General features: G+C 42.4%; 2 protein-coding genes across 3 annotated transcripts in view; one reads left to right on the top strand and one right to left on the bottom strand.

Annotated features, from left to right (window-relative positions):
- Nucleotides 1-22,111: 22,111 nt before the first annotated feature.
- IL7R (interleukin 7 receptor) lies at nucleotides 22,112-39,434 on the top strand. Its single transcript, XM_041419213.1, has 8 exons — nucleotides 22,112-22,217; nucleotides 27,387-27,525; nucleotides 28,771-28,925; nucleotides 30,509-30,663; nucleotides 32,391-32,568; nucleotides 33,386-33,476; nucleotides 35,314-35,389; nucleotides 36,639-39,434. The coding sequence occupies exons 1-8, from the start codon at nucleotides 22,127-22,129 to the stop codon at nucleotides 37,140-37,142; spliced, it is 1,389 nt and encodes a 462-aa protein (XP_041275147.1). The 5' UTR covers nucleotides 22,112-22,126; the 3' UTR covers nucleotides 37,143-39,434.
- Nucleotides 39,435-46,634: 7,200 nt separating this feature from the next.
- The window catches only part of CAPSL (calcyphosine like), a 25,780-nt gene continuing 491 nt past the window's right edge, over nucleotides 46,635-71,923 (bottom strand). The window contains exons 1-5 of one of the 2 annotated variants that reach the window (XM_041418864.1): nucleotides 66,847-66,941; nucleotides 51,286-51,419; nucleotides 50,278-50,455; nucleotides 49,426-49,635; nucleotides 46,665-46,766 (exon numbers count right to left, since the gene is read on the bottom strand). In XM_041418864.1, the coding sequence (XP_041274798.1) occupies nucleotides 46,665-46,766; nucleotides 49,426-49,635; nucleotides 50,278-50,455; nucleotides 51,286-51,419 (624 nt within the window). In that variant the 5' untranslated portion in view covers nucleotides 66,847-66,941. Of the gene's footprint in view, nucleotides 46,767-49,425; nucleotides 49,636-50,277; nucleotides 50,456-51,285; nucleotides 51,420-66,846; nucleotides 66,942-71,923 lie in introns of those variants that run through there. The other variant, XM_041418855.1, reaches the window with a different exon arrangement.

Raw genomic sequence — 71,923 nt, 5'->3', positions numbered from 1 at the left:
TCTGGGAAGTGTAACTACTCATAATGATAATTGCTGAGGAGCAGCTGTGCTGAAAAGAACCTGGGGGTGTTGGTGGACAGCAAGCTGAACATGAGCCAGCTGTGTGCCCTGTCAGCAAGAGCAATTTTGGCACCTGTTAACGGGAACACAGCTTGCAATAGACGGAGAAAAGTCATTACCCTCAAGCAATTAACACTCATCATGTTTACATGACTACAGTTCTGGACCTCCCAATACCAGGAAGACATCAACACTCACATTTAGGCTGCTTCTCGCTTGCATCAAGACTTCACATTCAAGACTTCTCAAACTCTTGGCCCCAGGGGCCCCAATGCTTTGGACATCCTTACACCTCACAGTAGCAGAGTGTTGACTTAGTAGCATAAAGGCTTGATAATCTTCCAGCTCATGACCGTGCTACCTTAACATAACAAAAGTGGCTGTCCGTACTTGTACTTCTTGTCTTGTACTTATCTTGTGCTGTGAATGTTGTACCTGTTAATTAAAAAGTAGCAGCAGTACCTGCCAGGAAGAAGGACTGTGCCCACGCATGATTAATGGTTTAAATTAGGCAAAACCTTCACCTTTCCTCACTTTTCTCATGACAGAGGTTTACCTTTTCTTTGTTTCCAATACATGTGTGTGTGTATATATATATATATCTATGTTTATATAAATATGTATACACACATATATATTCATATATGTATACCTGCACACATCTGCACATATATATGTCTACATATATGTACACATATATACATACATGTATACATAGAGAAAGCTAAAGCTTTTCTTGCTTAATTAGAGAGAGGATTGATGCCTTATGTTTTAGCTTTTATATTTTTCAGATTCTGTGCTTCTTTAGCGTGTAGTTCTGAGCTTCATATTAGGGGATATTAAGCTCTCTTCACAGAGTAGACAAAAAATTCCTTTTCTAGCCAGGGACCAAGGGAAACTGGTACAAGTTTCAGGCCTAAGAGCATAAACAACATTGGACTGAAGAGAGAAAACAAGAAGGATGAGACTTCATAAGCTAAAGCCTAGACTGGACAATTAACTCCAATATGCAAATGGACCAAAACTTATAAAAGTGAGAGACCTTGTGACCAGTCATGCATTTTGTGACATCTTGGGTGTAGCCCTGGCTGGGCTCTTGTACTGCCCAAGGTGTATCCATTAAGACCTTTTAATGAATACCTACTTTATTTTTAAACTCTGTAGAGCTTCTGTTCTAGGCCAGCCTTCTTGAGGCATCAGTTTGACATTTTCATGTGAGGAAGTTTAATTTCATCCTGGTTAACCATGAATTGCTGTTTTTCCAGCAAATGACATCCAGTGCTCAAGATGGTTTTTAAAATTACTTTTTAATGTGCAAAGTTATAACTGTTGAACTCAAAATCTGATCAACTGCAGAACTTCACATATATGGTAGTTCTGATAAAGTTTAGGAGAAGGTCTTAATCATAGTTCATGCTGTGGAAAAGTTACTACTTTTAGATAAATAATATTTAGTTAGGTCAGTGTAGGATTTTCATAGGGCATTTTAAATTTGTTAATGGAAATAACAGCATGTACAAAAATCAAATTAGTATTTCTAGTAAATTAAAAACTGCATGTGCTGAAATCTCTTGGAACTCAATGTTCAATATACTCAAACCTTGATTAAACAAAAACCAAAATCCTTTCAATACCATAACAACTGATATTCAGATGGTATATATGTTGCAATTGATTTAGATTATGCTTTCCTCTTTAACCTGATAATGATTACTAGTGACACAATGAAATGAGAATGTTTTTAAACTGGACATGTTTTTTACATTGTTTGTAGGAGGTAGCCTAAAAGAGAAGAAGATCTTGTGGTTAGAGTTCTGCAGTAAGGTTATGTCTAACAGACTCATAGAATCATGGAATATCCTGAATTGGAAGGGATCCACAAGAATCATCAAAGTCCAACTCCTGGCTCTGCACAGTGCACCCCAAGAGCCACCCCACGTGCTTATGAACATTTTCCAAACACTTCTTGAGCTCTGGCTGGCTGGTGCTGTGACCAATGCCCTGGGCAGCTGTTGCAGTGCCCAGCCACCCTCTGGGTGAAGAACTTTCTCCTGATACCCAACCTAAACCTCCCCTGACACAGCTTCAGGCCATTCCCGCGGTTCCTCTCACTGTCACCACAGAGCAGGGATCAGTGCCTGCCCCTTTGCTTCCCCGCATGAGGGAGTTGTAACTGCAGTGAGGTGTCCTGTCAGTCTCAGCCGCTCCTCACGCTGCTTCCCCTCCAGACCAGATGGTGAACATCCTTCTGGCTGTCATTTGGAGGTTCTCTAAAGGTTTAATGTCCTTTTTATACTGTGGCACCTTATCACTTCAGGTGAGGCCACCCCAGTGCAGAGCAGAGCGGGACAATCCCCTCCCTTGCCCGGCTGTTGATGCTGTCCCTGATGCCCCCAGGACAGGGCTGGCCCTCCTGGCTGCCAGGGCACTGTTGACTTGTGGTCAACTTGCTGTCAGCCAGGAGCCCCAGATCTTCTGCAGTGCTGCTTTTCAGCCTCATTCCCCAGTCTGTCTGAACATCCAGGACTGCCCCATCCCAGATGTAGAATCCGACGCTTCCCCTTGCTGAACTCCCTGTGGTTGGTGGTTGCACATCTCTCTGATTTGTTGAGGTTTCTCTGCAAGGCCTCTCTGCCTTCGAGGGAGTCAATAACTCTCAGTTTTGTATCATTTGCAAGCTTACTTAATATCCCTTTGAGTCCTGTATCCGAGTCATTTATGGAGATGTTGAAGAGAACTGGGCCTAAGATCAAACCAGTTCACGTGAAATGTAATATGGAGGTGTCACAACTGGCTGCAGCTTATTGACCTAGTTTAGACACTGTAATTTTGCTAAAACAATCAAAGGCTGGCAATTTTTATGTAGCATACATACATCCTTAGGAGACAAAATACCATTTTCAAAAAAATTGCCCTTTTTCTTCTCTGCCATTGGCGAATGGAGCAGGAAATAGAAAGTTTCAGCTTCTTTTCCAAAACACCTCAAAGAATCTATAGAAGCTTATTTTCCTAATTTTCAGAGAATAACATTAACTTCTTCACATTTTCTGCTTAACACTTTTAGCAACAATTGGCTTTTTCTCTAAAAGAAATATTTCTGCAGTACCTCAGTCTATTTGGCTTTTTTTCTCCCCTACCACTTCCTTTAAAATTGGTTGAATTTAATGAGCACTCTGAAGCTTGGTCCATGGCATATTTTCACCTCTGATTATCTGAATTATACAGGCTACTCCACAATCAGCACAGCTTTATTTTTTCCCTAAGCAAACTACTCTAGTTTTAATTTATCTTTCTTAAATCTTATTCTAAGGAAAAGAAGAACAATCTCTGTTACTTCATTCTTCTTATACTTTTTTGTAACCCAAATGGTTAAAATGCAAGACTCCATAAAAGATCCAAAAGTGAGCAAAGGAAGGGCTAGGGTGGCTTCTCAGAAACAGATGAATTGGAAGCAAGAAACAGGTTTCCTCTTCTCTACCACTACCCACATCTGAACATACAAACAACAAAAACAATGGTAAGGTAAGGAACAAAATGAGGACAAACTCAAAAAAGAGAAAAAAAAAAAAGAGCTGGTACACAGATAAAATCAAAGACTGTTTCCTATCAAGAGTTTGTTTTGGAGTATTTATATTCATAAGTTGAATTTTTCTCTCTACTGAAATCAGTGGACTGAAATCAGAAGTTTTATTCTGATTTCAAACTAAACTGAGTTTACATCTGGAGATTCACCTTTGACTGCAAGAAACTTCATCCCAAAACTCTCAACAAAAATCCCACTCTTGGCAGTTTTAATTTATAATTGCAAGAGAATATGAGAAAGAGCACACAGAACACCAGACACTGATTTAATTTCACACTCCAATTCTAGAAAACCTTCCATATTTGTTCAGGTGGTCCAGTGACTTTTTTATACTTTTTACTTTTTCTTCCAAGCTGAAAAGCCTTCTTTCTTTTGGAAGCTAGATAAAATGAACACATGTTTTCTTTATTTTATAGAGAGAAAAAAAAAAAAAAAAAAAAAAAAAAAGAGTTCTGATGCCACTCCCCATATGTCTGTATGGATTTTTCTCTGCATTAATGAGTTCACATTCTGGAATCAGGCATCCCAGGTATCTGGTCAGACTTCTCAGTTTCCGTTCTGTTAAGCCCATCTAGAAATCAGCTATTAGCAATTATTCTCCCATCTTTTATTTTTTCTCCCCAATAAGCAGCTAACAAAGATTTCTGATGTGTTTTTAAAGTAAAAAAAGCCAATTAAAAAAAAAATTATGTTGGAAAGGTTAAAAAATGCCCTCAGAAAATTAGTAATTGCAGAATATGGATGCAATTTTCTTTAAAATATTCTACTGGCAGTAGTTATCCTCTGCCTGGACTCAGGAGGATTCAGGGCAAAAAGTGCCATTTTGGGTATTTATGTTGTACCATATGTTCCTTCATTGATTAATGCCTGTCTAATAATACAACTAGAATAAGATTGATTAAGTATCTTGCAGCTGCATCTTAACTTCAGTAATTCCCAACAGAGACTTTTTATGTTGACACATACAGGCCTAGTTTATAAATACAGGAATGTATTTTGAGATCATTATTCTTAGCATTTTACTACAGAATATTTGAAGGCAAACTATTTAATGTTTAATTCTTTGCTGGTGAATTTTACAGCTGATCTTGATCACATTAGTGCTCTTGGAAGCTTAGTTATGAAACAGAGCTCACATCTAGGTTAGATTACATATGTTTATAAGTGGTCTAAGCACTGTCAGAGTGGGAGAACAGGCTAAGTGGTTAAATGGAGTTAGGCATTGTAAATTGGGTTTTCAGATTGATTCACTTGTCCTTTTTAATCTACAGTTAAGTCCTGACACCAGTTCTGAACCAGTTACCTTCTCTATATTTAGAACTGCAAACTCAACTCCCATAACAAAGATTTACAAATCAATACATTAAATCGAGTAGAATTAGGTTTTTTTGGCAGTAGTTGCACAGTATTTTAGAAATATTTTGTCAGAGATTTTCAAGATAACATTTTTGCATTGGGGTTTTAATGGAGCTGGCTCTGTTAAGCTCCTGCTCTTGAAAAGGCTATTAAGTACAACTGAAAGTAGCATACACATTACAGAGGCCAGGCAGGTTTTGGGGATGGCTGGCTAAGAGTTTTGTCAGTTTCTATTGCAATAAAAGGTTTTGCACATCAGATACTTCAGTTTCATGTAAGGAGTGCCACATTTTCTGTAGTGAAGTGCATTCCTCTGTTTATAAGCTAAAGACTTGTATGTGTTAGCATTATTGATAGGGAATTAATACTGTTAAGCAGCAGCTGTAAGATAATAAATCATTCTTATTCTAGTAGAATTATATCATTAAAGAGGTAGTAATCAATGAAGGAATGTAAATACCCAGTAAGAACAGATTGCAAACAGATGATTTAAGGAAACAAAAGCATGTTTAAAGGTTTAGTGAGTGAAGAATCTGTATAACTAAAAGGAAAATGTTAATATATGTTATCTTATTGCTTCTCCTTAATCAAAGAATTCATGAACATGAAAAAAATAACAGAAAAACTGGAATACTTTTGTGGAATTAATTAAGAAGAAAATGCAAGTTTTTATTGGTGGGGTTTCTTTTTGTGCAGAGAATATATTGTAGAATTTCCTGGATGATATTCACCTGTCTGATAAAGCAATTGTATTCAGACAGATATACAATTTAAATTAAAACAGGTAAATGGTATTGGAGGAGGAGATACATAATGACATTTCTGAGGAGAGATATTTGGTGTATGTTTTCTCACTTCTGTTTATAAGAGCCAAATGTGGTATGCTGACCTGAAAGACAAGATGATGTACTCCCACATTGCTCTGGCTTTCTCAGTTATTGTTTTGAAAGGTTTTGCATCTCCTGCTCTAGAGCCACATTTCACTAAGCAGGACACTGTGAGCTGACCTAATTTGACTGAGTAGGCTGCACTTCTAACAAACTCACAAACATAAGCTGACCTAATTTAGGTCCTCATGTGTTACTGTGGTTAAAAGGTCCCTGCATTAAATTGATTGTCATGTTTATTTAAAAGTGAAGGGCTTTGCAAACTTTTCAGATAGACAAAACAAATTAAATTACTGTCTCACTAATTGCTGTAGCAGCAGCAACTCAGATATAATCATTTACATATATGAGTTTTACTCATGTTTTAAACATTGTAACAGTGAATATCATCAGGAAACTCCATATCAGGTCAGTTTTCTTCCTCCTATCTGAATAGATGGAAAAGATACACATTGTCAGAGCAGTGCAGCACTGGAGGACCTCTTCATCCTCCTTGTCAGTCTCGTCTGGTTTTAAAACGCAGAATCGATAGCATTCATTAGTAACTTTCCTCTTTTTTTCACATAGACTCTTGTCTTTCTGTAGTTAGAAAGGGCAAGTATCTCTGTGCCTCTTCAGAGGATCTGTGACTGTGGAGGATTAGAGAGGGCATGAAGTTGGTCCAGTTAACCTCTTCTGTTAAAAATGTTTTTTAAAAGTGGTGGTGGCATTGTAGTGAGAAGCTATGATTTTTTTCCTCTTCAGTTCTGGAGAAGGGCAAGGAAGGATTAGGGAAGGAAAGGAATGGGTTAAGGAAAGGAATGGTTAAGGAAAGGAAGGGAAGGGCTAAGGAAGGGACAGGAAGAGAAGGGTTAAGTAAGGAAAAGGAAAGATTAAGAAAGGGGAAGGAAGAAGGACCATGCATCTTGCCAAGCATTAGATTTTTCCATTATCACCTGTGAGAAGTGAAACTTCTTCAAAAGACAGAGATTTTCGTATGCAATTAAGTAACTGCAGAGTGCTGATCTATGAGAAACATGCAGACCACAATCATTCATTCCCAACACGTACAGCCAGCAGCAGGTTGCTTGCACGCTAGTGGCTCATTAGATAAAACAGTTCTAGCACATAGACCACAGGCAAAAGTGTCACGTCGCACCCACACCTATACGAACCACTTCTGCTTCTTTAGGGTAAATAAAAAAAAAAAATCATCTAGCTAGGCAAATGTTTCTTTTCAGAAATACTTTTGTTTGTTTTTACACAACAAAACAGTCTATTAGGTAATGTGTTTAAATGAAGACATGGAACAAAACATGCTAACAAGAGTTTTGTGCATCTCTTTCAGGATGGAAAACCTAGTAAGAGATCTGAGGTTTTTTTAGGGAAAGAATCTGGAGCTCACTGTCTAAAATAGCAGTCACAGACTGTCCTTTCAAATGTAGTAAATTCTTGCAGCTGATTTGAAGGCACTAGATTTTTGTGGTTTTACGGTAGATAGAAGTCTTTCAGAGTAAATTGCATGACAAGCATCATTAGCAGAGCTATCAAATTCATCACTGTTTGTAGTTATTGAAATTATTATTTTCAGATTTTTTTTTGAAAAAAACAACACTTAGCTCCTTTCGTCTTTGCCAGGCATTCATAAACTTATCCAGAGATGTGGCAATGTACTCATGACTCATAAATCAAAGTTAGATTTTGGAAGATGAATTTTAAGTTTGTGTGTATCAGTCCTACATATTTTTAGTAATTTGCATGGATAATGCAGTTGTTTGTAGCAAATAAATTAGACATAAATTCTCAAGTGATTATATAAAAATAATACGCCTCCTACAAGTATTTGTTAACACCAGATGAAGACAGGTAGAAAGCTACATGGATTTGGTGCTGGAAGCTATCTTTGTCTCACTGGTGTCTATGATAAAATCCCTTGCACAGGAAGTCACCCCCTTGCTGCTGTGTTCCACTGCCTCTGAGCACAGGAAGCAACATTTATGGACTTGGATCAACAACAAATCCGATATAAAGTGTGCTTCTCATTCCAAAATCTCTGTTATGTAGACTTACAGCCCAACTAAATAATGAGTTCAAACCAGACAAATTTGTTTCACTCTCCACAGTCCTCAGTGCTGGTATGTTTTCAGTTTCTAGCTGATGTTGAGCCCTCTGTTTCACCAGCTGCCTAGTCTTACCTTGGAACAGAAAAATTCAGTGCACACGAAGGGTTGGTAATTTTTATATTAGTAAGAACATTATAATAGCATTGAGGACTATAATAAACTTTTCAAGCTCTAAGTATTGGCCCCACTACATAAACAGGAAAGCATAGTTTTTGATAACTTCCTATCTGAACAACATTTTCTCGTTTGTATCTGCATATGAATCAATTGCCAGGAAACTTCTAGATTCTGCATTTGTTTTTAAAATACCACTTCTGTGACAGCATAAACCTCTGTTAGATAGCAAAGGTGCCGGGGCAGATAGAGTGCACCTATTTAGGAGCCAAAGCTGCATATTTATGACAGAGAAAAAATGTGGCTATATGCTGTTCTGATTCATGGGACATTCTCCACACTACATAGCCTGTTGCTGGGTTTGGTTTTGCAATGAAATCCAGAGTTCTCATCATGGTTTTACTTGCGTGAGCAATTTCAGAGAAAATAAAGTGAAACTGATATAAAAGTGCAAATGAAAATTTCTCATGATCAAGAAAGCACTTTTTTTTTTGTATGTTCTTTCTGCGGTTTCAGAAAGGAGCAGAAGAAAGGATTTCTTATTGTTATTACTTTCTAAGTAATAGACTTTCCCAAATGCTGTTTGACAGCTACCATGACTTCACTGGAAATGCATATTCATTCATGTAGTGCCTCTGGCTACTAATTACTGTTAACAAGATTGTCATCATTAAGTCTCCATAGCACAGGAGTGCAAAGTATTCCAAACCATGTGGTTCTGTTTAAATGTTGGTGCCCTTTCCAATCTTCTTGCCTAACCAACAATACTCAATTCCTCTTTCAAGTTTCTCATCCTTTTCAAGTACTTGAATTTGATGGACAAGTGGACCAAAAAAAATAAAAAAGGTTGCTAAAGGATCAGGATGCTGGCAGGATTCACACTTCACATTGCAGAGCGTTTCCTCTCTGTGAAATGAAGTTTGTGTTTACTTATCTCAAAAACTAAGATTTTGTGGGGTTTGTTATCAACAGCTCCAAATCATTGTGCTATAAGTAGCTTGATTCCACTCTGTTTTATCAACGCGTGCTTGTGATGGTGTCTACATCCTCTTTGCTGTGAGGCTGAAGGTAACTGCAGAGAGAAAGCAGTACTCCTGTTGCATAGTCTAAGCCACGAGTGAGTCAACATAAAATCACTCCCAATTCTGGGCATTTCTCAGAAATATTTTACATACATTTTCCCTTAACTGCTGAATGATAATCCACAGTAATCAATAAAACCGCCCCATGTAGCCCCTCAGTTCAGCAACAGGGCTGTGAAATACATGGAACATTATTCTATGTAAGAAACCATGAACAGTCCTTCTCAAAATAGTTGCTAAAATTCAGGGACAGAAATCCATTTCTAGTTACTCAAATACACAGTCAACTATTTAGAGGTAGTTATCGACTTGTAACAGATAAATGAAAGGTGTTGATCAGCTGTGAAAATCAAGATGAACTTTTGGTAACAAAATATTTATTATGGGAGTTTTGAAAGCTTGCCAGTGCAAGCACAAATCCCACTGAAATTGCTTTCCCCCTTCTCTTTTATTTTATTACTTTGAAAATATTTCACTTGAGCAGGAGTTAAACTGGATAATACCACTTGGACCTTTTTTCCCTATAATAATTAGAAAGCTGAGAAATGTAAATGTAACAGCTGAGAAAGTGTGAAGCTGTGATTCCAGTCCATTTGCTACTCCCTTTTCCCTGCAAAGCTGAATTCACATAAACATTCACAAATGGTGAGTGCTTTAGCATGCAATAAAGGGTATTGACAGGAGAAGCCAATTAGAGAAACATTGTCAAGCACTAAAAATATTCACTGGGAAGCGAAATGGAGTTTCTATAGAGAATTACATTACCCTGTAAAAATTAACGAATTATGTATCTGTGGTGGTGGAGGATCTCACTACACACTCTGATTCTCAGTTCTTAGAGCAGCCAGCAGCTAAAATTTCTGGTTTTCCTCCAATGTGGTTGAGTCCATGGAAGACAGTTTATTAAAATTTACTGGATCTGAAACATTTAAGGAAGGGAATGCAAATGCTGAAGTTGACCTCAGTTTGCCCAAGTGAAGGTCTGGTCACTCTGCACAGTTTCTGGGAAGGAGGGATGGCATTTTTCATGATGTATGCCTGGAGATATTTAAGAGACATAGATGTGGTTTGTAGTAATACAGTTTTGTGGTGGGCTTGGCAGTGCTGCACTAGTGGTTGCACTTGATCTTGGCGGCCTTCTCCAAACGTAAGCATTCTGGGATTCTCTAATTCTGTGGTTCTATGATTCTGTGACATGGGGAAATGTTTGAACACTGATATTGCACTCTAATTAGTTAGCTTAGTGTATTGCTACCAGAGCAGATTTCAAGCCATGAGGCACTCTATCACCCTGCCTTCTGGCTTGCCTTGGGCCAGGTAGCAATGCTGGGTGAAAGGGCCCTTTGTCTCAGTGTCCCTATGTCTCACCTGGCCTTTCCTGCTCCTCACAAGAGCAGGAACCTGCTCTCTCTATTCCCTCACTGCGGCGGCTGGGCTCCTCCAGCCAGCTGAGCCGGGGAGAGTGGAGAGCTGAGACCCCAGAGCTCCTCAACCCTTCCACAGTTTTCACCAGTGTCTCCTTGAGAAAAGAGGTGTGCACTTAATTATATCCTTTTCTACTTGATCGCAGGAAGAAAGAGGATATTAACAGTATCACTGCCCCATAAGTCAATGGTCAGGGCCATCCTTTCCTGCTGCACTTGGTACCTCACTGATCACTTGAATCTTGGGGTCTAAGAAGTGTGCATTTCAGTACCTGCTGGCTATTGTGGCTTGGTTTTTCTCTTTGGCTGCTCAATATTCAAAATTTTACTTCACTTCCTAGATTTTCCCCCTTTTTTTTTTTCCTTTGCAAGGTGAGCTGATTTGGCACAGGCAGAAGAACATTTTGGCCATGAACAGAAACACCTTAACCTCACGGCTCCCATGGCAGTCATGCTTCAGCTGCTCTGAGGCTAGGCTTGTGTTTGCCTTCAAAACTGAAAGCTGGGGAGGTAGGTGTGTTTCCATGTTCAAACAAACAAACCTCAGGCCAAGGTCACTGAAAGGTGGGACAACCTGCATAGCTTGCAAGCAATCCATGTTTATTGCTTTTACCAACATTGTTTCCTTTTCATGAGGGAGCAGGCTCATATGACTGGTCAATTTATGACTTAGTTTTGACATTTTCCTTGACTTTGAAGGCATTTAAACCACTGTGGAGTGAAAACTAAGTTAAAAACTGTGTCACATACAAAACTCGGTGTCATTCCTGCAAGTCAGACAGCAGTATCTGATTTTAATATGCGCCATGGTAGACAGTGAGAACCAGCATATATTTTTGTCTTCCTTGTTTGCATTATAGTGGAGAGAAATCAGCTTTGTGTAGGGATAGAAAATTTTGGCTAATACTGTGAGAATACATGCTAGGATGGAAGGGGAGCTGCCCAGCCCCTCTGAGGGTCTGCATGTGGCTGGCTCCTCCTGCGGCATATGCACATCTGCTGACTGCAGAGATCTTGCCAGCAAAGTTAATATTTGCTCCTGGGTTCCGACAATTTGCATCCAGTGATTGGGCAGTCACTAGTGAAGTTTCCAAGGCTCGGTACTGGGCCCAGTCCTGTTCAGTACCTTTATCAAAGATCTTAGTGAGAGGATCAAGAGCACCCTCAGCCAGTTTGCAGATGGCACCAAGCTGGGTGTGAGTGCTGACCTGCTGGAGGGCAGGGGCTCTGCAGAGGGATCTGCACAGGCTGGATCCATGGGCCAGGGCCAGTTGTGTGAGGTTCAGCCAGGCCAAGTGCTGGGTCCTGCTCTTGGGTCACAACAGCCCCAGGCAGTGCCCCAGGCTGGGACAGCGTGGCTGGAAAACTGCCCAGTGGGAAAGGAGCTGGGCGTGCTGCTCAGCAGTGGCTGAACATGAGCCAGGGTGTGTCCAGGTGGCCAAGAAGGCCAAGGACATCCTGAGTGTATCAGCAGTGGTGTGGCCAGCAGGACCAGGGCAGGGACTGCCCCTCTGTGCTGGGCACTGGTGAAGCAACACATTGAGCACTGTGTCCAGCTGAGCTCCTCACAGCAAGGAAGAGACTGAGGTGCTGGGGAAAGGTCTGCAGCAAAACTTTTGTAAGGATCAGCTGAGGGAGCTGGGGATGTTTATCCTGCAGGAAAGGAGTCTCAGGGGAGATCTTATCACTCTCTACAACTCCCTGAAAGGAGGGTGTAGCCAGGTGGGGATGAGACCCAGCAACCCGAGAAAATGGCCTCGAGCTGTGCCAGGGGAGGGTCAGGTTGGCTATCAGGAAGAATTTTTTCATGGAAAGGGTGGTTAAGCATTGGAATGGGCTGCCCAAGGTGGTGGTGGAGTCAACATCACTGGAGGTGTTCAAAAAACAAATCTATGTGGTACTTGAAGCCATGGTTTAGTTGGCATGAAAGGGGTTCAGCCAAAGATTGGGCTCAGTAACCTTGGAGGTCTTTTCCAACCTTAATGATTCTGCGATTGTATAATATTGCTCAGTAATGTGAGCAGCAAGCAAAAAGCTCCTTCTTGGCCTGTGTTCTACCCACAGCAAGGAACAAGCCCTGTAATGCTGCAGGTGGGATCATCCCTTAGTTTACAAGAAGCCAAAGCTTCATGGCTGATATGTTCTGCACCATGCCTGTGTGCAGAGACCCAAAAACTGGTCAGGTCTTTTGTTCTCCTTCTCTCTGGGACACACACATTCCTTTGATGCTGACACTGCAGAGCTCCTGACCTCTCCACAAGCACCACGATGGTTACTCAGAAGTTGTAAAATGGGTAGGATGTCCCGCTTCAGATTAACTTCTCCTGCTTTTGCTGCCCCTGCAGGCACTGAGAGCTGTTTTACACTAAAATTTTTAACTCTCCTTTCAATTTTGTTCTTCAATTCTCTCTTAAATTATAGTGCTGGAATTATAAAGAATAATGACCCTTTCTTTGCTCACCAGAACTACTTTGGGTAATGTGTTCCCTAATGACACAATTTTTAACTGTAGTGATGTCTGTTCAGCCCATGCTGGGCAGAGCAAGCAGCTGAAAGGTTGACTGTAGCCTGTAGGGAAGGTATGTGAGCAAGGCAGTAATAGCCCCATGGAATTAAGCAATTAGTGTCCTGAATGGGCCCGACTAAAATAGGTGTGCTAAGTGGCAGCCTCACATTCCCAGAAGTCAGATTTTGTGTGTCATCTGATCAATGTCTGCGCTCTCTCAGCCCTTTTATTAGATAAAGCTCTGAGTAGTTCATGGGGCTAATGGTTCCAAAATGAAGTTAGGAAAGGCTGTGGCCACGTAATTCAGCAGGTGTTACCAGTAAATGCAGAATGAGTGTACAAACACTAGAATGTGGAATACTGCAGTGGTGACAATATCCCTCCACACAAGGATTAGTGAGACTCTTACTGAGAGTGTTGTGTCTGGCTATGGGCACTTCAGCAAAAAGCTGAATGAAAATTTGGTGTCAGGAAGATCCGCTTTACTGACTAAGAAGTTTAAAGATTTACAGCTTAGTTTATGTGTTCAAAAACATGATAAAATGGTAATTTGATTGTTGACTGTAATAAGCTGTGTGAGTAGGGATTTCCGACAATTTATTTTTATAAACCAAACCAGGCAATGTCTGCTGTCTGAAAGTTGTTTAGACAAATTTACAGGTGTGCATTAATTCCTCTTTCACTTCAGATCTTGAGAAGAAGCAATGTAATAACTCAGGTATCACAATTAGAACTGGTAAAGAGAGGGTAATATTCTTTGGAATACCACATCAGGGCAGTCTGTTCTACCTTGAACAGCCTCAGGTTATGTTCACAGCTCCCAGTGGAGCACAGCTTGTCTGGATCCAGGGAGGGAACAGCAGTGGTGATGCAGCTGTGCTGTGCCACCTCTCAGCACAGTAAATTAGGGTCATCAGAGCTGTGAGCTAATAATGCTATTTAGCAACCAGCTTTTATATCTACAGGTGTACAGAACCTGAGGTGCTGTCTCTACCATCAACCTTCCCTGGACTAATAACATTGCTGGGCCAGTTTACACATTGCATTAAAAGCTCAGCATATTTGGGAGTAGGTTTTTTGGTTTTACCATTCATTCAGTTCTTCCATTCAGATAATATTAAATTCTCACTGAATCAGATTATATTCTTTCTTCCATTTTCTATGCTGCTGTGGTGAAATTCCTTGTATATCTTTCAACATTTTTCTGATATACTTTAGTGTGAAGCAAAGGAGAGCCGCAAAGTCTTGTTAGTCCCATATGACTACAGCGTTGAGACTCACTGTCACAGCAATCACTCATAAAGAAATGCCATGTAGATGATGATAATGGTAATAATAATAATAATATTTTAATAATAATAATTATATGTCAAACAGTGTTCTGCTGTTCTATATAGACCTGCTGGACCCCACAGCTGAAGATCCCTGTTGAGCAGACACTGTGCTCTAGATTTCAGTCCTGGGTCACTTTTCTTTTTTTCACATCATTAACATAGACCAATTTAATCCCCTAGAGAAATCATCCTTGGTTTGGGGGTTTTGCCTGCTTTGATCTGCGTGGGGGAGGAGACAGTTAAAAATTAAACAAGAAATACGAAGCAATTAAGAATATGTCCCTTGGAATTAGAGAGGTATCCAGCAGGTCTACATTTTCCCTATGGGTCTTCACTTTTTTTTTTTTTCAGTGGTTGAATAAAATTCTTTGTTCCCTATCCTGGCAGAAGCAGGGCAAAGCATTGCCTATTGGTCTTGTGGTGGTGGCTGTGACACCCTGCCTTGGGGAATGTGGGAAGAGCAGTTCTGTTCCTGAGCTTGACTGAAGAGAAATGTGGAGCATGAGGAGCAGGGAGGGATGGGAGGAGTGGGAGTGAGACAGCGAACGGGTATTTGGCAGCAGGAATGTAGACATCCAAAAGCAGCCAGGAGCAGGCTTTAACAGAGACTAAAACAAAGAGGCTTCCCAAAGGGTACAGATGAAAGAGTGGAGGCTGCTGCTGGTGGCTGGGCTGAGAGCCAGTCTGGAGAATTCTTCCTATGTTATGTGCTTCCTGGACAGCACTGACTTCCTGTTCAGTGCTTGCATTTCCAAACATGAAACCATCTCTGTGTGGTTTTTGAATTCTGTTATGACAGGCTGACAACAGATCCTCATGCCAGCTCTGCCAGATGGGGTCCTGTCACAGCCCTCTGAAATCAATGCCTTTTCTGCATGTTTCTTCTTCTCCTCACTAATCTGGCATCATGAATGGGGAGAAAATGTGTAATTACATTTCCCTGTTATGGAGATTTCCCTACTCCCACATTCATGTTTTAAAAGGAGGATAATCCTTCAGGCAGATCACATATATATTCCCCTGGTTTACAAACATCAGTCTGTAATGATATCTAATAATATCTCAAACATTACTTCTATACAACATAGATGTAATTAATTTTGAACATCTAAACATCTCAGTGCATAAAACTTGGGCCAAACCAAGTCACATTAAATACATACCTTTTTGTTACCTTTGATAATACCTGTTTGCAATCAGTTGTGATTTCATTTTCTGGTCTGATTTTCTCAGTTCCTCTACTTTTAAGTTGGTTTTATAACAGTGAAGAGATTTTTAAACATATTCAAATGTAAAAGCATTTGAATTATTACCCTCCCCTGTGAACTTTTGTTATCTAATATTTATCTAGTGCTCATTTGCTTAAGGTAAATGCTTTAGAAAAAACATTCTTCAAAATATTTTAGCGACTCTAGCCTTACCATTAAGGCTACATTAAATCATGGTATATTTAACCAGTAAATTCTGTTATCCCTATGGCTAACAGGGAGCATGGCTGTAGGTGCCTCTTCAGTGCTGCTTGCTGAGCCACTGGAAGACTGGGATGTCCTGAGATGGGCGAGGAGAAGCAAAGGGAACCTATGCAGATATTCAAGGTTGCCTTTGGTAGCATGATCCACACAAACTGCTAAATTCACATAAATAGCACAAACTTTGTTTTAGAAATCCATCATTGTCCTCAGCCCATCCCTGGAGGATTTGCTCTCTGGGAGCAGGGTTGAGGACCAGGACATGCTGGGGTTGGCACCTGAGGGCTGCAGCACAAAACCCATGGCAATGGTGCGAGGGCACAAACATCGGCAGGGTCAGCCTCTCACCAGGGCACCCAGCTCACAGCCATGGTCCTTCCCACCCTCCTGTCCCCAGCTCCCTGGGGCCACGGGAATCCTGCCTTTGCTGCAACATCTGCACTCGACCCCGGCTGTCTTCTCTGAAGTCTCAGCTCCTGCTGTCGTTCACCCTGTAACTGCAGAGCCACTGCTGGCACACAGGACCAGGCCAGGCAGAACCTGCACCTGCCCAGGTGAGGAAGGGCAGCAGTGAGAGTGGCAGCACCTCCAGAGCACAATAAACATAAATATTACAAACACCATTTCAGGTTCCTCTTGCTCTTTCACACATACCACTCATATGAGAAAGCCTCAGCTTCCTCAATATTTTTTCTGTCCATCTGTTCTCCTTTTCAGGGACACTCCTCTGTTTGCTCCTTCGTTTTTTCCTCTTTGCTGAGGTCTACACCTGTTTTTCATCTGAAGCTTACAAAAGAGTTCAGCTCTGAGTCATGTACTAGTCATATATTGGATTTGTGCCTCCTACATTCTCTTGGCTTTTATTTCTGGAATGGAGTCTGCATGCAGGAAGGCTGTGGTAAGATATTAAATATACAAAAGCAATGACAGTTTGTGTGGACAGATTCTTAAAGAAAGTATTCAGATGAAACCAGATTTTAGTAATTCACATTTTGAAACTAGAGGCAATTATAAAACCAAATTGATTAAAAAGAATGAAAATCCAAAACTTTAATTTAAAAGTTGCAGGGGTCAGAATGAAGCACTTTATAGAATTAAGATATATGCACAAAATGCCTCATTCACCAAAGTGACAGGGGTTTGGCCCAGCATTGTGTCTGAAAAATGTATATGGGCAAGTACAGATGCTTTCCTACCAGATCTCAAAAGTGAGTAATAATACATCTTGCATATGTTCTTTTAGACCTAAAACGAATAACATGCAAACAATTTAAGCTTTCATGTCTTTATGCTTTAACTCTGGTTATTGTAGAGGACAGTTGAAAATAATATCCTGAGCAACCTGGAGACTTAAAAACTAGCAAGCAAATAAAAGAAGTACAGACCTATTAATATGACAGTTCTTGTTACTGCTGTTGCTGTATCTGTTATGTAAGGACATAAGGAGGAGAAAGTTCACTTTTTAAAGCCTGTCCTGTTGTTTTTTAGTCTGATCTCAGAGTACTTAAATGCCTGACTAAAGTGCACATCAGTTCCTCCTTCTTTACACTTTAACCAGCAGTGTTTTTTCCAACTTAAGTGTATTTCTCTCTCAATATAAAGTCCTCCTTGTTATTATGGTGCCAATTTCTGAGTCCTGAGGAAGCTCAAAGCAATTTTAAATGGCAAAACCTCAAAGACAGTTCAGAAAAATTTTCAAAATTTTCTCTGTCACAGAAGGATCCATTCTTCAGGACCATAAGGTGAAAACTGTGTATCTTCCAGCCTGCATTGCTCTTACACTCTGCAGACCAAAATAATTTGGTGATAAGTGAAACTCATCTTGCAGAGTAAATCCACTTAATATCAGTTATTGTTCTTCACTCAAGGCTTCAATTATGCTCATGACTATGTTGCCTGAAGCAAGACTGGCTCCCACATGCTCTTGCTCTTGGGCCAGCAGAACATTCCTTACAGCAGCCCAAGGCTAACCCACAGACCTTCCTGAGGAATTGTTGAGGGATGCCTCTGCCAGGGAGACGATACATGCAACAAGGTTTATGAAGCAGGTAAGGGCAAGAAATGTCAGGAAGCAGCAACGACGAACAAGAAGATTCTAACCTTTCTTAATTTTTTTTTAAAATTTTAATATAGACGTCCTCCTCTTTACATCTGAAGCTGGCTGGAAGATTTCTGGTTCCTAGTGTATCTGATTAAAAAAGTAAAAGTATGAAGTCTGAAGTCTGAGCATTTACATAAGACAAGTTCTAATGAGACTCTGTGATATAATGATATAATGAGATAATTTATTAACAGCCCAGGGAACAGAGGAGGCCCCGTGCCTTAGAGAGGGCCAAGAAGCCCAACAGCTCCTGCCAACTATGACCAACTTGAGAGAAGCTCCCCCCACATCCATTCCCAAGCTGGATGATGGCTACCCATGGGTATCTAACCAGGGCACACCACTGAGCTCCCCAGACACAAGGATGTCTGTATCCTCCATCCATAAGTGTACACATGTCCTGTCTCCAGTGCTGGATGTGTCTGCAGGATCCACTCTACTCATCTGTCACAGAGGTTCTGGGAATTTCCTGAACTGGAGCCTTTGAGAAGTGTTGTTGATAGAAGGAAGGGATATATTCACTTCATCTTTCTAAACAGATACTGATAGCAGATTTAAATTTAGCATGTGTGCAGAAATCTTCTGCAGTTTTTAGAGCCAAAGCAGAATCAAAAAATACTTTTGTGTCCTAAGGAAAAAAGAAAAAAACAACAAACCTAAACATGAGTGAACAAACAGTATAAGAAGCAAAGATGGATGCTAACTTGTGGATGACTTGCCTGGTTAGTAAATAGTTGCAACAAAAGTGATATTCCAAGAAAGCACTGGAGGATATGTAGGGGTCAGCAGAAAGTGCTGAGGTGCTGAGGAGCATACACTCTATGGACAGCCCACACCTGTGCACCACAGGACACTGAAAAACTTCCTTCTCATAGTCATGGATATTGTAACCTGGACTTCATTAATGGCTAAAAATGTAAGAGGACATACAACGACTCAGAAGCTCCAAAACAGATTGTTGGGACCCAAAGAGAGCTGGCATATCGATGAAGCACAGGTACATTTTTGCTGGACCTTCAAAAGTTACCTGTTTAAACTTGAGGGGGTTTTTGTTGTGAGTTGGTTTTATTGGTGGCAGCTTGTTGTGGTTTTTTTGTAGAATCTTCAGTGAGGAGGCAGAAGCAGTGTAAATATGTTGCAAGTGAGAAGTAATCCATCTTTCTTTTAGCCTCTTCTGGGTACTAACCCTTCAGCTGTCCTGAGATTTAGACTCACAAATTTCATTTCCTATGTCCCAGACATTAGAGAAAGGCAAGAAGGTGAGACAGATGAACTCAAATATCTCCTAGAAATGAAACAGCTTCTGAAACAGAGGTGCAGAACTAAAACAAAATGTACTTTTGCTTCAGGGTATTCTCAATACTTGATTGTTTTTTGTTTTTTTTTCTTTTCATTGTGGTCCCTCATTTCCCCACCCAGACAAAATGCAGCCATGACAACATGGAAATCCCCTGAGCAGCAGAGCTCTGATAATAAGATTATTCATGTTCAACAAAAATATTATGTCTGAAAAGACTTTTTCTTTTAGTTTGCTCGAACTGAAACAGGAAAAAAGAAAAAAAAAAAGATCAAAGTGATACCCACTCAATTATAAACAAGACAAATTTAAAGTGAGAAGGTGTCATTTCTGCATAGTGACCAATTTGCACAGGAGAGCCTTTCTTTAATAACATTTCTGGGTGAAAATGAGATAGAAATTACCTTGAGGGTTTTTAGAATAATATGATAAGGAAGATTATTAAGAAAAGTGTTGAAATTCTCAACTAGTCTTTTCTAAAGCAAGCAAGGGCTAGGCCTTAGGTATGAGAAATCACCAGGACTCAATCTCACTAATTCAAGTTTGGCTGCAATGTACTTTGGTTGAGCACAGAAAACTTGAGCATGAGATATGAGAATAAAGAGCTGCTAAAGTCCCCTCAGCTGAGTCAGAGAAGGAATTTATTGAAGGGATACCATGCCAATTTAGCAGTGACACAAACAGTTCTGTAAAAGAAGCCAAGCTCTTGAGTGAGGGTCAGTCAGCCCATGGCGGTGCCATCTCCAGTGGCTCCGTGGCCCCTGCCCCATGTCCAGCTCCTGCTCTGTGTGGGTGGCCAGGCAGGTCCCTCTCCTGCTGGTGAGTGGGAGGCATTGTAGAGGTCTGCTGAGCAGATACCTAGCCTGCCTCACCCTGGGCTCTCTCTTAATTCAGTGGAGAGAAACAAATGCATTTAGGGGTTTAGATTTCATCTTTTTAATATGTCTGTGTTAGGATGAGATGAATCGTGCTAGAGATTCAAAGAGAAAGAAGTGAAGCAAGTAGAGTCCTGACACAGCAATACACACAGTAAACAGTGGCCAAGGAGCCCAACCCGCCCTTCTGCACCTACACAGGCTCACTGCACCTGTAGGGAATGCTTTGGTGTGGAGCCCCCGGGAGGCTTCATAAGGCAGGGCTGGATACAGATTTTGGAGATCTTCCAGTCAGCTTTGCTGAACTATTATGGAAAGGGAGACATTTCTTCCTCTTAAAACTGGGCAAGGGAGTCCAGAAACTGTGCCTTGGCTACCCAGTTCCCCTTGCCTAGGGCAGTGAGAGACACTGTCCTGGAAAGAAGGAATTTTTTCTAGCTATGAGACCTGAGCTTTCTTCACTTTGGTGAGCATTTTCAATTATTTCCTTGCAAACAAAAAAGCTGATGTGGTTTCCATGTTAAGCTTCCTTACTATAGTGTCATCATTTTTCTGTTTGCTTGGGCATTTTTACAAACTTTATCCTCAGTTTCCTTTACATCTCCAGCCTGAAGCTTTTTTTGGTGTAGCCAGGGCTGTGCCAGAGTTTGCTCTTCTGTTTCAGGCCCTCAGCTCACCTGTAGTTAGCCACATCAGTCAGACCTGTGCATGGCCCTGCTTTACACTCTAGTGTGCGTCGGCGTATTCAGCTACAGAAGGGGTGCAAAGGAAATATCTGACACCTCTTTATCTTTCGCTTTCCACCATTGCTTTGTCCAAAGCCTGAAAAAATGTGAGATGCTCCACTTTGCTCTCAGGAGCCAGGTTTTGCAGAATTAGACTTTTAAACCACTGGCTCTTCTGTGCATTCTTCTAAGCATTGCCTTATGCAGGACTTCGTAAAATCACAGAAGGTTTGGGGTTGAAAGGGACCTTTGAAGATTCCCTTGTTCCAACCCCCCCTGCCATGTACAGGGGCACCTTCCACTAGACCATCTTTCTCAAAGTTGGCCTTGAACACTTCCAGTGATGGGGCATACACATCTTCTCTGGGCAATATGTGCCAGAGCCTTACCACCCTCGCAGAGAAGAATTTCTTCTGTATGCTCAATCTAAATCTACCCTCTTTTATTTTAAAAACTTTTCTCCTTGTCCTCTCACTAAAAGCCTTGGTAAATGATTTCTCCCCATCTTTCTTAAAAGCATCCTTTAGATACTGAAAAGCCGTGATAAAATCTTCCAGAGCCTTCTCTCCTGTGGGATGAACATCCCCAGCTCTCTCAGCCTGTCTATGCAGCAGGTGCATTCCAGCCCTCTGCTCATCTTGCTGTCTTCCTCTGGCCTTGATTCAACATATCTGTGTCCTTCTTATTTTGGGGCTGAATGGAGTGCTCCAGGAGGGGTATCACAAGAGTAAAGAATCACCTGCTGGCAGTGCTGGTTTTGGCCCTGGTAATTAAAAAATAAAAGCAATCACACCTAATGTTTCATATCTGGAAGATTTTTCTCCCTTGGACCTATGCACCTCTCTTGGGAGCAAAGTGGATGCCAGTACACTAAACCATGCTGTCAGGGAAACCAGCAGTACAAGTCCCACCAGCCGGGTCAGGATCACTGCCTGTGCTCCCTTTCCCACTGGGCTTTACCAGGTTTGCCCAAAAGAGCTGGCAGGCCTGATCCAGAAGCGGGAAGCTGTTTCACAGCAAAAGCTCAGCAGTTATCTTTACTCTGGCTTCCTGCCTGCTGCCACCAGCCTGGCTGTGCGTAGGCATGTTTACATTTCCCCCCGGCGCGGTGCACGGGCAGGCCGAGGAGCCGGGGCCGCTATAAAGGAGCGGCGCGGGGCCTGCACACACACACACACCCACACCCACTGCACACATGCAGCCTGCTCAGGATGGCACAGCCCACCACCGTGCTGAGCATTTTCGCCATGTTCCTTCACACCACTTTTGGGGAAAGTGGCTGCACCTCAGCAGACGGTGATGGTGAGTCATTTCATCTTCATCTTTCCACTCACGTATGATCTTGAAAAACCTCAGTTAAGAGATCCAGAACGCAGCTGTGTGATTAAATACATTTGTGTTTTAACTTTCAATCTCTCTTTAGTGACAGTGCCTGAGGGGGAGCTGGGGGATACCTATTTAATTTAATCCCCAAATCTGCTGTCCTTATAACATTCAAATCCACATGAAATAAGGGGGGGGCATAACCGTATGCACAGGGCATTCAGTGCCAGACCTGTTAATCCTTGTTGTAGCTGGTGCTCGGGTGGGCACTTAAGCCTGGGAACAGGGATAACTTCACCCTTCTGCAGCCCATGCTCACTCTTGAGCTGCTATTAGAGAGGTTCTGGCTTCTTTTGCTCTTGCCGTCTCCTCCAAATAAAATGTTTTGATGTAACTCAAACTTGGCCCAAGTTGTTTCACTTCAAAAGACAAACTTTTATATTTTCTTTAAGCAGTTTCATCAGCTGTATCTGGGATGTAGTCCCAGTCTTGTAGCATGGCTGATGCAGCAACTCAGCCAGGGCGTTCTCACAGCACATCACTAACAGCATTCATGCCCTACTCAGCAAATAATTATAAATTACCAACACTTTAAATTCAGTCTTATTGCAGCCTTATTTACGATATCATTTAGGGAATTGAAAATTATTTAGTAGCATCAAGATGAAAAACATAAATAAGCAGAATATAAAAAATAAGCAGAAATAAAACCACTGTTTCAGGCTGCTATTTGTTTTTTCAACAGGGAGATGAAAAATTTTATTTAGATATTCAGTCCAGATCTGCTAAACTCTTATTTGTCTGATACTAAACAAACAGTAATGACAAGAGTTTGTGCACTATGCTTGTAGGACACGGGCTATCACGCAGCTATTGGTAGGTTAGAGCTCCATTGGTTGGGAACAGAAGAGTTTTCAGTTTTTAGGAGGAGAATGGTTGTGTTTTTATGCTATCTCTTAGTTAGAGAATCTCATTTTTCCCTGGGCATTATGTATTTTAATACATGTATCCGGGCAGTTGTACATACATATGCATGTGCATAGACAGGACATGCATGATAAGTTTTTTCATTAAAAGAAAAAAGAGACTGGCTCAGAACTGCATCTAACCACCCTGGGGTTTTTATTTGCCATTTATTCGTGTAACTGGCAGCTGTTTACAGCCAGCTTTGGAAAGCAGCTATGGTGATGAATGTTCAATGCTAGAGATTTATTGTTGGTTTCACTGAAATCTTCAGGGCTTCCCAAAATCAGATATGATCAGACCTTTGCTTGTTTTGACACTAACATGAGTAAATAATTATTTCCTTATACTTGAAGACATATTCGGAATATCCACACTGAGCAATTAGCAGCTTTTATGACTTCTTTATGAATCTCCTGTGTTTGGCCAACAAACTAGGTAATCCCAGGTAAAATCACCCATGATGGATATTTGACTTTCACTCTTTGCCTCTCTGACTTGCCCTGCCTCCTTACAAAGTGCCAGTAGCCAACTTAGACATGAAGTTGTCCTTATTGGCACTCCTATGGGCAAAGGAGGGGAGAGCTAACTGCAGCACTTGCCTCCATCTCCTCCTCTCTTCTGAGCATCAGACTGCCTCCCAGCTGCTGTCCTACAGCCTGGAAGAAGAGGTGGAGATCCCCAAAAGGCCTCAGGGAGCTACAGGCAGAGTGAAGGAGGGGCAGGCAGGGAGGGTGCAGGTGACACAGGAGGCTCACGGGCAGGGCACCCTCAGTGGTCCTCCTACCCACACTTTTAGGGTTTGTCCAACCCATCTAAATGGTTGTAATTGTTGTAAAACAGGTTCTGCCTGAATCACATCAGTGCTAGAGGTCTCACATTGCTCTGTCCATGGAGACAGCCAGTGCTTAGCTGTGCCCCTGGTGTCACACGTTGCTGTCAGTCCTGGCGGCATCTAGAGCACAAAGCTGAAGCATGTCCTTAGCCTCTGCTAACACCCTTCACTTCCTAAAGGCTCCTGAAGTTCCTGTTGTGGTTTGGACCATCCTGCTGGGTGCTGTCCAAACCCAAGAGAGAACCATTTCTGTGAAGGACTGACCTGCCATGACTGTAGCTACGAGAGCAGTTTTTATCCCAGTTTAGAATCACTCCTTCCCAAGCCCTGCCTTGATTTCAGCAGAGCCAGGTTCATGGCTCTGCCTGGTATGTGTTGTGGTTCGTTTTGAGGTGGGGCACCCCGGGGATGTCCCCGGAGGCCCCCCTAGGCTGTGAGTTGGCTGGCAGCAGCAGGCAGGCAAGGAGACTCCACACGGCTTCTGAGGGTGCTGATCAGATGAAGGTTTATTTGGGGTCCCAACCCCGGGAACAGCATGGTTACTGAGGGAAAAGGGGGGAAGGGGGAAGGAGGGGGAGCCTAGGGGAGGGAAGGGGAAAGAGGGGGGAAGAGGCTGAGAGAGCGCAAGGGCTAAGAGACAGACTGATCCCATAGCACAGCTTAAGAGGGGAATTGAAGTGGGCGCAGAATCACATTGAGCCAATGTGATTACAGGTACAGGATGGTTCAGGGCAGGACCGCAGGCTTAGAATATACCGTACATTTCGGAGGGGTGAGACAGGGCATACCATTTACATAAAATGGAATACAACAGGTATGCAATTCTCAAGGCAAACATTACAACAGTCTTGTAAATTTTTAATTCAGTGAAGAGTCCTTAGCAGTATGAGTCATGTCAGACTCACCAAAACCATTCACGTAACAAACACATTTGCGCGTGGTGGTTCTGAGGTTTAGGGCAGAAGTGAGGCTGAGAACTACGTGCATACTTATGTCAGACAAAAAAATTAGTTAGCCCATGGAAAAACCATAGCAGAAATAGCATTTCAAGTTGCTTACTTAACACTGTTCCTGAGGTTTAATTATCATATATTCTATGGCTATTATGTTATTTCCCTGAATAAGGAACCGTATAATCACAATGTGAATGTTCAGTGTCTAAGTGGTAAAGTCAGCTTTCCTTCCAGTGTGGCACCAAAGATTCACTGCATTGGTTAAACCTTGAATGCCTGTTTGAACTGCAAGACTAAACTTTTTCTTCTTTTCATTTTGCAACCCAGCTGATAGAGAATTAATTCAAATTTCTGTAACTTTTCAGCAAATCAGTAGTGAATAGTTGAATTTTTTTAAGAAATAATTTATTGATAGGATGATTAACGTGTTTTTAGGTTGATGCATAATCTGGTGTATATAATTTTCATATACAGAGATCACCAAGCAGTCATATAGAAAGGCAGATTAGTCATCCTAACCTTTAAGTTTTAATATTGCCTTGAGTATAAAGCAAGTCTCCTGGCAGTTGCAAGTAAAATCTTAAGAGAGGCTTAGAATGTGACATATCTGTGCATGTCAGCTTTGGGTGTATATATCTGCATAAAATATGGTGCGTTGTTTTCCATTTTAAACAGATTAATTTCACCTTACTTGGTATCCCCCAGACTTTGAATATACATATTTTTATGTACACAATTTTATCTACAAATATGCAGCTGTATGTAGTACATATTCCTGCACAAGCATGTCTGCCCTTACGGCACAGGGCTGCACTGGACAGGAATCACCTCTATGAAACTGCTGCAGAACTTGTTCCAGAGTTGGGCTGATCTCTGTGTCTCTGTCTTGAAAGTGATTGTTAAATATAGCAGCTGTATTTTTGCATCTCTCTGTGTCTGTGTCTGCCTGTCCGTGTTTTTGTCTCTGTCTCTGTCTTTGTGCTGCACAGGTTCTCCCCTCAAAGCAGCAACACTGCTAGAGGACACTGCATTTGCTGTCCTTCAGGGAGATCTGGGCTCCCTGAGCTGTACTGAGAAGACCAGTAATAATGTCTTAGCACAGTTGCTCATGGTGACAAATGGCCACTAAATACTAGCTCATGGGGGAGAGATCTCCCTGTGGGTTCTGGATTAGTGCAGTGTCAGATGCTCCCATCCCATCACAGATGCTGGTGGCAGCAGTCCCCTTCCTGGCCTCTGCCTGCACTGCTTTCGTGTGTTTCTTTGCATTTCTGACTGACTTCTGAACTTATCTTACTCAAAGTCAGACTGCAGATGCAAGAGTTGACCATAAGTTTCTCCGGGAGGGATTTTCTATTGAAAATTTTTCAACAGGCATTTCCCCACTCTGTTTGTGAGTCTGAGTCACTGACACCCCACAGCAGATAGCAATAGGACACGGAGGAACAGTTTTAAACTGTCAGAAGAGAGATTTAGATTAGATGATAGGAAGAAACTCTATACGTAGAGGTCAGCAAAGCCCTGGAACAAGCTGCCCCAAAAAATTGTGGATGCTCCATACTTGGAAGGGTTCAAAGCCAGTTTGGATGGGCTCCTAAGCAAACTGATCTAATGGGTGTCATTCCTGCACTTGGTGGATGAAACCAAATGATCTTTAAGATCCCTCCCAACCCAAACATTTCTTTGATTCTGTGATTCTTTTTCTCACTGTATCAGGTGCCCCACATGGCAAGGACCTGTCTGAGCAGCAGAGGATGGAGCATAATCCCTTGACTCAGGAAAGAGGTTTATGTGTTGTAACAGCTACCCTTAACCACTGGTGAAAGGAGTCAGAGGCATTCCTGCCATAACAATAACCCTTTCCCTATCCACTTGGCTATAGGGGGTGAGGTTTTATAAAATGAGGCTAAACTGGCATTTTCTGCCAGAGAGAACTTCTCTCAGAAGCGTCATTTTGTGCATCACTGGCGTCATACATGCCAAGTGTAGGATTTTAGAATTATGCTTTTACTCAAATCATGATTGTGTTATTAGTCATTGAAGCAAATTTGCAGGAAGCCATGCCTTTTGGCAGAAAGTCTAAGATTTCCCTCCTGAGCCCAAATTCATGACATTTCAGAAAGCTTTCCAGTACAATCAAAATGTGGCTTAGCTGCTTTATGGCACCAAAATATTCTTGCATGTGGGTGGACTTGCTGGCATGAAGGGATAGCAACCTTGAGAGGTGCAAATGGCTTTTAACTTCGTTTTGGACAAGGTTTCTTTGCTTCTTACAAAACAGGTGGGTTGAGTCTCTTTCAGGCAACCACATGAAGAAACAACCTCCTATACAATGGAGCTGCAAATCAAATACACTCACAGGTTTACTTCAGTAACATCTTGTGAATATCTCCTTAGGGACTCTTGGGGATGATGAACCAGACAATTTTGACATTGATTGCTTCAGCCAGCTGGAAATTAAGGACTCCTTTAGCAGCCTGACCTGCAATTTCACCGAGCTGTCCCCTTACAACACTAACTACACCCTGTCTCTGTGGTAAGTGCTGTCAGTCTGTCCCTTGGTAAACAACATCCAGAGAAACAGGGGCAGCAAAACTAGACAAAATCCTATTTTGCCAAGTTTGAGTGCTGTATTCAGCAAAGAAGAGGAGTTTACTGAAGCAGAACATAACTCCCTAATGAGAAAAAGAAAGAGCTGGAAGCATCTCTAAAGGGGATTATAGTGTCTCCAATAGTTCTGATCTTGCCTTTGCTGCTCCGAAATGCCTGTAATATGGATGTAGCGCAGCATGAACTGAGAGTTTTTTACTTTAATTTAAATGGTATTTTAAAAAATGTTTTTGAAGACACAAATACTTTCCACAGAAAATTCTTCAGCAGAAGGTTAATTTTTCACATCTGAGAAAATGCCTTCATCTAGGTTAAGACAAAAACTCAGCTATTCTCTTTGCACACACAGACATACAAGAAACACACTAGAACAAGCACACAAACCTCCAACAGTTATCAAACACATCAGACATCTCCACTTCCTATCGAGGCCTTGAAACTCTTTCCACCCTTTTCTTCACTGTTGTGCCAAGCTGAAGATCATATTTTGTTTCTTGGGCATACAGATTCTTTTCCCATTTTCTGGTTTTCCTGAAACTGAAAGTTGTGTGGCAGCCAAAAAAGAAGTGGATACTTTTTGTAAATCTTTATATACTAGTCATTAATTATTTCCTTTTTTCCCCTCATAGTTTATTAGAAAGTTTCTATTTTCATGGAACTATGGGTTTTGATTGAAGTTTTATGGCAGTTCTCAAACATGGGAGCCACAGAAATGGAAAAAAGTTCTAAAACTGCCATGTGATTCCCTCAAGGACAGGCTGACTGTTGACCCTCTACTTGCTACCACCTAAGTCAAAAAGAAATTTCTCCATATCTTCAGAGAGCATCAAAACACATTGCCCTATATTTAAAAATAGCAGTGGTAAGGTAATTTTTGAAGATGCAAAAGTTTTAACACATGCACCTCCAATTAAATAATTGCACTTTTTTCTCAAGAGCTCCATGACACTCGATGTCATTCACCTCATTTTACTGTTGTGCTCAAGGACCACAAGGAAAAACATTACCAATCTCTCAAACTCCTTATTTGCATTGCATTATTCTTATTTCATATGGAGTCTCACTTCAGTGAGATAAGTGAAAGGAGCAAGCAGGACTCATCCCTTACAGTAAGTAGTTAAGTCATATTAACACTGAGAAGAAATTATTGTCGTGTCACTTTGGCCAACAGTACCAAGGAAGACAACAATTATGCCTGCTCCAACATGAAGAAACAGGAAGATGTATTCTTCTTACAGTTCATTGATATACTCTCGAACAGAGATGTTTGCATGTACTCTGAGACGAAGAGAAGGGTCTGCAGGAGTCTGGTTGTAACTGACATTGGTGAGACACTTAACATTTTGGACATTTTTACAATTATAGGGGTTACTGGGGAAAAAACAACCCAGCACAAAACCTAAGGGTCAATCTGGATGACATAAAGGCAGCATAAAAGAACATCTTAGTAGAACATGTAGCCTGGATTGGGGTGTTATCAGTGTGGTGTTTCCCTGCTTCAAACCAGACATTATTAACCTCCATTCAAAATGTGTAGCTGAATTCAGCCTGATTGTGACACTGCTCAGACCTGAACATAGACTGAATCCTAATCCAGGGCTGAAGCAGCTGTTCCTGAGTGTGGGTGAACGGCCAAGCAGGGACATTTTGCTCATCTCTGACTAGGGATTGTGCAGTTTAGGGACTGGCCACCCCATGGATAGCATGAGCCCAGTAGCACAGGGAACACAAGGTTGCAAGATCTCACTTCACATCGTGGCATATCCTCTAGCCTGTACAAGCTGCATCCTGCACTGGTAACTGTGGATGGGCTAAGACACACCAGGGACCTGCCTGAGCCAAGAAATAGGAGGAGGGGATATGCAGAATTTACTGTTCTTGGTAACCAGTGTCATTCAAGGGTGGCAGAGAGGCCTGTGTAGGACAGATTCTTCTCTGTTCTTCTCCGTTCTTCTCTGGTGCTTTGTCTTTGGTAGGTAGTAGGCACTGCAACATCTCTCTCTTGTGAAACGTTTCTGCCACAGTCCAGTAGTTTTGTAACAATCTTACATTACCTCTTAGTTTATGGGCCAGCCGGGACTATCTCTGGCAGTCCCTACTCTAAAAACTGTGGAAGATCGAAGTATCTGGAAGTTGTAGAAGGAGTGAGAACAATTTATGGCTATATGTGTTTTCCTGAGAGGAGAGAGGTGTGGGCTCTGTGCTGCTGTGGGAGCTGATGTACTTATCAAGGTGAATTAAGGAAGCCTCAGTGACACAGCCACAAGTCCCTGCAGGTCTCAAGCCCACCCAGCTTAGGCTCAGCTTGGAGAGAGCCCTGAGGGCCACATTTCCTACTTGATGTACTTGCATGGCTGGTCTTTGTCAGAGTCTCCTGCAGACCAGGTCAGATGTGGGTTCACAGCAAGGGTCTGGAGCCGCAGCCCCCCTCTGGTCTGCCTAACACCGTCAGACTTTGTAGCTCCCTCTGCCCACTGCCCTGACAGACAACCACAGTGGTACCTGAGCACAGGTTTTTCCCAGCACCTTCTCCCAGCTGGGTTTTGCCAGAGGGCCTCCATCTCAGAGCACAGGCTAGAGGGACTGAATTTCAGGCCTTCGAGCTGCCACAGGGTGGGCATGCTCAGGAATTGCTTCCCAAGACTAAATGTCATATCCCTCACAAGCTGCTCCCCTACTGGTCAGTCTACTTCTCTAGCAGGTCAAAACCAAGCCCCTCTCAGGATTAGGGCATAATGATGGGCTGGGGCTCAACATGAGGATTGCCTAACTCAGGACAGCTGAGATAGGTCAGGACCTCAAGATAAGTCACCCTGCAGGGCTGTAACCTGAAGTGGACTTGATTTTACATTTCTAATCGTGTTTATTTGTTCTGCTTCTGTATTATCCTGGTTTGTTGTCATTTGCAGTTAAGCCTGAAGTACCATTCGCTATAAATATCACATATGAAAGGGAGGCAAATGAATATCTTATTCGTTACTGTACACCACACTCAAGGAAGAAATACTTAAAGGACAAATTAGTGCACCAAGTAGCCTATCGGCAGAAAGAAGGTACTTGGAAGGTAAGTGGTGATGTATTGGTGTGCTTACACTAATCTCCAAAATTAAGCATTATCAAAACTACCTGTACCATGTCAAAATGATCAAATCTTCATTTCTGCAGATCTCCACCTGAAAATTTGGAAAGGTGCAATATTTGGCATTTTGGAAATGTCATCAGTCAAAAGAGGTTTCATTCCTTTGGGCTTTGCAATGCGTTGAACCATTCTAAGTTTGCTCTTTGCTGTGGTGGCTTTGCTGTGTTTTCTGTGCTCAGAAACTTGTAAACTCAGTAAAACTTGTGACCTCTTTACTTATTTTGCAAGTTTCTTCATGTCTCCTTTTCCATTGTATCCTTCCAGGCTTCCAAGGCAGCCCTGCAGCTCTCCCACTCTCAGGCTGTCTGAGGCTGCAGCTGCCTGTGAACTGGGTGTGACTGGGGCTGCCCAGCTGCAGGGATCTCTGTGTTCCCTGTCACCAGGGCAGCCATGCAAAAGCTACTCACAGTGTTTGAGAGCATGGACTACACCTCGGTTTTACAGAGGGAACACAGTGCTGTCCACCAAAATCAGATTTGTTACCTGGAGTGCAACAAGGCAGTAATTACACAGTGGAGAGAGACATTGACTGCTCCAGTGGCACAAGCCCGCGTGCCTAGTGGTATTCCACAAATCAAGCACACCAACTACCAAAACGTTTTACTATTTATACATTTTAGCAAACAAACTAATTAGTGTTCCTTGGCCAAAACTGACACAGTTCTCTTATTAATTAGTGGTCCGTCTTCTGTTGGTTAATGACTCTCTCCCATCTCATGCTAATTAGCTCGCAGGCTCAGTCTTTGTCTTCTGTTGAGTTGGTAGCTCTCTTGTCTAGGTGGGCCATGAGTCAGCAGTTGTGATCTGCTCCTGCCAGTATTACCTTCTAGCCAGTTTAGAGCTGATTCAGCACAGCCACTGAGTTGTCTTTATTAGTTTCTTTGCTATCTTGGGGATTCTGCCAAATGTCCTCCATTATGGCCCAAAAATTCTGCACTCTTTGTGTCCATTACCATCACTACCTCCTTCTTCCCAAGCTTTTTTAACCTCCTCCCAGGTCTCACACCATCGAAGCATGTCAAGACCCAAATCTTAACAAGGAAATTCTACCCACTAGTAATTTGTTTTTCTAACATATGGACATCATTTAGAGCTTGCTTATTAACTGCTCTCTGTTTCACAGATTAAATCTCCCTCCTTGTTGATTAGGCTTGAAAATATATAAAGATCAAACATCAAAGAACTTAAGGGAAAAAGAAAATGGATTCAGGCAGCAAAATACATTGAAATGGAGAGCACCAGAGCTGCACTGCAGAATTTCAGCTTCTTCCCTCTAACTGTCCTCTCAGACATTGCCATTTTATGCTGTAAAAATGTATTTTTTCCCCATCTCTCCTCTGAGCCTTTTCGTGGAAGCATATATTTCCTACAGCAGTGTCAGCTGCTGTACAGCACAGTTAATACTCGCAGCTGTTTTCCTAAAAAGCTTTTACCCAGCATTTGTCTCTCTCCTCAATACTATCTGGACTACGCTCCTGTTTAACCAGGATGATGCCCTGATAAGCACCTGTGTAATAGCTAGGGCAGATGGAGTAAACAGCACAGTATTTCAGGGATGCACCTGATCTCACATATTTTGCTGAACTCGAGGATAATTCTCCACTGTCTGCTAGAAAAATAATTGTATTTTGTATGTGTGTGTGTGTGTTTAGACAATAGAGTCACCATACCTTCAGATAAAATTGCTGGGGAAAAACCTTGAAAATGAAGCATCGTATGAGGTGAAAGTACGTTCTCAGCCCAATGGAGATTATTTTAAGGGCACATGGAGTGAATGGAGCACGTCCCAGAGCTTCAGGACAGCAAGAGAGCAGCACTCCACAGAAAGCTGTAAGGGCTGAAAACACTTTGGTCCTCCTGGAGGAAAGCAGAGCTGGGGGTCTGGGCTCCCTGGCCAGCCTCAGCAGCAGCATGGATGAGAGAATGGGGAGGGAGGAGCCCACAGCCACAGGAGGGTCAGCCCTCACAGACACAGGCACCCCAAGGAGGTGACTCACAGAGCAGCTGGATCACTCTGGTCTGGGGCTGGCTCTCCATGAAGACTTAAATGTCATTCAAGGGCAAGGTCAGAGGAAGTGCTGCCATGACAGCATGAGGGTGTGGTTGCAGAGGGAGATGAAGGCTGACACACTGCTTGCTGCTGGCTGGCTTGCCAGGGGAAGGAAGAACTTGCACCAGGCATTTTGGGTAAGGCACAAAGAGCTGTGAAACATGACCCATTTCAGAACCCTGGGCTTGGGTGTGAACATGGGACTTGAATCATAAATGCAACACAGGATAAAATCTCCTCACTGCACATGAATAATCTTTGTGGTCCTTGGGTCCCTTCAGTCCCCAGGGGCACCTCGGCATTACAGGTGCTGCTGTGAGGACACAGTGGATGCTGATTTCAATGCACAGGAGGTGACAGCACACTTCAAGCTCCTTTAATCCAGTCTGTGAACCCAGCTCAGCCAAGTGCTGATGCTGTGGCAGCCTATCATTCACCTCCTTCATGGAGGCAGGAGAAATGAGCCCAGCCCAGTGATAGGCAAGTGCAATGCTTGGTGTTAATTCCTAATTTATCATCTGAAAAGACATCACTGCTATGGTGGCTTAACAGTGAGATATTTACATGCATTGGCTGATGTTCTTTGTTTTCCTTTAGATAGCAGTGTGGTCATGGTTATATTCTCCATCCTGGGATTCATGCTGTCTGTTGTTACGATTGCACTGATCGTAGCTTTTTGGGAAAACAGGTAATCTCTTTGTATCAGAAAAGGTTTTGGAACCCAGTCCTTTTCTGACAGTCTTATTTTCCCTGTTATACTTGTGAACTATTCTCTCCATCTCTGGAACTCGGTATCAAGCTGATGGCAAGCAAAGAGTAGAAATGAGCAATACCAGAGACAGTGTTGACAGGCAGAAGATGACCTGCCACTTGGACCAGATTTCAGTCCTGAGCTCAAAACACTGGGATCTTTGGTGAGCCAAAGTCACCACAAAACACTTACAGACCTAGTGTCCCACTGGAGGCAAATTTGACTCACAAACTTCAAGCAAAATCCAGAAAAGAAAGGAACCTGTGGGTTTTAGTAAAACTCCTAAGAAGTGTGGAAACAGCATGCCAGACTGATGAACTCTTTCCCTTTCACAGGCTGAGTCAGCAGGGTGTTTGCTCTGCAGGGCTTTCAGAAGCAGCAGGGCAGAGCCCTCTGCAATAGGGACTTGATGGTATCAGACACCAGCCTGGCCAAATCCTCTTCCAGCCAGCCATGAGGCAAGATCAGCCCAAACTGGGACTAAGGATACATTAATTACCCAAGCAATCCTTGGTCTGCAGCAGGGCTTTTCATATATCTGCTACATAGCAGTAGATGGATGACTGTAGATATGTTTTTAATGACATGGCTCACTAGATCTGACAAGCTTAAGAAAATGAACAGATATGTAGATAATGTTATGAAACTGGAATCTGGAGGGATAAAATCCAAGTTTATCTGCAGAAGATGAACTCCTGGCAAGACAGAAAGCCCAGGACTCTTCAACAACATTCAGAGCAGTCTGTCCATGACACCCACCTCAAGAGAGGTAACTCTGTGTGAGCTGCTTCTTGGGACAATGCTTGGGCTGTGCTGTGTCCAGAGTAATACATGGGGATTACCTGCACAATGCTAGCTGGTCTCAGCCATACCATGCCACAAATAATTTTTATAATTAACATTTTAGACACTGGAGTTACCTGCCCTAGTGCTACTTTATTCACAAGTATAGAGGGAGCTTGAGATTTCTTGTTCTTGCATTTTACTGTTGCTGGGAACTGGCAGTTATCTAACTTTGCTACAAGTCTTGCTTATATAAATCTGCAGCAAAAACAGGTGAGACTTTTTGACTTTTTTATTTCCATTTTAGAAAGAAGAGGGTTTTATACATGTGCATATATACAGCCACACAGACACATAAATAAAATTAAAAATATATTCATATACATGTATAATTATAACATTGCAATTATTGAATATCAGTTGGACAACATTCTCTACACACATCATAGCTGACAGTATCAGCAGCACAACTTGAGAACTTTGCTGATCAAGGCAGTGAAAATGAGACCTGTGGAACAAGGCTATGGACAGATGTCTGAAGCTCAAATTGCGGGCCAAGGAATGGGACAATATGCCATTCTTTGAATTAATTGAACATACAGAAGCAAATATCAGCAAATTTCCACTTTAACCACAGCATCTTCTTGCCCTTAGAGAAAACAGTTTCACCACAGAGAGCCCTGTTCACACAACTAGATGACAACAAGCAACAGACTCTTTGCCAGCATAATTTGTTGCATTTCCAGTACTTAGTGAAGTGTTTTCTTTTAACTGTGACAATTTGTGCACTCCAAAGAACAATGCCTTTTTGGTGATCTTTACAATTCCTCTTCTCTTGTCTGATTTATTCTGAGGCTTCTCTGTCTTTATTCTGGATAATGCCAGCCAGCCCTAAGGCTTTGTGAGAGCTAGTACAAATGATGCAATATGAACCTCTGATACCTCACCATATCCCCCTTATGCTGCTTTTTGTCGACTGTTGCTGTTTCAGGATCAAGCCTGCTGTATGGCCAAACCTTCCTGACCATAAAAAAACGCTGGAGCAACTATGCAAGAAGCCAAAAAACGTATGTTCTTCCACTGTTCTTTCCACCTGAGTATAGACTCTTGGGGACAAAATTAACATGAGAGACAGCATGTGCATTTGCTGCATGAACTAGGACACCTTTCAGAAATTACTTCTACATTTCACTGAAGAGAGCCCACATTTGCTCATGCAGATGTCAGCCAAGGGTATGGAAATAACACAGAATAGACCTAGTGCCTGAGGTTTGACTTGTGCAAAGTGCCTACAGAGGTCTTGGGAAGTTGATATATGAAGAAAGGCTGAAGGAATTGAGTTTCTTTATAGAAGGAAAGGAAGCTTGGGGTGGGGAATACTCTTTACAACCTTCCAATACGTAAGGTATATGTAGAGAGATGGGAAAGATGCTCTCACTACAGGGCTGTGTGGAGACAGGAAACACAGATACAAGGAAAGAATCTTCCTTGTGAAGAGAATTAAACACTGTGTAGCCTGCCCAAAGATAAGGTTGGACAGGTTCCCCTTTGGGAATATGTTTAACGCTTGGCTTGATAGGGCTCTGAACAGCCTAATCCAGGTCATGCTTCTGGCAGAAAGTTGGACTCCACAGCTCCTTTCCAACCAAAATGCTTTGGTGATTCTACAAAACTGTGATCATGGGGCTGGATGGGGGCCTCTTGCAAACATCCCTGGTGGTGTCCATGCACCCTGACATGGTCAGCAGCATTGTTCATACGTCATGCAGTATATGAACTCCTCTGCCAGTTAAAAGCCAGATGGACAAGTCATTAGTGCTGTTCACTCCAGGTACATTATTAGCATGTTCTTAATTTCATAGGAGGCCTAACACAGTTCCCCCAGCCCTTGTGCTTCCCAGCTGAGGGATTCCTAACGTTTTTCAGGAAGTCGTGGCAAATTTTTACTTCCCATGCTGCTAAATTAGGAAGTCAAAACTGAAAGAAACCACCTGGGTGAGCACACTCCTTCCTGTGAAATGGCAGGCAGGCAATAAATGTGTGTCTCACAAAAGTGTCTGAAACACTCTATAGAGCATAAAACACTCTCCAGGGGTACTGCCCAGAGGAGGACACTGGATAAATGAAGATAATAGGGAAAGGGATTTTCAGCCATGTGATAGTTTATTCTGTGCTAACCTACTGTTCAGACTGCTCAGAGTTACATCTGGAGTTAAAGAAATAATAAATACCCTTCTAAAATAAATTGTCAAAGTATTTTTTATCTTCAGCTACCACCCATTGTTGACTAACTGTGCTGTTCCCTTTGCCACACAGAATTTTGATATAAGCTTTAACCCAGAGAGTTTTGGTTATGTTCATATCCATAAAGTGGATGGCCTTTGGGCAAAAGCTGAACTGGAAAATTTTCTGCAGCCACCAACTGCTCCAGAGACAAGCCTCCCAGAAAAATTCAGGAGTGGATCAGACCTGAAGACGATCCCTGTGATGGCAGACAAAAACAACCTAAACCCGCCGGTGTCTTACGAAGGAGTCTGGCCAGCTGAAGCCCTGCACAGGCTCCTGGGCCCCAGCCAGTTTGCAGCCACCGAGGGCAGCTGCAGCTCCAGCACGTATGAGGTTTGCCACAGCAACAGGGTGCCCCTACTCAACTATGGTTTCAACCTTTCCTCCTCCTGTCCCCTGGATCCTTCAGGCCAGCCCCATCCAGAGCCCCTAAACGATGACACCGGATCCCAGATGCTGCCTAACAGTGACATGAGATCACCAAACAATGAGGAAGCCTATGTCACAATGTCCAACTTCTACAAAATTCAGTAAATCTCACAAGAATTACAGCATGCAATTTTTTTCTCTAGCACACACAGGATACTGAAGCTTTCTGGTTTTGTTTTCCTGTATCCTGTGAGCTCCCACTTCCCTCTGCTCACGGTGCAATGCTCTACCTGCAGGGCAGGGTTCTCTCCTACACTGCAGTGAGAAGTAGCCTATCTCAGCATTCAGTGTGCTGCTAGCAGTCTTCACTGCAGCAGAAATTAAATTTAATTTAACCTGATTCTGATCTTCAAATCTGATTAATCCAGAGCAGTGACAATGCAGTCCCAGCTGAGGATCACAGCATGTCTCATAGAAATTAATGAACTCTTTTGTTACCCTTTTGGTTACAAAGTTAAGCTCTTATTAATGCCTTAGCAAGAAATATGACAATAAATTCCTTTTAAATAGAACCCAATCTCTTTTAAACACTGGTGGGTCAAGACTAACTCCCCCCCAGTCAGTCAAAAGACAGTAAAAAGACAAAAAGACAGGAAATTAGAGTTGCTATCAAGTATTAGATGCCTGATGATTCAGGAGCTTGAACACCACAATGAGAGTTAGCTGAGTGCCCAGCAAAAATGTTACCTGGGCCCATCTGAGGGAGATGTTTCCTGAGATGGATGTAGTTTTTGGTTTGGTTGTTTTTGGTTTTGATGGTTTTTGGTAGTTTGTTGTTTTTGGGGGTTTTTTTTTGAGACTCAAATTAAAACAAAGCAAACCCTAAATGCCACTACTTTGCCAATAGGCAAAGAACTGGCCTTAAGCCAATTACAGGATGCACAGGTACTTCTGCTAATACTTTTGAGATCTTCAACATTTCATGTGAAGCAACGTCCTTTCTCTTCTTAGAAGCTGAATTAGGTCTGTAGATTGCATGATGCTGTCCTTTTCTGCAGCTCTTATGCAATTATTAGTGTAGCATAAGTGTTTTCTATTCCAGAGACTGGGCTGACCATGTTTGTTTACTAGCATCATCTCCAATGGCTGTGACTGCACACAAGTACTACGAATTTGGACAGGCAATGTTCTCATGCAACATCTGACATAGGAAGATGGATGGAATGTCGTGGATCCTTTCCAGTGATCACAAGACCTAATTTGTTTTTTTAAAATATCTTATAGTTTTTCAGGAGGTGTTTTTTGTTTGTGGGCATTCTTTTTTTCTTTTTTTTTTTTCTTTTTTTTAAGTTTTTTTTTTTTTTTTCATTGTGAATTTGTTTTTTATGGTATTACATTTATTATTGTTTTTACATTATGGCTGAGCCACTTCACAGTCCTCCTTGGATGCTGCACATTTTGGAGCACACACTTGGAGATAAAGCTGCTACAGCCACATGGTTGCATGACAGCAAAGTGGTGTGGCCATGGGACATCCAAGCTGCTTTCTTGCACTCTGGACTTGGGGTTCACCTCACTGTGCAGTCTCAGTTCTTCTAGCTTTTTGAAATTCTCCTTTACCTAGATATAGTCACACTCCCAGAGTCTAAGGATGAAAACAGTCTTCTCTTAACCTCAGAGGATTAGATGCTCATTTGTTCTGACTCATAATGGTCACGGAGATGTCGCAAAACCTCAGCTGCTTCCATCTGCCTCTTCCAAGACAGCTTTGTGCCAGGAGAGCAGCAGGATGAGTCCGATCACTGACAATCTCTTGTGGCTTTGTTTCAAGAATATATGGCAGAAAGTGAGGCTTGCATTACACTCAGTTGCTTGAATTAGAATTTAATGCTGCAGGAGACAGTACAAACCAAACAGCAATTCTGGACCACATCAAGCTAAAACCAGCCTTCCCAAGACAGCACTCCACCTCCTCCACCTCCACCCAGCGCAAGGGAAACTTTCAAATGGGGAGAGCTTAACAGCTACTGTGTGCAAAGGGGCCTTGGATTTGGCTCAAGGTATTCCAGTGACATTTTACAGAATGGTTTTCATTGCTGTTTACCGCCAAATGAAGCATTAATTGATGCAGAAGAAAAAGACCAAAGCCCTGGGCATTCATTTGCTTTATAGTGCTTGTATTTCCTTTCAAACAGAGCTGCTGGTAATGCTTATACTGTGAGAACTTACACAGTGTGACTGTAGATACAAACAGACTATACTAGAATGATACCTTCTTCCAGTGACAGTGACAAACAAAAAGGGGATAGAGGAAGAAGCAAAAGCACATCAGGAAAATCTTCTGCAGTATGTGCTATGCTTCCTTCAATTTTTGTAATTCTATAGTTCTGTAACACATTTGTTGGATGTATGCAGATATAATCATTTTCAGCTTTGTTTCAGGAAAAAAAAATAAAGCCAAATATGCACCAAAGCCAGAAACACCACAAGCATTTCCTGTCTAAGGCCAAGTTATATATAGTCCATATTTGAGGATACAGCCATGGCTATGTCTGGACAATCTGTCAAGTTGTCTCCTTATTCTACATGACAGTTTATGCAGAGCTGTCCACAAATTCCCATTTGCCTCAGTAATCACCCAGGAGTTTTGCTCAGCTTTCACATACTCCATGCACTTCCTTTTGCTCAGCACAACTTTCCTTCTCCCCATTCTGCCTCCAGTGCTCTTACTCAGCTGCACACCCAGACCCAGCTTGCTGGCACTGGTTTCTCTGTAGCTGCTTTATGACACAGTGCCTGGAGCTGCCTGCTCCTCCCTGCTACGTGCCCACTGGGCTCCAGCCCCTCTCCTGCAGTCGTGGTGCCACGCAGACACCCTCCCATCTTTGCTTCTCCCTGCACACAGAGTCTGCAGCCCATGTGAACACCTCCTAACACTAGGAGCACTCCTCTCCTGCACTATGCAAATGTCTCTTAGCTGTACAGAAACAAACTTAGACTATTGTCAAATATAACAATGAGTCATGGTCTAAATCTAATGATGCTGAAAAATGCTAATTACATCTCAAGGCAATAGTCAGCCCCCGCTTAAAGCGTTAGTTTGTTTACCACATATCCTCCCCTTGTGCACATTCATTAGACAGGCTGAAAAAACGCACACAAATGCTGTGTGTCAGTGGGGCAGCAGATGACCAGCTAGCTAAGTGTAGGGAGGCAGGAGGACTGCTTCTGCCAGGGTGGAGGGATGGCTAAATGCCTGTGATGTGCAGTGAATTCTGGGCTACAAAATAAATGTTGAAAGGGTGGCCTGACAAGCACTGCTGCAGGGACATGTGGCTGACTCCAGGGCAATTTTTGGCAGGTAGAAGCTGACTATGAAACCACCTCTTCTGGCAGCAAAGGACGTGGTGATGCTGGCAGGGTATTTCTTCAGGGCATGAGTACAACCCCTTCTCAGCTTCTTAGCAGTAGTGTTTATTGATTTGAAGGATGTATTGGTACAGGAATACAGCAGTGCTGCAGCCTGGGGGGAGAAGCAGTTGGATTTTAGTCAATACACTTTAAAATCAAGCTAGTTATCTCAGTGGTTGTGGGGTTTCTGAAGCTATCATTTAAAAACAGATAAAATGTGATGTAAAGAAGACTTACCACCTCTGTGAAGAATTATTGTGGAGTCAAACACCTCCTTATTACTGTGATCATGAAGCCACCCAAATTAGCACTCCTGTGTGTCACAGAGCATTGGCAAAACAAATCTAATCTACAGACACACAAGAAAACAAGGGATAATGCCAGAAAATGCAATTGCTAAATTATACCGACTCTATCATCCCCTGCTCACGCGGCAGCTCCAGGTTTCAGTCAGGATGGCTTTTCCCTGGCTTCTAAGCGCCACCTGCTGAAACCCCAAGCCACGTGTCAGAGCCCAGCGCTTGGACACTCGCTGGTGCCCTCGCACCGTGCAGCTCCAAAAGCGTTGCTCAGATGAGACCTGGGGGAAAAATCAAGCCCACAACAAACTAAGCAGTATTTCACGTATTTGTAGTCTATGGCCCCAAAGAAGTTTGGGCAAATAAAAGCAAAAGACAGAATTTCCAGGATTTATTAATCTTTAAAATGAGGTAGGCATCAGTGTCCACAGAAGAACTAACTCCATAGGAGTAACTCAGAAATTCATCTTTTCTAACCTAAGAATGAGAAAAACAGTGTTTACAAGGGTGATGGCTATATATTGTTCAACAGATCTATATTTTGCAAAAACTTCTTTTGCATCTTCCAGGGAAGTGTGATTTTTGCATGTTTTGCTGCAGCAAGCTCCAACACAGAATTTAGCTGAATGACACTAAGGCAAATGGATTGAGATTCTTTGAGATTCTTTCATTGGGAAACAGACCAGCTGCTGTGGGCTAAAAAAAAAAAATAATAATAAAAAAATCCCAGTTATTGTTAAATATTGATGGCATAACATACATGTCACAGCAAAATAAGATTAGTCCAACATGAGGACCATCAGTGAATGACTATAAAAAGCCCCAAAGGTTTGCCAAGCAACAGAAAAAATGAGGCACAAAGCAGAAATGCATTGATGAAAATGTCTAAAGGAAGAAATCTATGCCACAAAGCTGGGGCTTCTCCAACACAGTCTGACAATTGTTTTTCCGGAAAATGTACTTAAGCTAAAAAAAAACACTCTACCTTTTGAAAGTAAAAATAAAAAAACCTAACAAGCAAACAAAAAAACCCAACAAGAATTAAAATACTGCAGCTTTTGGAAAAAATACCATGTTAAAATGAAAAAAGGAACAGATTTATCTCAGGAAAAAAAACCCCACTTCTCTCATTTTACCACAATCTCTGCTTTTCCACAGAAAACAAGACTTGATTCAACTTCCACACAACCTTGTGCTTCCTTTCTTTCCAAGATATTCAACAAAGGCTGGATCCTGTCCCCAGTCTCCAGCTGCAACACCTGTTGGGATCAGCAGCAGTGCTGTGAGCTGGAGCGAAGCCTGGGTCCATGTTTTTGTGGAGGTGGGGCTGCTGTACCTGGGGTGGCTGCAAACCTCCAGGCATGAGCGTGGAAGAGGTGCTAGAGCCAAAACCAAGCTCGCTTTAAAACCACAGGGGTTTCAGACTCTGCCGAGGCACACCAGTATAGCCAGGGGGCTGCTGCAAACAGAGAGGCAGCTTTCAGCCACCTGAGGGCTGCTGTTAAGCACAGGCTACTGGGAATCCTGCTTTTTGCTCGCCCTACAAGAGAGGAAAGCTAGAGAAACAGGGTGAGCTATAATCACAGTGACAATAGACAGCAGGCAGCTGCTGGCAGTGCCAGGTTGCTCTTGGCATTACCTCTTTACTGGGAAACCTCAGTGTGCTGCTGCTGCTACTGCTCCCAGTGTGGAGGATAGGAGCTGCAAGACAAAAATCAGCAAAATCACTGGTCTTGCTCCTTCTGCCAGTGACACCTCTGTGATGGGAAAGCCGTGCTCTGCCCACATGGCTGCAGGGGTTTGAGGTAGCAGTGTGCAAGGAATGACATAAAGGCAAGTTGGCTTTCATACAGCAATGTGCACAGGTGATTTCATCTGCAAGACTTCTGCTGCTGTCCTCTCCTGTGCCAAGATAGCTTTGTGTCACAAGAGCAGCAGAATGAATCAAATCACTGAAAATCTCTTGTGGTCTAGTTTCAAGGATATATGGCAGAGAGTGGGGCTTGCATTAAACTCAGGTGCTTGAATCAGAATTTTGTTCTGCAGGATACAGTATAAAACAAAAAATATTTCTGTATCACATCAAGCCAAAAATTTCCTCTCACAGACAGAAACATGAAGCCACAAAGAGCACAGGGAGGCCAGAATGGAAATGTAGTGAAGGAAGCTGCTGAAATGCCAGCTTTCCAAGAGGAAGACACCAGAAGAAAAGGCTGTCCCACACCTTTTTTCCCGTACCTTGTGCTCTTTTGGGGTAGTGGGGTGGTGTCACCAAGGTGCTCTGATGGCTCATGCAGAGGGAAGAAGTGGGGGCAGAGTTCTGGAAGAGTTATAGGGAGCCTTTTCTCTTGCTCCCGCAGGGCTCTACCAACATTTTTGGAGCAAACTTCAGTGCATGCTGTTGAGGAGGGCAGACCTTATTCCTGACAAGATACTGTGCCAGGCAGCAGGCTGGAACTCAAGCTGCAAGCAAAACCTGCACCTCTGGGACTGCCCCCCTGCCCTGCAGAATCAGATGTTCCTGTGGTTTGTGCCATCCTGTTCAGCAGCTGTTGCACAATCAGAATGAAGAAATAGTGCTTTGAACATGAAGCACCAACCAAGATCTCCCATCTTGATGCTAGCACCAGATACAATGGTGTGCATTGCCACCTATCTCACAAAATCTGCTGTGTGTGCTGTGAAGCCACAGGCTGGCAGGACAGCATCACCACTTATCTATCTCCTGCATCTGCTGGGTCTGTAACCAGCACACTGCAGCTGCATATGAAAAGGGGCCTTTCAGCTTCATTTTTGGGTCTCCCAGATCACAGAGAGGGAGAGAGGAATGCTGAAGAAAGGATCTGGGCACTTGGTGTTAGTCTTGAAAATCCCTCTTGTCTGGTTCAAATCCCTTTAACTTTCCTTTCATCCCTGAAAAGTACTTCCTCTAAACATCCAGTGTGTGTGTCTAGTGTGCCATTATGGCTGCACGTTCGCCAGTAGAGATTTTACTATCTAGCAGCTAATGCCGGTGTTTGTTCCATTAATTTGCACACATATTAATCAAACTACATTTCATACAGGCCAGATTCCAATTTGAGTTCTATAGTGTCTGATTACTAGTGAAAAATCATGGGTTTTGAGTTCCCGGATTTTTTTTTCCCCTGCAAGCACTATACCTTTTCTGAAGTTACCAGTTGTTATTCAGACTGCTCTAAGAGCTATTCTGTTCCCACAGAAGTAAAAGGAAACTTTGCCCCTGATTTCCAAAGCACCTGAAACCAGCCCTTGGAAACATGGTTCTGTACAAATGTTGAAATGACTCCACTGGGAACCATGTTCTCAGGAAACATATCCAGTGAGCAATGAGGTCCACACGCAGGCAGACCTGAGCTGGAAACTGGTTTTGAAAGTACCAGGGATACACCACCAAAGTGAGGGGGTTTAAGTTTTCCTGGATCACATCCTTCAAGTCCCCACACAAACCCCATTAGTCCAGCTCAGTGTAGAAATCTTGTCCTGAAGCACAGGATTTTCCCCAGCTGCCACAGGCCTAGCTAAGGCTCCCAGGACCTAGTGGCAAAACTTCTGCTGGTTCCCAAAAAGTACAATTGCTTTCAGTACCAATCCTCCCTTGTGAAAATGTACATCGGTTTGGGATTAAGTAAAATTGGAAGGTATTAGTACCAAAGACAAACTGGCTGCAGTTACTCAAATTAAAACTGCTACTTCCCTTGAACAAATATCAGCCTGTCAGATCACTGCAGGGTGTGAAGACATGAGATAGCAAGTCAAAAGGAAATGTTTCTTTCATTTTGTGATTCCCACAATCCATCCACATTACTTTCTTTCTGTTTTAAAGAGAGGACAGATAGCATGACACCATGTTGTGAAAACAATTAATAAAAGAGAAGTGAATGGATTCTATTCAAGTTGCCAGACCACATACAGCCCTTATTTGATAGTAAGTTTGTTTTTCATATATATTGGCACTTCATTAGCATTACAGTGAGTAAAGGCTCCTCTTATGATGGCTGGCAATCATAAAGAGAGTTTCTCCACCAGTTTCCAGTGTCATCCAGTATACAAGATCAGAGTCTTACTGGTCAAGAAACTAATATAGCTTGTACAACCTTCACTAAGGAATTGCAAGCAGATATTGCTCATACTGAGGTCATTGCTGGACAAAAGAAAAATCAGAGAATCAGTGCAGCAAGCACTCAGGACTTCAGTGTTTGAACAGTTAGCAACCCAGGCTAAGAACTGCAACTTCATGAGAAAGGGTGTTTTGAAGTCCATTCTATAAGCCTGTACTGCTTTTAGCTGGCTGCCAGGCTGAAATGGAGCAAATGCTGCCATGCACAATGCATTTACTCTCTGCAACAGCAGCAGCTTCTCAGTCTGGGAGAGCAGCAAAATGATAAAACAGGAGCAGAAAGTAGAAGAAGAAGGAAAAAGGTATCAAAGCAGAAAAAATTAGACACCACACACTTACACACTAGTTTTTTTCAGGATTTTTTTTCCCAGTTTCCTTTGTGTACCATTTCTGCCCTGTCTGTATGGACAAAGGATAACAGATGAGCTTAGACAGCCTCACTGATGTGACAAGAAGGGTAGGTTCCCAGTCTTAATTCAGCATCAGAAACAGAAGACAGCAAGATAAGAAAGTTATGAGGTTTTCATTTTTGGTCTGAAGTCACATCTTGGTCATATATCATTGCAAACACAAATAAGTAGTAAACAACTTTTAGTGTAGGGATGTACAGGCAACTGCTACCAGGTCAACAAACATTCCAGGAACAGAGAGAGAAAAAATACTGTAACACATGTATCCCCTTTGAAGAAAAATATAAGTAAAATGACCTCACAGTATAGGAATCAAAGCAGGAGGAGGGGAGTAATATCAGTGATATTTTTGCCCGACCTCTGGGAAGAATGTTGCATCTGACTCCATGATATCAGAAGGCTAATTAATTACTTCATTATACTATATTATTCTATACTATATTACACTACATCTAAACTGAAACTGCACAAGCACCCAACTGCATTGAATCTCGTGACTGTCTCCCGACAGTCCTGACACACACACGTGGATGCAATTGGTCATCTCAGGTAAACAATCTCCAGAATGCATTCCACATGAGCACAACAAGAGGAGCAGCAATTGAGGTAAGAATTACTTTTTCTTTCTCTGAGGTTCCTCGCTGTGATTCCCAGAAAATATCCTTGGGAAGTTGTGCCTTGCTTTTCTCTGTGAAGAGAAATGCAGCCACAGAGTAAAATCCTGCACATAAGAAGCTGCACAAAAGGTTCAAACATGGTATGCACAGGAAAGTTGTCTGTATGTTTAGTTGTGAGCCAGAATAAAAAATAGGGCTTTAAAAAGCATTTTTCATTTATCCTGGTCCATGTCTCCCTGTCTTTGATTGCCCCTCCAGCCTCCCGGTACTGGGAACTCACATGTTCCCAGCAGCAAGATCAGCATTGCTCTATCACACTAGTGAGACCCACGAAGCCAAGAGATACTGCAGTGGTACAAGCGACAGGTCTACGTGACCTTCTTGGGACAGACTGCCTTCCATTTAAAACAGCCTGTCCAAGACCACCAGACTTCAGAATATTTTGGTTTCCATCTCTTGCATCTTCTGCAAAACAGAGTTGTAACTAACATTGCAAAGGGGATGTTCAGGAGCCACAGTGACCTATTGCAGATGTCAGAAAAGAAAAGAACAGCTCATCTCAGAAAAGGGATGGAAAGAGAAAAACGACAGATGTGTGGGGTGGCCAAATGTCAGATCTGCTCTCTGATTATGCTCTGATTCCCTGAGGCTGAGCCTACTGAAGTATCTGGGAATTAATTCTGCAGATTGAAAGTAATTGTCATAATTACTGGAAACTGTTGTTATGGAACAAGAGGGTGTTGCTGTGTATACACTTTATTAGAGGACCCTATAAAAGGTGAAAGAAAAGTTTTGCTTCTTTAAGTACACAATTAGAGTTTCCAAACATTCTTCATCATGATGATAAAGTAGACGTCTGTGTCTACTGAAGCGCTGACTCCGGCATAGTAGTTCATGAATTCTTCTGTTGTGACCTGAGACAGAGAGATTAAGAATAGGAAAATGAATTTTTGCTTTTATTTAATGCTGTAAGTCAAAACAACACATTGAGAAGACCCTTTAATGAAACTGAACATCTGCCATTTCATGTTGTGGCTAACAAAAAGGAATCCAACAGAAGGAATTAAGACACTTATAATTTCCTTAATTTCACTTTGCTAGAAACAAGAGCTCTTGTCCTCCACAACACTTGGATGGAGATGAAACACGTGAAGTTTAACTAACCTTACCAGGAACTGAAGTCAAAAGAATTGCTGCCTAAGATGACAAATTTTTTATGTACTTTTTTCCAGGGATGCTATAATGTGGTTCTTTGCATAATTATTAATAAAGTGGGTGAGGTTTCTGGTGCAATTCAGAGACAGCTTGGAACTTTATATCCACCCCTAGAGGGAAAATATCATTGCTCTAAACAAGTCTCCCTTAATGAAGCAAATATTATTTCAAATACCTAAGAGTTTTGAATAGCTTTCATGGATATTTTGAGGTTTAAAAATGACCATAAAAAATAAATAATCAAATTAACCAAGAGAAAAACTGTGCAGGTCTCTTGTGATGCCTGAACTCTTGAATTGTGTAGGTCATTCTTTAAACAAACAAAGAAAAATTTGAAAAATACAAAACAATATTAAAAAGACATTTAGCTATTAGAGGGTGTCCAAAGGAGGGCCAGGAAGATGCTGAAGGGTCTGGAGGGAAAGCTGTGTGAGGAGTGGCTGAGGTCTCTTGGTCTGTTCAGCCTGGAGGAGATGAGGGGAGACCTCACTGCAGCTACAGCTCTCTCATGAGGGGAAGAGGAGGGGCAGGCACTGATCCCTGCTCCTTGGTGACCAGTGACAGCATCCAAGGGAGTGGCCTAAAGTTGTGTCAGGGGAAGTCTAGGCCGGATTTCAGGAAAAGGCTCTTTCCCAGAGGGCTGTTGGGCACTGGGAATGGGGTCCTCAGGGCAGTGGTCATAGCACCAGCCTGACAGAGATCAAGAAGCATTTGGACAATGCTCTCAGGCCCATGGTGTGATTTCTGGGTATGCTGTGCAGGGCCGGGATTTGGATCTGATGGTCCTGATGGGTTTCTTCTAACTTAGTATATTCTGTGATTCCATGATATCTGCTCTGATTGCATTGTGTGTTTGAGAACTTAACAAAACATAACAACAGGGAGAAGGGACCACTTCAGACTGTCCTACCATCACAAGATGATTACAAGCCTCACTAAAACTGCCTATTGTAGAGGCACCCAGCAAGACCACGGCGAAGAGGGCCTTTCTAGCAAATGCTCAACCTTGAGGTATTTCTGCTAAAAACATTTTAGGTATTCAGTATCATTAGTGTCTTCTGATTCAGGAAAGCCACAGTCTGTTCTCAGAAGAAAGAGTAATCAGGTGAGCTAACATCAGGATTTCTGACCAAGAGGGGGATGTTCAGAGTGACCAGGCACTGAACTCATCAAGAATCAGTTTGGGAACTCATTTAATGTGTTCATTCATGTATGACCTCAGCACAAAAAGCAGGAACATTTTGCTTGAAATTTGCTAGGTGTCACCACTGGAGGTGGAAGAGGATAGCTGGCTCTGAACTGGTATCTCTGAGGATGACACTGCAGCAGAGGGGATGAAATTCAGCTCTGCTAAGTGCAAAGTCATGCCTAAAGTAGATAAACGCCACCACCTCTACAACAGAGAGCCTGAGTGGTAGGAACAAAGAAAATGAAGTATTTGGGTGGAGTGTTAGACAGGTAGGAGTCACCAGTGCAATACAGGCCTGAAAAGCAGGTGCAGCCTGGAGAGTGGGAAGTGTTAAAGGCATTCCACAAAGCACTGATAGAAACTTACACCTAGTTTATTATTATTAACTGCTCAGATTGAGAATATCATCAAGTGAACCACAGAGATACAGGATTGCTCTGAGCTGGTCAGCAGATGTAAATTCAGACCAAAGAAGTCTGCAGACATATAAAAGGAGGAAAGAGCATGCTTGGCTCAGAGATGGTTGCAGAGCGGATGTATAAGAAGTCCATCATGAAAGTGCCCAGGCTTTGCACCTGAGCCAGGGTGCAGGAAGGGCTCCCAGCTCATGGCTCTGTCCTAGCTCATGGCTCTTCAGGGTACATGCCCGTGGCAGTAGCCCCAGCCCCATTTTCCCTCCAACTCTCTGTAGATAAATCTGTCTCTATTATGGACTGATTTCCAAGTCAAGTGTCTCAGTAATTACACTGGAGAAGAACTAACTGTAAAGTATTCAACAAAGCAGGGAGCCTGCTTTTGAACTGGATCCTAGTATTTGTTCTCCTAAAAAGTGAAAAATCCCCCAATTTATGTGGATCATTAAAATCAGCAATTTTGGGGGATAGTCTGAATATGTACTTAGTGTGATCTATGAAAATCGATTATTAAGGCTACAAGCCTTAATGCAATCTCACAACCACCCTTGTACCTCCTGCAGAGTCCCTTTGCTTCAGAATGTGCAAGCCAGCTGTATCAGATGCTGTGCACAGGTTATGCATCTACTTTGATTTTCCATATAAATGTGATGCAAATGGATGTTTGGTACTGCAATTACTCCCCCACTTAATAACCTAAGTCAAGTTCTGAGTCAGATGGTGATTTCATAGGTTGCAATCAGGTGCTTCACTTACTTTCCCATCTTTGTCATAGGGTGAATCAAAATTATCCAGAAAGGCTCTAAAAACTTGATCTTCTGTCCAGTCTCCATTTAGGTATTTGGGATGATGTTTTGCATTATATGTCCTGCGTAAGTCTTCAATTGTTATGACACCATTTCCAGTCTTGTCTAACTTCTGAAATGCCTGCATGACAATCTCTTTTCTTGCACTGGACATGGGAGGCTGTAAGGAAATAGTAACAGAATAATTTTGTTTTTGCCAACTACTTGCCCAGTTCCAAATTCAAGTACTTGTTGCTAATAGCAAAACTTTCAAGGTAGACGGGACAATATACTGGTGATAGTTTACACTGTCCAGGAGCTAGAAAGGGCAACATATCCCCAAAAGAGCAATATGATTAAGACCATTCAGTGTCTACCCATACAATAGCAAATGGACAATAAGAAAGAAAATACTACCTAGAACACTTTCATGATCTTCCCATTTTAAATATTTCCAACAAAAAATTATTAATTACCCAAAGTACTAGTATTTTCTATCTTAATTGTTTAGGCATCAGCAGAGAAAAGATACTTCAGACAAAATCAATCACTGTGGTGGATTGGAGAAAGTATCCCCTGAATAAGTTAATGTTATAAAGAGATGCATCACAAAATGGCCGGCAAAGGAGTGAGATTGAAGGGTTGAACTGCACAGGTACCCAGACTGCAGCACAGGAATTTCGGTATCTAAATCAAGGCCTCAATTAATTGAAAAAAAAATCACAACTGTTTATTTGCAAATATTCTATTCTACTTTGTTCTGTTCTGTTCCACTATATCTTAATCCATTTAATGCAATAATAACATAAATTCCCAGACTTACTCTTAGTGTAACAAGAAATTCATCAAAATCAATTGTTCCACTGCCGTCTTTATCAAATAGCTGGAAAACCTCTTGTGCCTCTTCCTTAGTGATCATCACAGCGTATTGATGTAGTCCTCTCACAAATTCATTGAAATCAAGGGTTCTGCTATTGTTACCATCAAAAATCCTAAATGCTCTGTGGAAAAAAAGAAATTTGAGGAAAATGCGTAGGAAAACATGGAGAATGCTGCAGTGGTTTAGTACAGTACTGGAGTAGAGAGTCACCTTACTGAAATAACATTTCTTCCTTGTTCTGTATTCTGAGGGGAGGGAAAAAAAAAAAAACCCCGACCAACAAACCCCCTTATTGGCAGTAGAGATGTCTTGTTTAAATAGGGTGTATGAATATTACATATCTGAAGTTAAATATGGGAAAGGCTGCCATAGCATTACTGTTCATTATAGTTCTCTGCCCCTGCAAGTGGCACATCTAGATGAAGTTCCAGTTGGTCACCATCTGGATCCATTTGTGATGTATGGGGCCTGGGAGGGATCTCAGGGTGTGATACAACGCCCATTTCCTAGGGATGGGATGCTTGCAAAAAGGTTTTAGGTGCCTCCCATAAACTGGACACCTAATAGACCGTTACAACAAGGGCATCATACCCGGAAGGAAGCTTAAAATCTCCAGTGCTGAAATACTTAAGTTAATTTTAGAAAACACCAAGGAGAGATATATGGTTAATGTTCCCTTCTTTTCTCTGGCAGGAGTTGTTCTGGGTCTCACAGAAGGGCTTTCTCATGAGGGATTCACAGTCTTCAATCCTTCAAAAGTGATCAGGTCAGTCCTGTGTCCCAAAACACATAAGCCCCAGTGGCAGGCTCTGTGGGTTGTGGCATTCACACTGAAATGAGAATACTCAAGGAAAACTTGAAAACTCAAGTTTTGGTCCCTGTTTAGGGTGTGAGCCTCTTGCAGCTAAAACTATTAGGCTGAATAACAGATTTGATGTCTTGCATACTCACCTGCCAAGTCCTTTGATGCCTGCAGATCCCCTTGCTAAACACTGCATGCGAAGTCTTTCTAAAGGGTTAGTGATTTTGGGCAGGTTTTTTTTTGCAATGATTGCCATCTCTCGGTCATGCCTTGCTGTGCCCATCTGGAAGACCAAAACACTTATGTGGCGTGGATTCACATTCAGACACAGTGCTGAAACCTGCCTTAGTATACAAAGCATCCCAAATTCCTAACTTGCAAACTGCTGGTAGCAACTCTTTCATGAGGACCCATTTTGACCCTCTATTTCCTTTTCCTTATATCCTCCTATCAGAAAGGGAAATTGCCAATATAGGCCACTGACCATGAAAGGAGGGCTCAGGCAACCACCCTGTGATCAATCCAGATGCAGACAGGAAACTGTGTGTAAGAAATTTCTGCCTACAGTGTGAGAACACTGTGACAACTGATGAGTGCACTCAGGAGTGTGTGACTCCCTCTGTGTCCATAGCATCCTTGCCAAGCATCTTCCACCTGGCCAGATTTGCAGCTATCATTTGACCACAGGAAGAAAAAAAATTATCCTGGCTGAGGACCTTTGCCTTTGTTCCACTGAGGTCCCGATTCTGCAGAGCAGAGATTTCTCCCACTGCATATCTGAGCAGCAGCAGTCACCTACACATGACACCTACTGCTTTTTAAACACAACTGCAGAACAAATTAATACCTTAAACTTTCACAGTATTTAGCACCCCAGGATTTGACATGCTGACAACAAAGGCCTTCCACCTTCCCTCAGAGAAAAACAGTGGAATAAAAATAGGGAAAACCAGCTTGTGACTCTGCAGTGCTGCAACAGCACCACCAAGAGAAGCATGCCCAGGCTGGCAGAGACCTTCTGCTTCTCCCACAGGGATTATTTGTGGCTAGTGCTAAGAAAAGTGGGACTCACATGCCCATGCTGATATTTTAGGGCCACAATGAATCCTGGGCACATGCTCAGTGCCAAGACTGCTGTTCCATAGCCTGGCTGATGGGTCTGCAGCAGACCATGAAGACTCCCAAAATATTTTCCAGCCCTTCAAGCATCATGGGATAGGGGCACACAAGAGTCACAGAAGTTACAGCAGAGCTGTAGGCTCAGAGGGTGGCTGGTGCTGTGCTGAGGCCATGCTGGGATGAGGAGATGAAGCTGAGCAGCCCTGTGACACTTCCAATCCCATTGTCATTCCACGTGAAGAAGTGTGAATTTAAATGATCAGACAAAACGTCTAAGAAACATGGAATTAATCTGTTTCATCTTAACTGTTCATCCACTCCTGTTTACAGAGCATTGGCTATGGCTGCTGGTAATGCCAAATATGATGAATTTTATAACCACTTTAGATTACTCCAGCTGGGCTTGAAAAAACCAGAAAAATAAAATGGTTTTGTACTCCCCAAATGGTTTCAGTACTAGCTTAATGCAGAAGTCTAGAGAAGTAAAATACAGAGTATTTTGGCCTTTGCTTCAGACAGAGCAAGCAAAGTTCTTCTGGGAACTCATTAACCAGTGACCAGGCAGATCTCACAGCTGTGTGAGATCAGCAGCCAAAAATGTTTTTTAAAAACAATGACCTGTCCTTAAAGGGGAAATGTTTAGCTGGAAATACTTTAAAATACAATGAGGTTACAGAAATACAGTGCAAATTATATTTACATTATGTAATAATGTACCATTGCTTATATATAATATATAGCAAATATACATCTATATACAGAGTACATGATGCAAGTGTATCATTGTGCAGTGTGATTCTCTCTACACAATGTTATGTCCTCTGTAATTTCTGCAGTAAGAATAAAGTTTGCTTCTACATCTATAAGCATTTCTGCCTCAGAACTCACCGTCTCTAGGCTAAGTTGTTCCAGCACTGAATAATTTTTCTTTTAATATATGCCGTTTCTAGTCTGAATTTCCACCATATTAGATGCTGGTTTACTCTTACAAGATTAAAGAGCTACCTATTTTAAAATGTCCAGGTGTAAGTACTTGAAGTACCCTTTTAAACTCACTTTGGCTTAGTAATTAGGCATAGCTCAGGACTCCTGGTAAAAAATGAATTTCCAGATGTCAGATAATTCTGCTATTGCAGAATTGAGCTTTTGAGCTATTGAGCTATTCAATTTTTTCCCAGTGTTCTTTCTGAAATGGATCAGAGCACTCCAATAATCTCACTAATATCATAGGTAAAGATATTCCCACTTCTTTTCCCCCCAGATATCATGGTTAAAACCACTAATAACAAATATTTCTGCTCTCTTTGCAAATCTGCATTCTCTATAATGTTCACTAACTAAATCACCAACAAGTTTCTGTACAAAACTCAGCAATTAAAGTCTGTTTGCAAAGTAATTGAGTTTTAACATCACATTAAAACCTCTTAAACAGGACCTGGCTTCCTGTGCCACATGGCAGTCAGCATTTGAGAACCCTTTTTATACATCCAGAAACTACAGAAAACCAGTTAAATACAAAACCTGCTACATGCAAGCCTGGCCCATAGTGTCACTTACATCACTTTCCTATTTCTGTTGGCTGCAGGCTTAAGTTCAAGGTAAACCCTTCCTAGGCTATATTGTAAGAAAAGAGATTCCAAATCAGTGCAAGGAGGGAGGAATCACAGTAATTCACATGCTCTTTCCTCCCCTTTCATTTTGCTCTTGCTCCTTTCTGGATAATGTGAAGTAATTAAAGATGCAGTCAGGGTTTGTTGAATATAACCATTCTCTGCATAGTGTACAAATGTGTTAAAACTTAATACCATTAATAAAACAAGAACAATTCATAAAAGTAATTCCAAATGGTTTTAATTTGTGTATCTCATCCAAGACCATCAGATGTCTCCCTCAGTGAAATTAACCAGCAGTGTTTATTTTAATTTTGAATGCTAGAGAGTTTTGTTTTGTTTAACAGCCTAGGCTATGAACAATTACCCCACACTGTCAGCATTGTTTGTTTCTATAGGTGATGTTGTGTTGTGCAGGCCAAACAGGAATGATTGCATTTATTCCTAACAAATACAAAACTTTAAATTTTGGATTGGATTTTTCCAGAAGAATCTTAGGCTGTTCAGAAACCAGATCCCTTTACATTCCTCTGTGCCTGAAGATTAAACCTGGAAAGAGTCAGATTCAGACTAAGCTCTGCAACATTTGTTTAGATATTATCCTTCAGCTGAGCCCACCCAAGAGCCTCCTATGAAAATCCTAAAAGCCACTGCAGTATGTCAGGCAGAGTTCCATCTGGATTGCCCAGGCTCCTGAAAGCCCCTGTCTTGGCCAAAGACACGAGCAGCACACCACCCACCCCAGAGCAGAAGATCTCAGGATCTCAGAATAGATTAAGTGGCCTAAACCAATTGCACACATTTAGTTCACTTCTAATAATTTAATTGAATCATTAAAAGCACAAAAACTGCAGGAGTATTTGACAACTGTCTAAACACCTCCTTAAAAGTTTGGCTTCCCAGCCTCACTGACCCCTCTGCAGCTGCCTCCCATGTTTCTCTCCATAGTGACCAGTATCATCCAGCTTCACCCTTCTGATAGCTGGACATTACTGCAATTGCTCTTTTGCATATATACATACATATGTATAAATAGATATATACATATATTTATATACCTAAATAAATAATCAGATTTAAAAAATAGATTTAAAAAATTAGATTTAAAAATTAGATTTAATTGAAATTAATTAAACTACTCTTGGCTGATCAGAGAAACTTACTGTGAAGTAGCAAACAGGAAAAAAAATCCTTTACCTGCAATGCTTTTCTGATCCTGAGGGGTTTCCACTCAGGACTGGAAGGTGTTTCAGAGGCTTGGATAGTGTTGTGCCTCCAGGCTCAAGCAACAAGTTCAGGTGATATTGGGCCACAGCCTCACGGCAAAGCTTCCTTATCTACTTCGTTTTACTTGTTTACACACACAGCTACCTTGGCCCCCCTTTTTTGGGAGGCCTGGAGTTTGCCAGCTGGTCTCCAGGGTGACACTGTAGGCTGGCCCAGTCTGCAATTACGCTGCTTCCCTGGACAATTGCTTTGGTGTTTTGAGAGCCTTTTCATTTTATTTATTTTAAAAATAATGCCTTTTCTTCTTATCTTTGCCCACATGGGCTGGAGAGCAGGGGAGAGTGGGAGACACCTTGTGCTGCCCCTTGCTGAGTGCTAAGACCGAGGGAAAGTGGCTGTGGAAATGGGCTGCATTGCACACTTTTGTTTATAGAACATGTTCCCTGCTTTCATAGTTAATAGGGTTGAAAAAACTCTCTGGTTCAATTGTTTACTGAAAACATAGTAGAAGTATGTAAGTAAAAGACTGTCAGTTGTGGTTCACAAAGAAAAAAACCCTCACCAGCGTATATTCTTTTCCTGATGATTAATTGCCACTTTGAAGACCCGCTGGTGGTTAGAACCTCTGGGGAGATGCTGAGCTTGTGTTCATTTGTAGCGAGAAGAAAGCTGAAAAGGTTAAACACCCATATGATAAGGAAAAATTGCTCTCAGCCTAGACACAGCTATTAGCAACGTGATCTGCGGAAGGTTACAAACATTGTCAGTAAGATAATGTACCACTTTGGTAGGGAATCAAGATGTTGATAGATTCCTTAGGGGTAGGAAATAGCCTGTGTGTGTTCCCTGGTCCTGTGGAGCAGCAGCAAGGTGAACATGTAAGATCAAGGCTGATGGCAAAGGCAGCATGTAGAAGTCAGTGTGAGAGCATGTGGGAAATGAAGGGAGAGTCCTGCTCTGGCCATGGATGAAACACTGAGCAAGAACGAAAAAGTGCATTGTTTCCTGGCAAAAGCAGAAAATTATTTTAGGCAATTGCTAGACTAATACCACTTGCATCCTGGCAGGCTGCTTATCTCTCATCAACAGGTACTTCCTGGTACTAAAGTGAAGCTTGTGCAAGACTTAGAATATTCTTTTATGTCTCTCATATGGCAACCGACTGCAGATTAATGCACAAGCAGGGAACAAGGCTTATTTAATAATTTACTGATGCAGAAATACTTCCTTTGTGAAAATGTAACATCCTTCCATCCACTGTCTTTGTTTTATGAATTGATCTCCAGAGACCTTCTGGGAATGCAGAAGAGATAAAGGGCTATGAACATTATGTGGGCTGCCGCCTGTTCACACACTCTGCAAAGAAAAAACAGAGACACTGAGGGCCAGAAAAATGGTTTTCCAAGTTGGTCCTTGGAATTCAGCCTCCCATCCGAATAAAGAAATTCTTCAAGTGCAGATTTTGCATTGACTTTCAGAGGTTTGCAGCAGATTGAAACAATAGGGAGGGGCTCTTAAAAGCAAAAAAAAGAAAGTTAATTCAATATCTGGGCACTCAACTGCGTTCTGCTGCCTTTTCTTCCCTCTGCCAGTCGGCCCAGGGACACACAGACACACATGGATGTTTACTTTACACTCCTCTGGAAACTGGATGGTTAATGAGTATTAACAGGCTTTCAGGTGTCTCAGATTATATCAGGGTATGATGAAATTTATTTGGTTGTACCTGCTCTGTTACTGTGCACAGAGCTGTAAGCAGAGTTCAGTGAATTCAGAATTTTTCATGAAGGATATAGAGATTTCATCAGAACTCTGACATTTTTCCTCATCATTTTCTAACTAGCACTGAATACATACATACCTAGTTGATTGTTGGTTTTTTTTGTGAACAGCCTGGGCTGTATGCTCAGTTTGTAGTTCAGCACTGTACTGAATTAACTAAGAAAAATATACTATGAGGCCTAACATGATCTATAAACTCATGACAGACTGAATTTAAGTCAATTGAAGTTTCTAAAAATTCAGATTTTGTGTTGAATTTAGGCAGGAGGAAAGGTGTAATGCCTTATAAACTTTATAAGAAGTGTTTCAAAAAAAGAGTGGCCCTTGTGTTTTGCAGTTTAGTTTACAAGTTTTAGCACTGTTTCTTAATCTGCCACCTACGACCATTGCTGTGGAGAAGCTCTTCAGCTATGTGAAGAACACATAGCACATATCATATCACATAGATATGAGCATATCTGCTTGTCCTTGGTAGAGAAATCAGCAGCATTGTTTGTGTGGAATACAGATTAAAAAAAAATAGCAACCATGACGTCCCAGAACACTATGTAGCAAAGAAGATTCATTTCACAGGATAAGCCTCTGTGTTTTTTTCCTGCCATTAAAATTAAGAAAGTTTCACATACACTAAAAAAGAAACCCTCATGCTAAGTACATTGGCAAGGGAAAAGTATTCTGATTTTAAACCAAGATGTAATCCAATTAAATTACAGAATCACAGAATGGTTTGTGTTGGAAGGGACCTTACAGATCATCTAGTTCCAAACACAACTGAACTCTGACTCTGAATAAAATGCTTTTATATCCAAAAGTGCTGTCTCCCTGTGTGGTTTGTAGTTATCCAGCTGAAATTAATTGTCTTCTCTTCAGAGCAGATACCAGCTGGCACATGCAGACTGTGCTCATGCTACTGAGCTAATTCCTAAGAGAGTGGTCACCACCAACCTGCGTGCTGGGTGCGGCCCCAGAGCTGCTGTGCAACAGCCCCAGCCCCGTCCCCATGCAGGCCTGACCCCACAGCAGCGACCCTGGCCTCGCCCCTCTGCGCCGAGAGCGTTCCCAGCCCGAAGGGTGCACACTGCCGGCAGCGCCTGTGTGATGGATTGCTCTGCCTGCCTACACAGCTACAGCATTCCTAACCTGTACCTTCACTTGCCTTTTTCCCTTGCTCTTGGGAAGAACAAACAGATTTTGGTTTTTTTCCTGCTATGTCAGCTGCTAAATGCACTTGACTAGTTTTTTTGAAGGTTATTTGAGACCACGAGTACTCCAGAAAAAGAGGCAGTTATCTTTAAAACTTTTCTTTTCTTGAAAATCTACCACAAATCTGTTTTCAGTTGGAGGATGGAAAATGAAAACACTAGATATTTCAGTTTTTAAGAAGTTAAGCAACTAATGTTTACTAGAAATTGATTATTTTTATCCTGTGCTTTGAAATAATGGCAATGTAAGTTCTTGAACATTTCAGGCCAAACAGAAAAAACAATGTTGTGGGTGTTAGGGTTTTTTTTTTATTCTACTGCATTTCTCAAAAATATTGGCAATTTTCTGTCAACCACAGTGAAACAATGTGATGGAGGTCTGACATGCATGAGAAACTTCTGTGCTCAACCCTCTCTCTTTTGTCCACAGAAGAAAACAGTTAAATTGCCCCAGCATTTATTAGGATCAAATACCTTTTGATGCTGAAAAGCTGTCCTTAATCATTGCGAAGTGGGGGAAGTAGCAAAGAATAGAACAAGAACAGTCTGCAGCTTGCTTCAACAACAACCAGAACAATCTGTCCTCACTGAAGGGGGCAAAGAGAAGGGAGCCAAAACCAGAGAGGAGAAGGTTTCAGCAAGCTGTTCCTCAGAGAGGCCTCCCTAAAGACAGTCACCAAGCAATGGAATGTCCTGGGGAAGGAAGAGCAGTTGTGAAGTCTGCTCTTGGCACAGGCATATGCCAAGAGTGGGAGTCTTGATCATTTTTTTACAACCTTGCCAGTCCTCTGAATTGTGGATTTTTACAGTTATCTGGGATGATGCAAGCACCATTAATCAGGCAGGAGAGGAAAAGATGGTGGGAAGTAATGTCAGTAGTCATACAGGAGAGGGCAGAGCCAGGCCAAGCACTGCTGCAGGAGTATCTGGAAGAGGCGATGAGGGGGGAGCTGTATTGGCTGCCAGGGCAGGGAACTCTGTGCTTGCCAGCCCGTGGAGCCAAACTGACTGCAGCTATGACTTCGGCCTGTGTGGTATCATTTCTTAAACAACCGCAAACGGGATGTATTCTTTTCTTGTTATTCACTGGAGCTTCCTCTCCAAATTATCAGGAACTGTTTTGGTTCCTGACTCCAGAAATATGCTGGTGGTATGTGAGGGTGAGCTGAATGCCTTTCCCAACCAGGAACCAGGGCGCGCTTGACATGGCAGCACAACTCAGCACTCAGCATGCTGGGGATACTCATCAGCACGGCTGGTGATACACATTCACTCTAGAGAGCTTTGTGATGTCCCAGAGCCCCTTCTCTCCATGGCTTCTGCATTTCAGAACTGACTTCTGTTACCCAGAGCATGAGCTATTGCCAGGCTCCTCTGCACACCAGCTCCTGTGCCAGGCTGCCACCTTGGCACAGGAGCTGCTGTTGCCTCAGTGAAGGTCTCTTTTCTGTGTCTGTGAATAAGAGACTCAGGGATGAGTTAGCACATAGAACAGACAGTCAGGTCTCAAAACAGATGAATGCATCCTCACTCATAAATAAGGGCTGGAAGGAAAGAGGTGATGTGGTTGTAGAAGTCCCACAGGAGTGTCTCTGTCAACAGGCTTGCCAACTTTGCAACGGGGGCTTTAATGCAGATTTGTTGGGACACATGACAAAAGCCTGAGAAGGAGGAGAAGTATGGGGTGGCCCTAACATTTTCCAGCACTGGAAACAGTACTGCTGGCAACCAGGTTAAATGCCTGCATAGCACAGATGCACATGAACAAGAACAGGAGACAAAAGTCTAAGCATGGTCCTCAGAGTGACAGAATCACAGAATCATCAAGGTTGGAGGAGGCCTTCAAGATCATTAAGTCCAGCTGTCAACCCAGCAACACAATAATCATCTCTAAACATATTTCCAAATGACACATCCAGATGCCTCCTGAACACTTCCAGAGAAGATGACTCCACCACCTCTCTGGGCAATCTATTCCAATGCCTGACCACTCTTCCAGAAAAAAATAATTTTCCTAATATCTGGTATGAACCTTCCCTGGCATAACTTAACACTATTTCTTCTCATCCTTTGGCTTGAGACACAGCAGAAGAGACTGACTCCTACCTGGCTACATCCTCCTTTAAGGGAATTGTAGAGAGTTATATGGTCTCCCTTGACCCTCCTTTTCTGCAAGCTAAACACACCCAGATCCCTCAACTGCTCCTCATCAGATTTGTGGTCCAGACCCTTCTCCAGTTCTGTTTCCTTTCCCTGAACTCCCTCCGGCACCTCAATGTCCTTTTTGAAGTGAGTGTCCTGAACTGAAGCCAGGGTTAAAGGTATGGTGCCCAGCACAGAGGAATAGTCACTACCCTGATCCTGCTGGCCACACTATTGATGATCCTGGCCAGGATGCCATTGGCTTTCTTGGCCACCTAGGCACACACGGGCAAACTCCTCATTTCTTCCCATTTGCCCTGGTAGAGAAGTCAGATTTAAAGATTTGTAATTCCAGTCTACATCATTAGGCTTTCTGAGCATGCTAACTTTCAGCCTTGGTGGAATTAAAATTGGTTAGCATCCCTTCCAGTTTCATAAGTCTCTAAAATTTAGATATTTGGGTAATTGTCTCTCTTAAAATAAGTGCAGGCATTCCCTACCTGAACATGTGTAGGTATCTTTGGCACATTCCAGGCAAGCCCAAGGGAGTTTGGGGTCAACCTCCCCCAAAGCTTCCAAGGGAGCAAATGTCTCCCACAGACATTCACAATGCCCAGCAGAGGCACGGGGGAACTGCCATCACAGCACGGGATACTGACATGAGCCCACAGGGGATAAAGATGAAGACAGGCCCCTTCTCCACTATCCCTGGCCCTGTATACTTTTGGTTGTGCATTGTTTTTTTCCAGTATCAGCCTCCAGTACCCAGTCTGGGCATGCTCTTCATAGATGAAGGAGACCACTGAGCCAGGAGACTCCAGTTAGAACTCGTGAACTGTGGCTTTGTCAGTGCTGAGCAGGAGAAACGGCCAAATCCCCACACTGCAGTTTTGGGAATCCAATTAGAGAGTCTTTCTATACTGTTCTGTCTCTTTCTACTACAATGACTTTAAAGGCTCCAGCAAAACAGATCTCACTATAAAAGTACTTTTTTAAAAAGAATTCACATGAATGGGCAAATGTAAACTAGTTCCATCTGCTTACTACCCCCTGTGTATTACAAACCACAAAAATGAAAAAATCACTGTGCCGAGGGAATTATCTGACAAGGAAGATTTTCTCATGCCTTTTACATAAACTTTTGATTCCAGTTAGGCAGCACAGTATTAGTGGTAGGAAAGGTCCTGAAATGTGTATTTGTGCACTAAAGGCTGTTTCATTCACAGCTATTGATCTCAAAAACTTCCAAAATATGGATACTCTCTTTCATCAGTGAACATTCAACTAGAGACATATGGACTGGCACTGGATGTACTACTTCTACTACTTAAAAATTTAAAGGTCTTCTCCACATGACCGCTTGCCCAATTTGCTGAGAGGGCAGGCAAGAAGTGCTGCAGGGTAGACCTGCACTGGCACTGCCATTGCCAGAAACAAGAACCATGCTTCTGCAGAGCTTCAGGGCAAGGGCCTGCAGGCTTGCTCTGTCTGAACTTTTCTTGATCTGCCCATAGATTTTTCTCACATTCTGCCACAGTAATTTCTCTAAATGATTTGGAAACAGGACTGGAACAGATGCTAAGCAAGTTCAGAGGTGATACAAAACTAGGAGGAGCTGTTGGCTCCCTTGAGGGCAGAGAGGCCCTGGACAAATGAGAGGACTGGACAATCACCAGCTGCATGAAGCTCAACAGGGGCAAGGGCTGGACTCTGCACCTGGGCCAGGACAACCCTGGATGAAAACACAGACTGGGGAAGGAGAGGCTGGGAAAGCACTGCCATGGAAAGATGATGCTGTTGAATCAGGGACGGAAAGAAGACTCCAGTCTTCAGGTGGATCAGTAGGTAAAAGTGTTTAATAAAAGTAGCAGGTCTTTTTATAATGTGACTCACTAAGGTGATACTTGATTGGTCTCAAAGTGAAACATCTATGCTATTGTTGAACTATGAATAGTACACTTTGGAGAACCATACCTATAAACAATGGTTAGAGAAAGAGAGATAATAATTGTTTGAATTATTTTTGTCTAAGTTTCTTATAGTTTTTACACAGCTTCCCAGGATTTTCCTGGGAGAACTATGTCTCTCTCTGTTCAGAAGATATGTAATTACTACAGAAAGGGACCTGGGGCTCCTGGTCAGTGGTGAGTTGAACATGAGCCAGCAGTGCCCGTGCAGCCAGGAGGGCCAGCCCTGTCCTGGGAGGCATCAGGCACAGCATGAACAGCCGGGCAAGGGAGGGGATTGTCCTGCTCTGCTCTGCACTGGGGTGGCCTCACCTCGAGTGCTGGGGACAGTTTTGGGTGCCACAGTGTAAGAAAGACATTAAATCATTAGAGTGTCCAAAGGAGGGCAATGAGGATGGTGAAGAGGTCCACACGAGGAGTGGCTGAGGTATTTTGGGCTGTTCAACCTGGAAGAGACTGAGGGGACACCTCACTGCGGTTACAACTCCCTCATGAGGGGAAGAGGAGGGATAGACACTGAACTCTGCTCTGTGGTGACCAGTGACAGGAACTGAGGGAATGGCCTGAAGTTGTGTCAGGGGAGGTTTAGGCTGGGTATCAGGAAAAATATTTTCACCCAGAGGGTTGTTGGGCAGTGGAATGGGGTCCCTAGGGCAGTGCTCACAGCACCAGCCTGACAGAGGTCAAGAAGTGTTTGGACAATTCTCTCAGGCCCACAGTGTGACTCTTGGGATGTCCTGTACAGGGCTAGGAGCTGGACTAGATGATCCTGATAGGACCCTTCCAGCTCTGAAGGGAGTTGGAAGGGACCTATTCCAAGGCAGAATAACTGCCTTGTTATTCTTTATTTTTCTCTATTGGATTTGGATTAGAGATTACATACTTTGCAGATCTCAATAAACAATAAAATCTTGGCTTTACTTGTATGTAAGGTGTTCTTTCTTTTTGCCCATAAACAAGACCTTGAACATAACACAGTGGAGGAGAGAGGAGTAGGAGAGCCACTTCAAACTCAGCTCCTAGCAGGGGGCCAAAAGGTACTCTAGCATTTCTCCTGCTCTTTCTGAGGTATGTGACACGTTTTGCCAGCTGCGAACTGCTTTAATGGGAAGTTAGACTGTTATGTTTTGTGCCATTATTTTCACACCCACAGAGCTGAGGTCTGTCTCAGCAGTGAGATTGCTTTGCCCCTCCCTATTACCGTTTCCTTTGACATGGGATGGTGGTTTTCTTCTTAGCTGGGAAGTTAGGCAGGTGATATCTCTCTCTCTATAGCTGCAGGGTAATGATGTCTTTGTTGTAGGTCCCTTACTTGACCCTGTTTAGCTGATAATCAAGAATGACTTTTAACAGAGGTGATAATATGTCTTGGTGATGCTCAGAAGATTTTAACTTTGCTTATTTGGATCATCCACCACAGACCCTCTTGTCCAACCTGTGAGGGAGCATGCCCTATCTGTGATTTACTCTTTCTTGCACACCAGCCAGAAAGCTTCTATCTGACCTCTAGTTTAGCAACTGCTGCAAACAACAAAATATGTTAAATTCCCCAAATGCACCCAAGGCCTTCTTTTATAAACCAGGTGCTCTTGCCTAGCAGCAGGTTGGGTGGGAGTCACCAGGAGCAGGAGAGCATTGTTCCCAGGCCATCATTCACAGCCCCATCTTGTGCAGTGCAGTAGAAACCTGTGTGGTTTGTGTGGGAAGAGACCAAGGAGGATTCAACAGTGGCACATTCTACAGGGACATGCAGCAGAGGGCATCAAAGAGGGAAATGCAGAGAAGTAGGCACACTCCATGCTGCAGAAATGGTAGCAGGAATCCCCAAATGTTTCAAACTCCATTTGCCCAATTACAGCATGTTACAGACCCTGCTGTGGTTCAAGATCTTTTCCACTACTCGTCATAACTTTACTCCCTAGCAATGTTCCTGGTGATTTTAGAAGTATAGCATCTGACCTGTATGTTTAGGCCTAAGACAACAGAAATGAAGTGCCTGATATCTGTATTGCTCCCTAAAGTCAGTCACCCAGTCCCCAGCCCTTCACACATGTGAATGTTCTTGCTCTATGTCTTGTGCATCTCCATTAGAGACACTGATGTTGATGGGGATCCTGCCACAGCACAAACCACTTGCAGCTACCAGGACCTACCTATTGTAGGATACTGCCACAAGTCAGCATTTACTGCTTGCAAACTACTTTCTCTGTCTGAAGGCTTATCCTTTTTAGAAACAAATCAGTCATATTGTCTCAAATGGATTCATGCTAGTGAAAAATTTAGTTCAGATATGTGAACAAGAAACCAGACTACAACTACTGCCATGTTTCTGATACACCATTCCTGCATTTGAGGCCAGACAATGCTATCAAGAATTTGCTAACATTATCTACCCAGAAATTGCATAATCTGGTATGTTTGTTATCTGCAGGGGCAAGTCACGATCTTCTGATGGATGAAACCTCACAAGATTCTGTACAAACAGTCATACCACCCGGATGCCACCAAAGATGGCTCTTCTGATGATGCCAAGAAGAAAAAAAAAAGAAACTAAAACACCCACCGAAAACCAAAAAAACAGCTCATAAAAAGTAACAAAACATTTCTTAGAATAGAATATTACAAGACAAATGTTCATTCTAATTGTACTATAAATATTATGTAAGCTTTAAGGGTGGCACGTTCAGTCCACCACCAGTTGTCTCTGCCAGGGACAGAAGCTGCAGTGCTGTGCTGCAGTCCATGACCTGCAGCTTCCTGGAGTGTAAGAGGCTCCTTTGAGCAGAAACTCCAGTGTGGGAGTCCAGCTTTTCTGCTGACATGGCTCCCTGCGTGCACTGACCTGGCACAGCCCTGTCCTGCCATCACCAAAAAGACATTCAGCATCAAGAAAGAAGGTGGCTTTGGCTGCTTTCAGCAGTGCTTTGATACAAATGTCAAGTAAATACTCCTAACTGCACTGTCACACCAGTCCCTCATTGCCTATAAGGAACTAGACCTCATCTAAAGAAAAACAGAGGTCTCTGGACCTTTGGAAAATTTGGAGTTCCAGCCATATCTTGTAGGATTTGTCATTACATGACACAAAACTGTGTTTGTTTCTTAGTTAGGGACATGGGGAAAGTGGGAGGATGACTGAGTGGCTTGCCCCCAGGCAGTGGGTCTTTCTGAGAGGTTGGTGCCTGACCTCTTCTCCTACAGACATCGTCACAAATGTGATTCAAATCACAACAAACTGTGAACTTTTTGCCCCCTTTTACCCCAAAGTGGTGGGAAAGCATGTGTTCCTTGTTTGTGAAGAAAAGATTAATTTTAGCCTCTGAAGAATTCACAGGAAAAAGAAATGAAGGCTGAATCAAAGGCAGTCTATGAAAATGTCTCCCACTTGAAAATATTGGAACTTGCATGGGAGTTAGTTGAGTCCCTAGCAAGGTACTAACTACTCTGATGGCCAGGACTGCACTGCTGTGTATAAAAAAGGGTTTGCCAGCAGCACTGTCTGGTTTGTGGAGGACAGGTACATTGTCTTTATCATTACTGTGTACAGTTCCTTAAGCAGCTTGGGTTATCTGCAAAGCCCATCTCCATTCCTCACAGTCCCAGACAGTGGCTTTTTAAGTAACAGTCTTCAAATAATGAAGTAAGGCTGCACAAATCATTAAGTGGAAGTTATCTCTTCCTTCCCCATGCATGTCCAATTCTTTACCATGTTATTCCTAGTCAAAGCTAATGCAGCCAGATAAAATAGATTTTAGATAAACACATTCAGGGAGTTAAGTCCCGCAGTTTCAAGTCCAGGTATATCCCTGGTGGATCTTGTACTTTGAATAAAATACAAAACATTTCTAGGTATGAAATTCAGGTCAGTGTAGTTTTTTATCTATAATCAATATTTCAGTTTACCCCTGCTACCCAAACTGAGGCATGTGGAAAGAAAAGGAAGAACAAAAAGCAATACATCCCTTCCTTGGGTAGTGTAACACTTTCTGTCAAGTTTTGGATTTTTGTTTGGCATGTCCCTGGTCGTCAGCATGAGAAATCTAATGTAGGTTGAATGGAAAAGGTCTCCTGCCATAATGTTTAACTCAGAAGCCAGCGAACACACTGGAGCAACCCTTGGAGGGTACGAGGCTTCTTTTGCAGTTTCCAAATCACTTAATTAATTGAATGTCTAGCCTAGGGAATTTCCTAGAAAAGTTTCCTGGAAAGGGATAATGTGTTAAGGGCTCCTGACATGAGAATTGTGAAATGTCACAGCTCAAATCCAAACCCACTGAACTCCTTCTGCCCATGCCAAGAGTTCAGCCCTTCACTGTTGCAAGGGAGGGGAAGGAGGTCCTCTTGAACAATTCTGCTCTAGACTTGCCCCATTCTTGTAGAGACTGCTCTGAAAAGGGGTTTTTCAATTGATGAGGAAGATGAAAGGATCACTGCACTGAGCTCAGGGGTTTAGTGAGTCTGGTAGAATATTCAACAAGTTTCTCATTAAGCACCTGGTATGGACAGCTAGCTAGCTGTACACATAGACAGATATTTAAAGAGATCTTCATCATTGGCACAATCTGTTGTGTAGAGTTTTTGGAGGCTGTCCATGGTTTTCTGGAAGGCAGGACTTTGCCTCACGTGAAAACCAAGTTTATGTCAAACACAGCAATACTTACCTTAACTGGGATCTGTTGGAAAGCAGCCCCCAGTTTACTGTTGCAAGGAAAGCAGCAAGCAGTTCAGAAGAGTGTGTGCTGGTGTGGGATGGGAAGTGGCAGCATTTGGGTGGGACAATCACACATGCAGCTGACAAAGAGGCTGCTGTAGTGCTGGTGTGGGATGGGAAGTGGGGAAGTGGCAGCATTTGGGTGGGACATGCAGCTGACAAAGAGGCTGCTGTGCAAGGTATGTGCTCCTGCTCTAAGCAGACATGCTCTGAAAGAAATTTAATTAAAAACATGCATTGATGTGGTAACGGGAATAAGGGATATTTTCTATTCTTCAAGGATATTTGCTATTCTTTTCAAAAGGATTAATTGAGGAGTTAGCTAACTTCGTTAACTTCTAAACTATTAAAATTTAAAGAATTCACAGTTTATAGATTTGACAAGGAAGTAGCAATTAAGATGTATAAAAGAAATAGAACCCGAGTAAAGAGTTTTGCCTTTCTTCCATTACAGATAGAAGTTCAGCACTTACCTGAGTTTTATGAATCAACTGGCATACCACTATTACGCACAAAGACCTCAGTTTCTTGAAGGAGAATTTTGGCATAACATGGGTGATGTTTTTAAATCCTTCCTGCTCTACTGTAGAAAACTAAGATGTGTGCAGAGTGCCCTACTGCAAGCAAGCCACAAGCAGGGATGGACACTCCTATGTCTCTTAGTTCATCCCGACTTACTGGGGACTTCTCAAGCCATGTGAAGAAAAATTTTTTGCATCTTTCTAGGATCACTTTCAGTCACCAGAAGGTCAGGAACACAGCAAATTTGAAAATGTTGCCAAAGAAAGAAAAATCAAATCCAACAGAAACTTGATTCTGCATAGGTAAGAGCTGCTACGGTATTCCTGATTTTGGTGCAGAAGCCAAGGTGGAAGATAGCAGAGTGCTGTAGTTCTTGATTTTAAAGTAACAGAGAAATCAAAAGTATCTCGAGTGTACACATCCAAGGAAACAACTTTTGAATCTAATACTATACTGTTGGAACACAAGAATAATTTTGCAGACTGTGATATTTTATTGTTCTCTGCAAGTGCTAAAAGATTTCCGAGCAAAAAACAAAAGCTCAGATCTCTTCATTGTGACACTGACCCAGCTATTCTCAGTCTTCTTCCTGAGCATACTTTTCTGGAGGGATACTGGTTTAATATTTATCAGCATATCTACTCCAAAGTAAATGAAGTGTCATCCTCCCCCGTGGTAGATAAGTTCAAATTGCAACACTGAACATTACAAAGAGCTTGGATCTCTTTGAAGGATCAATAAGCTATGGGCTCCAATGGATAGAATCTATAGCTAATCTAACAACTAGTTTAATATCTGTTCTTTGTTCAAATATACTAATGAGATCAGTCAAGCCCATTAATAGTTCCCAGAGAAATAACCGCCTAAGACATGGTTTGCTACTGCAGCTGACAAAGGCCTTCATTTCAATGAGAGCAGAATCAAACTTATTAATTCTTATAGCTCATTAGTAATTATGGCTCCTGGCAATTCCTAGAGCGCATTAGTGTTATTGTTCCCAGTAAATTGTGATGGAATCGCTGATTATATTTCAGCAGCCTTTCAACAGGAAACAAGTTTATCCCATTTTCTGGAAGTGTTTTTAAGGTTTTTTTTTATTTATTTCTAGCTCTAAATTAATTCCAAATTGTTCAGAACCAACAAAAGGGGTACACTCACCATAACTCATGCTGTCATCCCCTCTAGCAGAAGGCTTCCACCTCTGTGGGTATCGGGGACAGACCCTGCTGCCCTGAGCCTGCAGATTCCAGTCCTGCTGTTCTATACTTGCTTGGCTACTGCTTTACACTCCATCAGTGTTCTTTAACTAGAGTCTCTGCAATGTTTACTGCTCAGAGAAAACAAGTTTCTGGTGATCTGTGAAGCCCTTCTAAGCATTAGCTCAGAACGCCTGACTCCCAGTGTGTATGTCTTCCCAACCCATCACTGAATTGTCTGAGAGGCAAACCCACAAATATTTTATTTTGGTGCTCTGAATTGCATGATTGCTCACACTCTCTCCCAAATAACTTCCTAAATTTCCCTGTGTCAGGATATCCCTAACTTCAAGCCATGAACTGTGCTTGTGTTTAATATCAGAAATGAAAGGCAAAAGCCACAAGGTGGTGGCATAGTACTAAGCCCAGCACAGGCTTTTGTCACTCCTCTGCAGTCAAAGCTACATATTTTTAGGCCTTAGGGGCCAGAAAATACATGGTGAGGCTGGGAGCAGCAAAAGGTGATAAACTCACCCCAGGAGCCAGCAGAACTCACACCTCCCCTCTCACCACTGCTCAAACACTCCCCTGTGCTTCACTTTGCCTCTCAACACGCTTCCTTTGTCCTGTCTCTCTCTGCCCTAGGTTGGCTTAGCCTCATTCCTTTCCACACACAAGCTGTCTCTGAAGGGAGTGGTGCTATACCACACTGGCTGCCACGGGCCTCATGCAACAGACTTGGTAGCTATTTGTGAAACCTGGGCTTGAAAGCTGTTGCTTGCTCACTGAAATGTGTTGGGAGTCATACCACTTTCACATTATCTTCATGATTCCCATAGATTTTTGTGGTGGTGCACCCACTGCCATTCCTTTCCAGACTGCAGTGTGATCTGAGAAATGCTTGTTAGGCCTTTCCTTGAAAACACTACCTGGGCTCAGCTCTTTCTGAGCTTATCAGAAACACTGTCTGTTCCCAGGAACTCCTAACAAGCTTGTTTTTCTCATAACCAGCCTTGGAAAATATTTCTCTGGCCTGAATGGCATAACATTCCTATTCTCACGCTTTCAAAGAAAGTGCCGACCCAAACCGTGGCCAAGATGAAATATTGTTATGATTAAAGCATTCTCTTTTGCAACCCAAACAGCAGTCCAAGATGGGCCCTTTGAGCTCTCCTGGACCGCAGCGAGCCTGTGACCAGCAATGTCCCTCTGAGGGGGACGCCCCTCAGAGCCAGCAAAACTCCAGGGTTGCCATACCTGGATGATCACTGAACCACCATGTGTCCTGGTCCGATACCCTCACTCCTCAAGGCCCAACCCTTCTCCTGTCAGGAGATTCAAAAGCATCCAAAGTGAGTATTTTCATTGAGTTCTGAGGGAGATTTTTCCACAGCTACCTCATCTCGCACTATGTCTGCCTGCATACCCTCTGCACATATGCTATAGAAAATATGGAAATTAGCTTAAGTTACAATTATAATTTAGGCTAAATGCTGGTAAGTGATTTCTCTGTTAGATTGTTAAACTTAAACTATAAATTAAGATATAAGTTAAGCTAAAGCACTGTTAAGTTAGTGTTGTTAAACTTTAGGCCACATTCCTTTTCATCTTTGTTTACACTGTCTTTACCCACACATACGCACATATACCTCCCTAGGTAGTTTTCAATTCATTTCTGTTTTGATTACCTGGATTTTGTTTGGTTTTGTTGTTGCTTGCTTTCCCTTGTTGTGCCTCAGTTGTCCTCTGTAAGTAAAGTGAATCTTACCAATATTGTGCTTTGTAGTTCTGACTTTTGCTTATACCCTTGTGGGTGATTTTTTAGGCAATCTCAAGCACATTTGTTCAGGACAGATTTGAAACCAGCAAAATCTTCCAAAATAAAAAGCATGAGTACAAATGCTTATGAGAGGAGCAGCCTCTGGGGGAAAAAGATGAACAGAAAATTCCCACCAGCATCCGGTCTTTATGAAGTTTACTTAGAATAGATGACCTTTCCTAAACTCTGGAAATTATTTTTTTTACTATGGATGATTTAACTATAAGCATTCACTTGGATTTCAAAGGCTTAGCAGGTTTCCACAGACATGCCTAGGCGCTGGCTCAGTTACAGCACATCTTGCTGAGCAACTTGAAACACACACTTTTAACTAGACATTTCTGTGGGAGGAACCTCAGGGCTTTTCTTGTGTTTGTGTGCAGCCCACATTCATAAATCACTCCATTACCTGACCTCTGTTCATGAGCTGAATCTCTCTTTGCAATCCAGGTCATGCTGCCCGTGAAAGGAAATTGTCTCCTCTCTCAGCTGGGCCCTGACCAACTTTGGCTTTTTGATAAAGCTCTCAAAAAAAATCCCGAAGGCAATGGCAAGTAATGAACCAATGTAGAACAAGATGCAAAAGACAGGATGTTTATGGAGCGAAAGGGTAAAGATCTTTATCACAGCATGCAGAGCAGACACCAGGATGAACAAGCACCACGGCACTCTGCAGGTGGAGCTGCAGAGGGAAGGGTAGAGTTAATTCAGAAGCCTGGTAATTTCAGTCAGGCAGATGGTATTTCAGAAGATGTAAAACCCACTGAACACTCAGTGTAGTTTCATTAGCAACTGCTAACAACTAAACACCAGAATTTATATTTTTCTCTGAGCAAATAAACATCTGACAACAAATAACTGAAAGTTAGTATTGAATAAGGACAATTCCCGTCAACTGAATTGCATGGATGGTAGATTGGTAGATTTAAGAGCAGTAACTTGTCACACTAAGTTTGGAGGAAGAGTGTGGCTGGTTAACTATCTGGAAAATTATTCACTTTCCTATTCAAACCACTTCTAAAAAACATATATATACACAGAATCACAGAATAGTTTGGGTTGGAAGAATGTAAAGGTTATCTAGTTCCAACCTCACTGCAATGAATGTGAACACCTTCAGCTGGATCAGGGTGCTAAGGGCACCCTCCAGCCTGATCTTGAAAGTTACAAGGGATGGGACATCTACCACCTCTCAGGGCAACTTGTGCCACTGTCTCACCATCTCATTGTAAAGTATTTCCTTATATTTTTCTTCAATCCACCCTCTTTCACTTTAAAACCATTATCCCTTCTGGGCCCTGTCTTAGTTGTAAACCCCACAGAAGTATTGAAAGGCTGCAGTGAGATCTCCCTGGAGCCTCCTCCTCTCCAGGCTGGACAAACTCAACACATCCTTTCATCATGGAGGAGGTGCTCCAGCTCCCTGACCATCTTTGTGTCTCTCCTCTGGACTTACTCCAACAGATCCACGGTCCTCGTGCTGGGGACCA

The sequence above is a fragment of the Onychostruthus taczanowskii genome, unplaced genomic scaffold (genome assembly GCF_017590055.1).
Source record: "Onychostruthus taczanowskii isolate IOZ18803 unplaced genomic scaffold, ASM1759005v1 scaffold108, whole genome shotgun sequence".
NCBI lineage: Eukaryota > Metazoa > Chordata > Aves > Passeriformes > Passeridae > Onychostruthus > Onychostruthus taczanowskii.
This window is presented reverse-complemented; position numbering and strand designations above follow the sequence as displayed.

What these genes read in the sequence shown, in the direction of transcription:
- IL7R (XM_041419213.1), top strand. Translation starts at nt 22,127, where the DNA reads ATGGCACAGCCCACCACCGTGCTGAGCATTTTCGCCATGTTCCTTCAC. An exon ending in CACCTCAGCAGACGGTGATG is followed by an intron (nt 22,218 to 27,386) that starts GTGAGTCATTTC and finishes ATATCTCCTTAG; the next exon opens with GGACTCTTGGGGATGATGAA. An exon ending in AACTACACCCTGTCTCTGTG is followed by an intron (nt 27,526 to 28,770) that starts GTAAGTGCTGTC and finishes TTTGGCCAACAG; the next exon opens with TACCAAGGAAGACAACAATT.